Here is a 72089-nt window from a genome sequence, read left to right as displayed (position 1 = left end):
TACAAGGTAGAGCCACAACACCTTAATCCCAATGGAATCCAACACATTGTGGCATTCGTCGCCCTATGTGAGGGGTTCCTAGGGATTAGTCCCCACTTCGACCTATGGCAGTACTTCTTCGCCGTCACCCTCCTAAAGAAGTGGGAGAAGAAGCAGGATCTAAACGTGCCGATGGGATGCACTAGCATTCAACTCCACAACAACTGGGTCAGCAAGTACCCATTGATGCATCTATCGACCTCCAACAAGGGGTGGCATTCGCATTGGTTCTGCGTCAAGAATGATGTAGCTGACCCTTTGCCAGAGTTCACCGAGCACCTCACCGAAGAGGTCCCAGAATCGTGGAGGTGGGGGTCTTAGAGAAAGATAAGAAGAGAATCTAGGACCATCTCACCGCCATCCACATCCTAAAGAAGAGGGGTGTGAAGGGTTCGGAGATCATCGGTGCCTACCACATGCGGAGGGTGGCGCCACTGATGAGGCGTGCCCTTCCCCTACACATGATGGTGCCTGGGGTGTCCCTCGATGGGACGGCGCTCGCTGAGGGAGCGCTCTCCCCCTCTAAAGTGGCATAGCACATCAAGGATGCGATGGAGCCTCCATGGGATGACGCTGACGCTGTCCTCAATTTCGTGTATCCGGTGCTGGGGCACCCCCTGATGCGACCGGAACCGAGGTATATCGTCTTCATAAGTTTTCTTTCCTCGTGCCTCCTTTTTTATTGAACTCCTGACCTCTTGATGCTGATATTGAGATAGGGGGACTAGCCAAAGAAACTCATCCTTATGGATCACCCAGCTTCGCTGCTAAAGGACCTAGCCATGATGGTGGCCAACCGGGCCATGATCGAGCGACAGCGGAAGGCGAAGGAGGACGAGAGGAGGAAGAAGTAGCATAAGCTGCATGCATGGGAGCATGGGAAGGAAGCTGACAGTGATGATGATGATGAGGAGGAAGAAGATGATGAGGTAGTTGTCGACACCGAGTGGGGTGACCTGGAGAGCGAGGATACACTGACAGGTATCCACTCGTCCTTGTGGGACCCTTCCTGTTTCATGCAGGGGGATGTGAGTCTGTGAGGCCGGTGAAGACGGGCCAAACCATTGGCCCATCCTCAGAACAAGTAGGGGTGGATGGATCTGCAGCCATGCCTAAGGTACTAGCGGAGGGGAGCGGCCCCACCGTCGTGCCTCAGGAATCAGTAGGGGCGGGTGGATCTGCCACCGTGCCTAAGGTGCTAGCGGGGGTGGGTGGATCTGCCGCCATGCCTAAGGTGCTAGCAGGAGTGGGTGGATCTGCCACTGTGCCCGAGGTGCTGAGGGAGGGCGATGGCTCCGCCGGCACACCCCTAAGTGCAAGGGAGGTGAGCCCCTCGACCCGGGAGCAGGGGGTAGGCACAAAATAGCTCTGTCCCGAGGAGGCAGAGCAGGGTCCTAGGGGTTCATCCCCAAACATATTCTCTGCCTGACAGCACTGATGTAAGTCATTGACTCCTCTATTTTATCTGTTTTCTCTATTTTCAGCTTGACTGACGCCCTCTATTTCTTGCAGCGTCCTGAGATGGGGTACTTCTTTGGCATTGGTGCCCAAGAAGAGCATCGCCATTCAAGCGAGATGATGGCCATTGCCCGATGTCGCTCTTGTCTTGGGTGGAAGCAGAGCCGGTGTCATAGCCTCGTCGGCCAGTCAGGCACCGCCCGCGGTGGTGCTCGTGCCCTCGGTAGGTCAAGCGGATGCCGAGGCTGTAGGAGCGCCCTCGGAGGTCATCGAGCAACCAGCGACGAAGGTGATTCTGCTGCCAATGTCGGAGCAGACGGGGCTGCCGCTCGCACTTGTGGTGCCGACTGTGGTAGGCGTGGCACCGCCGATCGAGGCCTCACTGACGCAAATGGAGGGGGCCCTACCCATGACAAGCCATGTGTAGCCGAATGTAGCTATGATGGTGCCCGAGGATGTAGCACGATCCGTGCCACCGGCGGCCCAAGTGACGGCGTCGACATGGGCTAGACGGAGGGGGACACGGCCGAGGGGTCCCCGGGCATCGTGGCAGAGGTGGAGAGGACCAGTGAGGGTCAACCTTGGCCCTGATGTCAGGGGACAGCCGCTCGCCCGCGTAGGGTGAGTCGCTACTCCAGTGGATGGATCCACGAGACCCGACATCGATACTCTTCTCGCTCAACGATGCTACCGAGAGCATAGAGCGGGAGAGTCTCAACGAGGGCATCTCAACCATGCTGGAAGCTCTGAACCTAGCCCAAGGCGCCCTACGTGATGTCATTGTTTCTACTGGTTGGGTACTCACTCAATCTCTCCTCTCGCTTTCTTCTTTCTTCATGTATTTTTGTGTTTTGACATTGATCTTCTCTCAGTCCCTTATCGCTCGTAGCCGGGAGAAATCCTGGTTCCTTCACGAGCAGAAGGAGAAATGGGACCGCCTCGATGAAGAGGCTCGGTTGTCTGGGGATGTGAGCGCCCAGCTTGCTGTTGCCCAACAGAGGGTGGCCAAACTGACTCCCCTTACCGAGGAGGCGGGCGGTCTTTGGCAGGGGAGGCCAAGGCCCATCGGGACATGGAGGATGCTAAGAAGGCGTTCTAGGATTTATCGGCGAGGGCACAGCAGGACAAGGAGGAGGCCACCAGAGTCCATAAGGAGCGGGACGAGCTTCTCTAGAGGGGCGCCGAGGCCCACCAGCGGATCCTTGACCTCCTGGCCGAGGTAGAGGAGCAGGAGCTTGAGCTAGGGGCTGAGGAGAGGTCCACGACCTTACAGCAGAGGGTGAACCGAGACACCGAGGCACTTGCCCTACTATGCAGGGAGCAAGATGAGCTACGCCAGACTACGGAGAGGCTCCGCTCAGAGTGTGGCATGGCCCGTAGAGAGCACGACCAGGCCGTCCAAGAGCGCAATGAGGCATAGTAGAGGATCGGCTCCCTGTAGGCCGAGCTCGGAACCATGGTAGCCCGAAGGCTGGAGGCCAAGAGCATCTTCATTGGGCTGGCCATGGAGCTTGCCGAGGCATGGAGGGGCCTTTAGGCGGAGAGCGATGAGCACGATCTCCTACGTACTACCCTCGGAGTGGTCTGCGATGACCTAGAAGTGGCACAGCCGGAGGGGACCAGCTCTCTTGCGACCCATGCCGTAGACATCACGATGCGGGTGCGCTAGCTTGAGAGGGAAGCTCTTTGCTCTGGGATCACCCAAGCCTTCACCATCGCCCGCTCTCACTACGCAGATAGTATTGACTTGGAGACGATGAGCCTTGGCTTCGTGCCTGGCTATGAAGCCTCTGAGCTAGATGAGATAGAGATGGCGGTGACTCCTCTCGCGTGGGACCTAGCGGATAGAGTTGAAGACATAGTTCTCCCCCGAAGGGGATAGTTAGTCAATTAGTTTGGGTGAATTCGGATGAATGTCAATGTACCCTGTGGACAATTGCCGATCCTTATGCATTATAAGAACAAATTCGTAACTTCGTTATTTTGTTTTGTTTGATTGAATTTGTTTCCTTCCCTTTTTGTGTGCAAAAAGAGAAGGCTCACGTATTCTGACCCTTCCATTCGTTAAGACCATAGGGCCCAAGATGTAAGGGGAGAACTTCGATCGCACTGGTGAGCAAAGACATCGTAGCTGTCGAGGCGTAGGTGTTTTGTAGTCCAACCAGACATGATCAATTATTCATTTCCACAAACCTTGCTACTAGGCTTAGCATGAAGAAGAGGTCTGCCACAGCGACTATTTTAGAAAAAGTATACTTATTCCTTTATCAGCCCCAAGTGAGATCCGACCCCTTACCATTGCTGGGGTCGGATGTCGCTGAAAATTGAGGGGAGGATAGCGAAACTTAGGAGAATGCATCTCTTGTATTCACACGTACCCTCTCCCTAGGATCTTAGCTATCATTCTGTGACCATGCATTAAGTCTCCTTGCAAGTCCAACCTTCCTCGAGCCCCCGTGCGTGGTAGGGATTCGGTCAAGGGTCGGCTCATTTTTGTGACTATCGCCCCGTCCACGGTTCTCGCAAGTGGAGGGGTTGAGTTAACATTTTTTTGCCTCAGTGGCTTGAGTGATGTGTTCTAGGAGTTCACTAACAGGCATGTTCGAACGTAATCTAGTTCTATCGCTTGAGATAGGGTCAGCAAAGCCTTTGTATGACATTTCGTTACTCCTTAACCCACCTTCCAGGAGATTCCCCCTCAATGGGGATTCTATGGGCTTGGCTAGAGGCTAGGATCGAACAAGAAGGTTGAGATGACCTTGTCCACTTCTAAGCGAGATGGGCATAGGCCGCTGAGGCACATCTGCATTTTCCCCCTGGCTCTATGTTTGACATGATGCGACCTCAGGCCCTCCGTGAGCCAGCCTTTGAACCTCGGTCTTTTGATCTAGGATCGGGTGGCTTGAGCCCCCGAGCCCCTTGGGGTTCGAAAGGGGAAGGCCATGTTTTATGCGTCACCCCATCCTTGGTTTTCGCAACTAGAGGGGCTAAGCTAACGACACTTGCCTTGATGCCTCAAGTGTCGCCCTCAATGAGCTCGCTAACGGGCATGTTTGAGTGGAATTCAGGTCCGTCATCCGCTAATGGGGTCGATAGAGCCCTCATGTGGCATTCGACTACTTCTTAACCCACCTCCCAGTAGATGCCTGAGTCATTCGATAGGCTCAGGTGGCCCATTGGCCTCTCCTTGATTGGAGATTCTATGGGTTTGGCTCGAGGTTAGAATCAAATGAGAAGGGTCGAGATGTCCCTATCTGCTTTTGAGCGGGGTCAGGCAAGGCCACTAGGGCTCATCTTAGTTTTTCTCCCCTAGCTTTGTTTGACATGAGGCAGCCTCAAGCCTTTTGTAGGCCAGCCTTCAAACCTCGGTCAATGGTTGTTCATATCGAATGAGACGACTACCACTTCATGACGCGACGCGAAGCATTGTGATGCGGCAATCACATGTGCAATGCTTGGATGTACAGGATGATTGAATGGATGAATGTATGAATGATCATAGTTTAAGAAAAAATAGGGGTCGATAATGTTACCTCAATGGCACGAGTGATGGGTTCTGGGAGCTCTTTACCATATATGTTCGTGCGGGGTTCGGGTCTGACGTCTGGCGTAAACTACATGAGACTCCCATTCTTCCGTATCTATCTCTAGACAGCGGCCCGAGCCGTTCGGTCAATTTGGGCGACCTAACAGCCTCTCCCTGATGGAGATTCTATAGGTAGGCCCCTCCAAGTCCTTCCTGAGAAGGTGGAGGTTAAGGTTTGGAGTTTGGAGACAAAGACTCTGATCGCGCTGGTGGACAAAAATGCCATAGCTGCTGGGGCGTAGGTTCCTAGCGGTCCAACTAAGCTTACTCAAAGTTTGCGCTCGCACACCATGCCTCTAGTTTTTTTAACGTAAGGAGTGGCTGGGCAAAGAGAATGTCTAGCGAATAGACACCCTCGCCAGCCCCCAAGCAATTCCCGACCCCCCGCCGTCGCTGGGGTCGGAGGCTCGGTAATGAAGTTAATATGTAAAGTAAGCAAGTGAGGATACTTATCTTTCGGCAGTGGTCTTAAGCCATCCGATCGACCTAGGCATCGGTTTTACCTTGATGGTAAGAGTGATGGGTTTGGAAAGCCTCCCTCAGATATGAGTGTGATCCTACTTGTTCCTTATCCATTTCTCGTTAGTGGCCAAGACGTCCGATCGACTCGCGTTACCTTCTGAGACAAGATTTCCCTATAGAAATAGAGGATTAGAACATCCCGTGCAAGAATTTAGTTAGGTAGATAAGCCGAGCGCCAAATTTGTGCAAAATGGACGAGCTCCTCGTTTATAGCAAACAACTTTTTAGCTCTTCTCCCTCTTTTTGTAAAAGAGGTTTAGTGCATTCCGACCCTTCCCACCGTTAAGGTCATAAAAGCTCAGAGTACGGGTGAGCTAGCTCTGATCACACTGGTGAGCAAAGGCGCCATAGCCACTGGGGCATAGGTTTCTCATAGTCCGCACAGTTTTACTCAGAGCTTGTTCCCGAAAACCTAGCTTCTAGGACTTAATCATAAAGAGGGCAGGCACAGAGAATTTTTGCAGGATAAATGTACTTATATCAGCCCTTGAGTGAGGCCCAACCCGCTAGTGTTTTGCTGGGATCGGATATCACGAAGGATTGGGGAGTTTTATAACAAAACTGATAAGTAAAAAGTGTGCATTTCTTTGGGATAAAAGCGACGTAGCTCCTCGATGTTCCAGGCATTGGTGAAGACCTCATCGTCGATGGTTTTTAGTTTATAGGCACCTAGCCAGAGTACCTCCACGATGACATATGGTCCCTCCCATGGTAGGGAGAGCTTGTGGTGGTCCTTGTTGCTTTGTATGAGGCAGAGGACTAGGTCCCCAACATTGAAGGCTTAGCCCCACACTCGTCAGTTGTGGTACCATCGTAACGCCTGTTGGTACTTGGCCAAGTGGAGGAGGGCGATGTCGTGTGCTTCATCTAGCTGGTCCATGGCATCCTTGTGGGATGCCTCGACTCCCTGTTCGTCGTATGCTTGGATCCTTAGCGCTCCATAGTCAAGGTTGGTTGGGAGGATGGCCTTAGAACCATAGACCATGAAGAAGGGCATGTAGCCAGTGGCTCGCCTAGGGGTTGTCCTCAGGCTCCAGAGTACTGAAGGAAGTTTGGCAACCTAGCGCGCATTGAATTGGTTCAACAAGTTGAAGATCATGGGCTTGAGGCCCTATAGGACCATGTTGTTTGCGCGCTCGTTCGTGGATGCATGACGGCAGCCTAATCGACCTGGATGTGGTATTCGTCGTAGAATCGAAGGAACTTCTTTCTAGTGAATTGCGATCCGTTGTCCACGATGATGGAGTTTGGGACTCTAAAGAGATGGACGATGTCAAGTAAGAACAGCATGGCCTGCTCGGATTTGATTGCGGACATCGACCGAGCTTCTATCCACTTTGTAAACTTGTCTATGGTGACAAGCAAGTGGGTGTAGCCCTCGGGCGCCTTTTTGAGTGGTCCAAGTAGATCGAGTCCCTAGACTATGAACGACCAGGTGATGGGGATCATCTAGAGTGCTTGGGCTGATAGGTGAGTCTACTGAGCGTAGTACTGGTACCCTTCATAGGTGCATACAATTTGCTTAGCATCGGCTACTGCGGTAGGCCAGTAGAAGCCCTATCAGAACGTGTTTTTGACTAGGGTTCTGGGCGTAGCATGGTGACCGCAGACTCTACCATGGATATCGCTCAGCACACGCTTCCCCTGTTCGAAGGGGATGCAGCGCAACAGGATCCCGGTGTGGCTTTGCTTGTAGAGTTCACCCTCCACAAGAACAAAGGACTTGGCACGATGTGTGAGCCATCGAGCCTCTGTCCTGTCTATCAGTAGTGTGTTACAGAGGAGGTAGTCGAGGTATAGCATCCTCTAGTCGACTAGAGGGTCGGGCTCTATCGCTGGGTCCTCTTCAAGCTCCATGACCTCGAAGCCAGATGTAGCCGATGGTTGGTCAGCCCTTGGGCCAGGATTCGATGAACTATCACCACCTTGTTCTGACTCCTCGTAGCAAATCAAGGGCTTGTGCTGGTCACTGGCGAAGATGCCTATTGGCACCTGCTCTCGGTCAGATGCTACTTTTGCGAGCACGTCAGCCGCCTCATTGAGACATCTTAGGATGTGATTGAGCTGGAGGCTGTCGAATTTGTCCTCCAACCGGTAGACTTCTTGGCAGTATGCGGCCATCTTGATGTTGTGGCAGTTTGATTCCTTCATGACCTAGTCGATGACCAGCTGGGAATCTCCTTAAACGTCAAGGCGTCGGATGCCTAGCTTGATGGCAATGCGTAGGCCATTGATGAGCGCCTCATATTCAACCACATTGTTGGAGGAGGGGAAATGGAGATGGACCATGTACCTCATGCGTACCCTGAGGGGTGACACAAAGACCAGACCTGTGTCGGCGCCCTTCTTCAGTAGTGATCCATCGAATTACATCATCCAGTACTCTTGATCCATGACTGCTGGTGGCATTTGGACCTCGGTCCATTCCGCGATGAAATCAGCCAACACCTAGGACTTGATGGCTATCCGAGAGGCATACGTAATGCCTTGCCCCATCAGCTCGAGTGCCCATTTCATGGTTCTTCCCGTGGCATCCTAGTTTTGGATGACCTCACCGAGGGGGAAGGACATCACGACCTTCACTGGATGTGACTTGAAGTAGTGGCGTAGCTTCCTCATTATGATGAGGACAACATACAGAAGCTTCTGGATTTGAGGGTAACGGGTCTTTGAGTTGGATAGGACCTCACTGATGAAGTACATAGGGTGTTGTACTTTGAGGGCATGCCCCTCTTCTTCCCGCTCCACTACCAGGGCGGCGCGGACTACTTGTGTGGTGGCTGTGATGTAGAGCAGAAGGGGTTCTCCCTCAGTGGGAGGAACTAGGATTAGGGCCTTTGTCAAGAGCTATTTAACTATGTCAAGTGCTTCCTGGGCCTCGGATGTCCATTCGAAGTGATCAGTTGTCAACAGAATATGCTCGGTAGTCCACCGAGGGGTATCCCACAATGGTAGATTTGTCGGTGGGGGTGCACGTGATCAGGAACCAGATGGTGACACAAAGCGTAGAGACAGCAATTTAGACAGGTTCGAGCCATCTGATCAATGTAATACCCTACGTCCTGTGTCTTTGGTGTATTGTATTGATCTATATGTAGATCTGATCTAATAGATCCTATTCGCTAGGGGACCCCTACCTCTCCTTATATACTCTAGAGGAGGTAGGGTTACAAGTAAAGTAGCCTATTTGGTACTATACAATGTCTTGCGATGCACGCCAAGCAGTGCCATGCACGCCTTAACCTTATGGGTTGGGCCACCCCTAGGGGCGCAACCCATGTCTTGGGGGCCATACCCCCACAGCTAGTCCCTGAGCCTGACAGTAGGTGACGTAGTCACGTGGTGCCAAGGTCAGAAAGTAGAAGACCAGCCAAGTAGGCAGCCAGTCCCTGGGCGTAGCCTTAAGATGAGAACAAGCACATTCACCACAAGGTGAAGTGTGCCCACTTAGTCCCCGAGCCTACTGAAAGATGAAGAATAAATCTTGTAGCAGGGTCAAAGAAGTCTAAAAGCTTACCGATGTCATCTGACATGCGTGTATCAAGACCCTAGACGTGCTGCCCAAGATCAGCACCCTAATCCAAATAGCATAGAGCAGCTTGATAGCACACCGATGAGACATAGCAAGATCTGAGCACCGAGGAGTCCCTGGCGTAGCCGACGATGTCTGAGCAACTAGGGAGTTCCCGGTGTAGCTGGCGATGACCGAGAATTGAGGAGCGAGGAGTCCTCGGCGTAGGCAGCGATGACCGAGCACCGAGGAGCGAGGAGCGAGGAGTCCCTGGCGTAGGCGGCGATGACCGAGCACCAAGGAGCGAGGAGTCCCCGGTGTCAGCGGTGATGACCGAGCACCGAGGAGCGAGGAGTCCCTAGTGTAGGTGTCGATGACCGAGCACCGAGGAGCGAGGAGTCTCTGGCGTCACTAGCGATGATTGTGCACCGAGGAGTGAGGAGTCCCCGACGTCGGCGGCGATAATCAAGCACCGAGGAGCGAGGAGTCCCCGACGTAGGCGGCGATGACCAAGCACCGATGAGCAAGGAGTCCATGGCCTTAGCGGCGATGACCGAGCACCGAGGAGCGAGGAGCGAGGAGTCCCTAGCATAGGCAGCAATGACTGAGCACCGAGGAACAAGGAGTCCCTAGCGTCGGCGGTGATGACTGAGCACTGAGGAGCAAGGAGCGAGGAGTCCCCGGAGTAGGCGGCGATGACCAAGCACCAAGGAACAAGGAGTCCCTGGCATCGGCAGTGATGACCGAGCACCGAGAAGCGAGGAGTGAGGAGTCCCCGGCGTAGGCGGCGATGATTGAGCAATGAGGAGCGAGGAGTCCCCGGCGTCGCTGGCGATGACCGAGCACCGAGGAGCGAGGAGTCCCCGGTGTCACTAGTGATGACCAAACACCGAGGATCGAGGAGTCCCCGAGGTAGGCAGTGAGGTCCAAACACTGAGGAGTCCCCGGCGTAGGCGGCGATGACCGAGCAACGAGGAGTGAGGAGTCCCCAACGTCGCTGGCGATGACCGAGCACCGAGGAGCGAGGAGTCCTCGATGTCGCTGGCGATGACCGAGCACCGAGGAGCGAGGAGTCCTCGATGTCGCTGGCGATGACCGAGCACCGAGGAGCGAGGAGTCCCCGGCGTAGGCGGCGAGGTTCGAGCACCGAGGAGTCCCCGGCGTAAGCGGCGATGACCGAGCAACGAGGAGCGAGGAGTCCCTGGCATCGTTGGCGATGACCATCGCTGGCGATGATCGAGCACCGAGGAGCAAGGAGTCCCTAGCGTTGCTGGCGATGACCGAGCACCAAGGAGCGAGGAGTCCCCGACATAGGTCGCGAGGTCTGAGCACTGAGGAGTCCCCGGCGTAGGCGGCGATGTCTGAGCACCGAGGAGTCCTTGGCGTAGGTGGCGAGGTCCAAGCACCGAAGAGTGCCCGGCATAGGCGGCAAGGTCTGAGCACCGAGGAGTCCTTAGCAGAGGCAGCGAGGTCCGAGCACCGAGGAGTGCCCAGTGTAGGTGGTGAGATCTGAGCACCGATGTAGCTGACAATGTCCGTGTGGTGAAGTGTGCCCACTTAGTCCTCGAGCACAAAGAATCTAAGGGCCAAGGAGTAACCGGCGTCGATGGCGATGAAGCACGAGCGACGAACAGTCTGGTCAACTGGTTGGTGGTGAAGTGAACATTGAGTAGAAATGACCGGCGAATAGTCCGATCAACTGGTCGACGACGGAGTCCATGAACCAAGTAGGCCGACCAGTTGATCGATGGAGAAGTCCAAGCACCAGGTAGTCCCATCACCTGGAAGATGATCCTACAATACAAACATGTAGAACGGGTAGTACATGATGTACAAATAAATAAACTCCGGAGAAAAATCAGCAATGGTGATGAAATGGCGTATGCAGTTCAGCGATCAGTTGGCATGAAAATATATTTATGTTTAATATAAACCATCCAAACAGTTAGTGTGTAGCCGAGTCTCTAGCCCTAGCTAGCCCATAGTCTATAACGTTGAGCATGGAGCCCGTGCACGTGTAGGATGTGGCAGAACCTCCTAAGGAATCGGGCCCACATGCACCTATCGTTGTCTAAACAGACCTTGGATAGCGTACACGAGTTCCCAACAACTCAATAGGTCTATCGGGTGTCCTCGGGAAACCCGAATCATCCATGATTCTCTTTTTAAATAGGATCCCAAACACAGTCATTGCAGATTACAACAGTTTATTCAAATATATACCAGAGTAAAAGATAGCGGAAGTCTTAAGATAACATAATTACAAACCAGTTGTTTTCAAACTTACAATACCATAAGTGTCATACAACCATAGTAGTGGGATAATATTACATTTACTTTATGTATCATACAAACTAGTGCCTTGTCCAAAGGCCATTCATTACTCTTCATCGTCGTTGACTTCAAACACCGACATGTAGCAGGGACCAAAACAAGCCTGCGCATGCGACTCACCTACAACAAGGGTTAACAAACCCTGAGTACAAAGGTACTCAACAAGACTAACCCGATGTAATGGGGTGTAAGACTTTAGAGATGCAGGGGTTTGGGACAAGCTAAGGATGTAGCAAGATTCAAAAGTTCTTTGCCAAAAGCTTACTATTCTTCATTCTATTTTCAAGTTTTACCACTAAGTACTTTTTGTTCATTATCTCAAACTAGATGTACATTTCTCGTATTCCATTCCTTCTCATTCCATTCTTTTCTCATATTTTAGTAATTCACCAGTCCTGCATTGCTTCTATAATGAATCGAGTCTCCATATCCGTGGAGCACCGGCAATTCAAATTGATTCAAGTCCCAGCTGGGGATTCCTTATCACAAGACATATGTAGAACTTAATCTTGCATATATCAACCTCACTACCGGATCCTCCTATACTAAGTCGTCTCCATGCCACCCGAGAGCACAGCACACCTCAAATCCGGCCACATTCCAACCACGAGGGTACACGCTACTCCCGCCATCTCTCCACTCCCAGTGCGTGGGCATTCGTCTTAGCATCGGATTACTCCCAAATTTTCTAAAGAAGTTGAAAATCTCCAAAAATGAAAGTTGTTCAATTTTTCAAACTCTACAACTTTGCTTCTAAAATATTTTCAAATTCTACATCCATTTTGAAATTTGAATTTGGGGTGCATTTGAGCATTTGAATCATTTCAAAATTACTCCAAATTTTATATGTAAACTTGAAAAACTTTGAATACCAAAGTTGATCTACATAAAATAATCTCCAACTTTGCTTTTTGCCTCAACCCCAAATTCCTCGTGGATTTTGAATTAGTCAAAAGGGGCAAAAAGGACTTTTATAATTTGAATATGAATTTAAATTTGATTTGTCTTCCTTTTACTTAGATTTTGATTTTTGACCAGTAACATGGCCCATTAGGGTTATTTGAGTCAAATGGCACATGGCCTCACATGATCACATGAAATTTGACCCTTGTGGTCATGATCTTTATTTAGGGTTTTTGAAACACATCACATGAAATAACAACATTATGAAATAAACCTTATTTAGTGAATGCATTCAAAACTTTATACTATATGAATGCTTTGCAATGCACATGATGACATGTCAAATTTTAGTATTAGGTCAAAACACCAGAGGTGTTACATAGGAGGAACAAGTGTGACCAAGGAGCTGCTGCCGACCACCCATAATAGAGAGCACGGAGCCCATATCACGTGTAGGGAGGAGCCGCAGATAGGGCTGTCTCTGGAGGCGTTCGAGCATCAATGTGACTGTTCGAGGGTTCAGAAAATCATTTGGAGAGCAAATATGGAGAAAATAGTTTGGAGAAACAATGTGGTGATATACGAAGATCGGAGAATATTTAGAAGAATATTAAAGCGTGACTTAGCTTTGGATGGAGCGTCTGGTCGGCGGTGTATGGCGCTATCTGGTTGGCGTTGACGGCGAGCACCTGGCGGGTGGTGAGTTGTTGGTGAAGACGACCTCGGAGGTGGTTCCGAGATCAGATCTGCTATCACAGGGGCTGGTGTAGCATCGATGAATCATCGTCGTGGACCGGCATGGATCTCCACGAGATTGACGACGGGAATGCATTGTTGATTTGAGGTCCATCTGGCTCACCATGGATCAAGCGCACACCCCTACCTAGCACGCCAACTATCGACAGAATATGCTCGGTAGTCCACCGAGGGGTATCCCACGATGGTAGATTTGTCGGTGGGGGTGCGTGTGATCAGGAACCAGATGGTGATACAAGGCGCAGAGACAGTGATTTAGATAGGTTCGGGCCGTCTGATCGACATAATACCCTACGTCCTATGTCTTTGGTGTATTGTATTGATCGGTATGTAGATCCGATCTGATAGATCTTATCCGCTAGGGGACCCCTATTTCTCCTTATATACTCTAGAGGAGGTAGGGTTACAAGTAAAGTAGCCTATTTGGTACTATACAATGTCTTATGGTGCATGCCAAGCAGCGCCGTGCATGCCTTAACCTTGTGGTCCCGGCCACCCCTAGGGGCGCAACCCATGTCTTGGGGGCCATACCCCCACATCAGCCTTCTTCAAAAGTCGATAAAGGGGGAGACCTCATTCGCCGAGGCGTGAGATGAAGCGGCTAAGCGCGACGAGGCATCCCATAACCCGTTGTACCCCCTTTATGTTATGAATTGGGCCCATCCATGTGATGGCTAGATCTTCTCTGGGTTGGCTTTGAATGCACGCTCGGAAATGATGAAACCAAGCAGCATGCCCCTCGGGACCCTGAAAACACACTTCTCAGGATTGAGTTTGATGCCATTCGCTCGGAGTTTTGCAAAGGTCTGCTCAAGATTGGCTATAAGGTGGTTAGCCCGTTTGGATTTGACCATGATGTCATCAACGTAGGCCTCAATGGTCCGCCCGATGAGGTCCTCAAAGCATTTGAGCATACAGCACTGGTATGTAGCCCTAGTGTTCTTCAGACCGAACGGCATTGTGACATAGCAGAATGATCCGAAGGGGGTAATGAAAGATGTCATGAGCTGGTCAGACTCTTTCATTGTAATTTGGTGGTACCTAGAGTACGCATCAAGGAAGCAGAGGGTTTCACACCCCGAGGTAGAATCAACTATCTAGTCTATGCATAGAAAAGGAAACAGATCCTTTGGGCATGCTTTGTTGAGACACATATACTCAACACACATCATCCATTTCCCACTCTTTTTTGTACAAGAACAAGATTGGCCAACCACTTTGGGTGGTGCTCTTTCTTGATGAATCCTATCGCCAAAAGCTTTGTGATCTCTTTGTCAATGGTCTTGCGTTTCCCCTCATCGAAGTGACACAGGCATTGTTTCATCGGCTTGGAGCCTAAATGGATCTTCAAGGTGTGCTCGGTGACTTCCCTTGAAATGCCGTGGCATGTCTGAGAGTTTCCACGCAAAGATGTCTTTGTTAGCGCGGAAGAAGTCGACGAGCGCATTTTCCAATTTAGAGGAAAGTGTGGTGCCAATGTGCACCACCTTGCCATCGGGGCTACCGAGATCTATGAGGAACTCTTTGGAGCCCTCCACAGGCTCAAAAGACTCGGTCGACTTCTTGGGGTCAAGCGCTTCTTCGGTGACCTCCTTCTTGATGGTGGTGATCTCTCCGGAGGCGACGATTGCTGTGGCATGATCGTAGCACTCGACCTCGCACTCATAGGTGCGTTGGAAGGAGGTTTCAACAGTGATGACCCTGCCGAGGTCTGGTATCTTGAGCTTGAGGTAGGTATAGTTGGGAACGGCCATGAACTTCGCGTAGCATGGACGTCCTAGGATGGCGTGGTAGGTTCCGGGGAACCCGACCACCTCAAAGGTGAGGGTTTTCATCCTATAATTGGATGGATCCCCAAAGGTAACAATGCAGATCAATCTACCCAAGTGGCATGGCCTGCTTTCTGGGCACAATGTCGTGGAAAGGTACTCTGGTCGGGCGGATGCATGTCTAGTCGATGCCCATTTTGTCGAGTGTCTTGGCATACATGATGTTGAGGCCGCTTTCTCCATCCATCAGTATTTTGGTGAGCCGCTTAGTGCCAACGATTGGGTCGACCACGAGTGGATATCTCCCTAGATGCGGGACGCTCTCCGGGTGGTCGGTCCGATAGAAGGTTATGGCAGACTCTAACCACTGGAGAAAGGTAGGTGTGGCCGGTTCGGTCGTATAGACCTCATGACGCGCGACCTTCTAACGATGTTTGGACTCGTAGGCCGCCGATCCTCTGAAGATCATGAGGCACCCATCTGGTGTTGGAAAGCCACCATCCTTCCCCTCGGTGTCATCCATGGTGGGGTTAAGGTCCTTTCCATGCTCCCCTTTGTTGGAGCCTTAGGACAAGAACCACCTCATTAGGCTGCAGTCCATGTACATATGCTTAACTGAGAAGGCATGGTTTGGGCATGGCCCCTTGAGTAGTTTTTTGAAATGGCTCGGAGTGCCCTCCATGGGCTTTCGACCAACCCTACGGTCAGCAGCGGCCACGAGCGAGCCCTCACGCCATTGCTTCTTGTTCTTCCCTTTGGTGGAACGATTGGAGGCGCCTTCACCGGTGCCCTCATCCCGCCTTGCCTTGCCATTGAGATGATCGAAGATCGCTCTGACTGCTTCTTGTCTAGAGGCATGGCTGGTGGCGATGTTCAAGAGTTCCTTGGTGGTTCGTGGGCCCTTCCATCCTAGCTTATGAACCAGAGACTCACAAGTAGTCCCGGACAGGAAAGCTCCTATAACATTGGCATCGGCGATGTTAGGTAGCTCGTTGCACTGTCGGGAGAAGCACCGGATGTACCCATAGAGGGTTTCACCAGCCTTCTGTCGATAGTTCTTGAGGTCCCATAGGTTCCTAGGGTGCTTGTATGTGCCCTAGAAGTTCCCCATAAAGATCTCCTTTAGGTCCGCCCAACTCTAGATTCTATTGGATGGTAGGTGTTCCAACCACGCTAGTGCCAAATCGGCCAAGAACAATGGAAGGTTGCAGATAATGAAGTCATCATTATCCGCACCACTGGCTTGGCAGGCAAGCCGATAGTCTTTGAGCCATAGTCCAGGGTTTGTGTCCCTAAAGTACTTCAACATATTGGTTGGTGGTCGGTACCTCGGTGGGAAAGCAACATTGAGGATGTGGCAAGCCAGGGCTCAGACTTTGGTCCTCACCGCTGTCGTAGCGTCCACCACGATGAGGGTGATAGCTATGTCTGGCTCCCTCTCTTGGGTCATTGTGGGCACATCTACGGGCGTCGAGGGTGTTACATGCATCACGGTTGTGGCTGAGACGCTAACGCACCGGGACCATGGTGCACTACCTACTTCCTTGTGGCTCCTGGTGGACTAACGTGTCCCTATTGGGGTGCACTAAGGGCGTGCACTGGCTAGCATCGAGCTCAGCATTGCCGAGACAATGAGCTTTCAGCCTGCTGCATCGCCACGCGCTCATGGTGGGCCTAACGATCCTCGGGCGTCATGGCCTCTGGAAGGCCATGGAGCAAGGCCGTCGTGGCAGGTGATGTTCTGGCTCACATGGGCAAAGTGAGGGAGGGCTTCATCGTCGGCTGATGATCCTCCAGTTCACCTCGTGGGCAATGGTGTGGGCGGCCCCACCGTCTATGCGGTGCTCGATCTCTTGATTGAGCTCCGTGCATTCCTGCTTGAGCTGGAGTCATGCTTCCACGATCTCTCAGTGTTGGGCTTTCAGCTGCTCCACTGGTATGCGTGGTGGAGCCACTATCTCCCTCTCGGCTTCATCATCGAGGTCGTTTGTTGGGGTAGCCTCCCCCTCACAGACGCTTTCAATATGTCCCTTAGGGGTACCCATCATGAAGGATTCATGAGAGGGGTGATGGCTGGCCCTGCTAGAGTCAGAGCTAGTGGGTGATTCTGGCTCCTTGGCTAGGAGGTCATGGAAGGATTCTATGACATGTTCGATCACCCCCACAAATTCGTCGTTTGTGGGAGGTGGAACCATGCGTTGTGCCACAAGGTGGCTAACGATCGCCGTGGCATTGTGGAGACCAAACAGAAGCACTATCGAGGCGCTTCATATGTGGTGTTCTAGAGAGAGGGGATCCCCTCCTAGTGAGCCTTGCCATGATGTTGGAATCAGAGAAGGCGAGGTGGCATGGGTCCTCTCTGGACGGTTGGGGGTCCTAGGGAGATGCCGAGCTAGGCGCTCAAGCCTCCTAAAGTCGAGGTCGAATGGAAGGGAGAGGTTGGATGGCGGCGTGAGCCAATGCCAACTCTCCTCCCACCATGACTGATGAACTCTCCGCCTAGGACCCAGCTGATATTGTGGCTAGCCATCCAGTGGCCTAATGTTATTGTCGGAATACGCAAAGGTCCCCTACCTAGCTGCCAACTATCGGTGTTTTGAGTAAACACCAGCGAGTAAATTTGTTTATTTGCGCGTCTAGCCCAGATGGTGTGCTAAAAAGACACAAGGTTTATACTAGTTCGGGCAGAATGTCCCTACGTCCAGTTCATAGCTGCTGCTCGTGTTATTTGCACTCAAAGGTTCATAGTAGGGGTTATAAACAGGCGAGAGAGGGATAGGTCCCCAGTCTCTGATGGAGAGGTCGAAAGGGCGCTGAGAGCTTGGTTGGTGCTCAGCTGTGTGTTATGTGATGCGTTGTGTGTTAAATCGATCCCTCCCTTTAGTGGGGTGCCCTGCCTTCCCTTTTATAGACCAAAGGGAAGCATGGATTACAGATGGGAGAAAGAAGAAAAACTAGAGGCAAAGAAGGTCCTTCGAAGGTGGTGGATCTTCCTTTTCCTCTGAGTGAGCCTTGCTGACATGGTAGATGGTGCCAGGGATAGCTCCATGCTGGGCGTCTATCCGCTGATGATGCCATGCTTTGGCTTGATCAGCAAGTGGACACGTCCCATCCCTGCCTCGGTAGGCGGCGCGATAGACCAGGGTGTTGATCCGCGACCCTATGGGGAGCAGATGGTGCAGTGACCGCACATCCGTCACTATAGAGGATGCAAGTCAATTCCTAGACCATAGTGGTTGTCGTATTCTTCCATCAGGATCCATGCCCGAGGGCAAATGTCGGCGCCCACAACAATGTTTGAGCTCTGACATCCCCAAAAGGGATATAAAGTGCCTGTCTTATCATATCCTGATGGTACTTTCCTATTGGCGTGCAGGGTATGGTCCTCAGTATTGCAGTTGACTTGAGTGCCCTGCCTTATCTACGCGCATAGTTATGAAGGAGCAGTGCGCAGACATTGGGCGAGGTGGAGACAGCCCCTAGACGTCGGGCGAGGCAGAGTCTGCCCTCAGACGTCGAGCGAGGTGGAGCCAGCCCCCAGACATCGGGCGAGGTGGAGTCTGCTCTCAGACATCAGGCGAGGTGGAGCCAGCCCCTAGACATCGGGCGAGGCGGAGTCTGCCCTCAGACATCGGGTGAGGCGGAGCCAGCCCCTGAACATCGGGCGAGGTGATCTGCCCTCGGACATCGGCCGAGGTGGAGCCAGTGCCCAGACATCGAGCGAGGCAGAGTCTACCCTCGAACTTCGGGCGAGGCGAAGCTAGCCCCTAAATGTTGGGAGAGGCGATCTGCCCTCAGACGTCGGGCGAGGCGGAGCCAGCCCCCGGGGGTCGAGCGAGGCAGAGTCTGCCCTCAGACGTCGGGCGAGGTGGAGCTAGCCCCTAGACGTCAGGCAAGGCGGAGTCTACTCCCAGACATTGGGTGAGGTGGAGTCTATCCTCAGCAGATGGAGAAGCGAATGAGTGGATGGAGAAGTGGCGCTGCTGGTACAAAGGGAGTCGGGGCGGTGAGCGGAGGGGCGCCGATGTTTCTTCCAAGAGTATGGAGTGCGCGTCGCTATTGGTACGAAGGGAGTTAGGGCTAAAGGGAGATGGGGATAAGTGGCACACGAGACAGGAAGTGGTGGCGCTCAAACCCTAGCCGCCATGCCTCTCCGTCCTTTGCGAGTCGAGGCAGTCGACGAAATGAGCGAGCGAGGTGGAGAGGCGACGGGAGATAGAAACACAACTCAGGAGATGATTTTTATTGAGATAATCCGCTGCGAGTCGTTATAAAAGTTCTCGATTCCTATGAGCCATAGTAAAAGTTACGATGTCGTGTGACTGCTCCAAATTTTTGGACCCTTACATGCCACTACCCTTACCTTTTGGGCCAACGGCAGCTAACAAAAGCTTATAATGTCTGTTTTGCCCCTCTTACACATGGGCCCTGCACGTCAGCCTTCTTCATCTTCCAGACTCACCCACTCTCTCTGAGGCATGCGTGTCACACCTCACTGGCGCCGCTTGCCAGCTCGCCCGCCTGCCTCAGCCACCTTGAGCAACCTCTAGCCCTCCCCTCGCCACTGGTCCCGCTACGCTGACAACCGCTCCCCAGCCACAGCCTCTGCTAGGCCGTTGTGCCCTACCTTAGCAGTCGGCATGGGCAGGGCTCAACTGTAGGTGCACCGTGGCCGCCCAGTGCCACACAGCCTACCCTCGCCGGCCACTGCGTCCCACCATGCCACTGCTGTAGCCCGCATCCGCCGATGTGCTCAGCCAGCTACCGGTGCCCATGGCTGGCTCGCCTTAGGCTGCCTCCAACATGTCTATGGCTACCAACCGATGAGTCCACGGCCACCCATCGGTGCGTAGGTCATGGGCACATGAGATGCATGTAGTCACGCAACGCCACACCAGCCGAGCCGTAGTGCCCATCGTGCCCAGTCGAGCCGAGCCATAGTCACGAGCAAGAAGGATAGGGACATCGTGTAGGTGTTCGAGGAGCACGGCCGCATAGGAAGGGAGTGTAGTGCCGGTATGCGCCCGATGCCTTGAGCACCATGTCCTTGATCTGAACCTAGAAAATGTCCCATCAGTTGGTACTCTTGAATCCCGTCTGATCTGATTCTATAGGCTCCAAACAAGGCAGGAAATGCTCAAAAGCTTCGAAGTCCCATAGAAATTTGCACAAATTGACAAATCATAAGAGCCTGAATCCTGACAAGTCTACACTAGATTCTTAGCAAGTTCATCAACATGTTACATTTAAGGGGGGGAATCTACTAAATTTAGACCAAAACTCCACTCCATAAGACCAAAATAGTGTCCCAAGATGGCGAGAACCCACTTGGGGCGTAAGCACCTTGATGGCATGCTCATCGTGCCCAGTCGAGCCGAGCCGTAGCCATGAGCGAGAAGGGGAGGCTGGCAGAGACACCGTACAGGTGTTAGAGGAGCACGGAATGGCCATCGGTGTGCCCTGGCCGGTCCTCCTCCAGTGAGTCTGTGGGCACCCACTGGTGCGCCTTGGCCGATCGCTCCCCAGATGCCCCTGCTCTGTGGTGAAGAAGAGGTAGTGGTGTGTGGTGAAGAAGAATGCTAACGTGCGGGGTCCACCTATAAGAGGGGCAAAATGGACATTTCAAGATCCTATTAGCTATCGTCTCTCAAGAAGTTAACGGTAGTGGCATGTAAGAGTGAAAAAAGTTAGAGCAATGGCTCACGTGACATTGTAATTTTTCTGGTGGCTTATAGGGAATTGAGAACTTTTATAATGGCTCACAAGGAATTTTCTCTTTTTTATTCCCCGCAGATCGATGGGAATGGGCTGACAAGGCACGACGCGGAATGGTGGGGGTGGTGCTCCCAGGGAAATTTAAAAATTTGCCACCCTTCAATGGCACTCCTTTAGAAACCACCTTTATTTTGGCAATTATAAATTTACCACATAAACAGTAGGCGGCGCTATATATTTACCACTTTGGATGACGTGGCGACCCAACTCACCATGCCAGCGTGTACAGGCTATGAAAAATGACCCTTGTTCAAACTGTCTAATTTTCATGTGGACCCCGCTCGTCATAATCTACCTCCCACCGACTCCTATATAGAGTAGAGCAGAGCACGTCGCATGCCATCATCTACCTCCCACCGACTCCTATATAGAGTAGAGCTTCGCACGCCGCTTGGGCTACGGGCTACACGCGCCATGGGGCCGCAAGCTCCACGCCGGCCGCGAGCTCTGCCCCACCCCACCGCCGGCCACGTGCTGAGGCCGCGCTAGGTCACTTGAAGCATGGGCCAGCGTACACAACCTATGGGGTAGCATCCTCATCGTCTTGTCCACGCATGCTGTGCCATGGCCGCGAGCTCCGCACGCCACGTCGGCCGCTAGCCCCGCGTGGTGTGCCTTGGCCGCTGTTAGAACTCCGGAGGAGAACGAACACGAAGTGGACACAATGAAATTTGGTGCTGCAAGCGGCAGCATTTTCTGTTGATTGCTATTTCTATATAAAGAAAGATACATGCAACTTTACATGGCTACTAGGGAACAAGAAAATCACGGCACGCTCGTGATCGGCCATTGCCATCCCAGCGCCCTGGGCCGTGCCGAGAAGAGCACGCAGCATGCGCATCGTGCATGGCCAACCAAAGGTGATCGCGCACTGATCTACTTCCTAAGAATAGAAAAGCTATCCAAGGCTTACTATAACATTCTCCTCCTAAGCCCTAGAGTACATTTACACAAGTTTTTTCATGCCGATTCCACCACGAAGCTCTTGGAACCGACTACGACCGAGCGCCTTCATGAGGATGTCGCCCAGCTGCAGCTTAGTGCCAACGAACTTGACGTCGATCAGCTTCCTGTCCCAGCATTCCCGGATGAAATGGAATTTCACGTCTATGTGCTTGCTCCGGTCATGGTGCATAGGATTCTTCATCAAAGCGATGGTGGACTTGTTGTCCACCTTGAGCTTGGGTGCGAGGACCGCTCCTCCGACGAGCTCAGCTAGCAACCATGCTAGCCAGACTGCCTCGCACGTGGCCACAGTGGCCGCTATGTACTCTGCCTCGCAAGAAGACAGAGCAACCACCTTCTGTTTCGCCGATTGCCAAGCAATCGGCCCTCCCGCCAGGAAGAAGATGAGGCCGCTGGTGCTCTTCCGGTCATTGACATCTCCGACCAAGTCGCTGTCGGAGTAGCCCAGCAGCTTTGGGGTGCCTCCATTCTTCTTGCTCGGGTGATAGTGCAATCCCTAATGTAGCATGCTAGCCACATAATGAAGGACACACTTGACTGCAGCAAGGTGCTCTTGATGTGGCGCCTCCATGAACCAGCTAAGATATCCAACTAGATACGCCAAGTCCAGCCTGGAGTTGCATAGATACCTAAGGCTACCGATGAGGCTGCGGTACTCTGTGGCATCCATGCTCAGCGTCATCCCATCCTTGAACAGCTTCAGCTTCGGCTCCATGGGTGTGGCACTGGCATTGCATTCTGCCAGTCCTGCCTTCTCAAGAATCTTGGCAGCATACATAGACTGGCGAAGTGTGATCCCGGCTGCCCCCTGTGTCACCTCCAGGCCAAGGTAGTAGGAGAGAAGTCCGAGATCGCTCATGCAGAAGGTGCTCATCATTTGGGCCTTGAAGCTGTTCACAGCCCCTGCGTCGCCACCAGTGATGATCAGATCATCAACGTAGACGCCCACAATCAGGCACCCTGCACCCTTTCCATGGGTGTACATCCCATGCTCGTCGATGCAACAGGTGAAGCCAAGCCCGATCATCAAGGCATCTAGCTTCTGATTCCAGGCCCGTGGAGCCTGTCGGAGCCCGTACAGTGCCTTATGAAGGCGTAGCACCTTGTGCTTGTTCTTGCCGTCGATGAAACTGGGGGGCTGTTGGACGTAAACCTCCTCCTGGATCTCCCTGTTCAAGAACGCTGATTTGATGTCCATGTGGTGGATGCCCTAGCCATAGTGCGCTACAATGGTGAGGAGCAGGCGCACTGACTCCAGCCACACAATGGGGGCGAATGCCTCTTTATAGTCGATGCCGGGCTGTTGCACGTACCCCTTCGCGACGAGACATGCCTTGTATTGACAATGGCACCGTTCTCGTCCCGCTTCACCTTATACACCCATTTGAGGCCAATGGCATGGTGACCGCGTGGGAGCTCAGTCAGTGCCCAGGTGTCGTTGTCACGGATCGACTTTAGCTCCTCCTCCATTGCGGCGTTCCAGTTTGGATCACCGTCAGTGTCCTTGAAGGACTTGGCCTCCTCCACATTGACGTTGTGTAGCTTGGTGTCCTCGACATCACGGTGAGCCAGCCCGAGCACGGTGTTCATGCCGAGGATGTTCTCGAGCATTCTGTATCGGTGCTCCAGGTCCTCGTCATCATCTGCGTTGAGTTGTGGTCGGTGATGAGCGGCGTCATGAACTCAACCTGCACCCCCGTGGGAGCACTAGGAGTTGCTGGTGGTGGTGATGCGGGCTGCGTCTCCGACGTTGGTGTAGGCTATACCTCTGGCGTGGGCGAAGATCCTGGAGCAGGTGAAGCCATCCTCACGGTCGATGTCGCTGAGGGTTCTCGCCTGAGCTCGTACTTGATGGTGAACGGTTCCTGGTCACTGCTTGATGACGCCTCGATCCACTCCCAGCGCGTGCCTTCATCGAAGACGGTGTCACGCGAGATGTGGACACGTTCTGTGGTAGGGTCGAGGAAGTGGTATGCTTTTGATCCACTCTCGTACCTGATGAAGACAACCTTCTGGCCCCGATCGTCGAGCTTGCTAGGGTGTGGGCGGAGGCACTTGATGTAGGCGATGCACCCGAACACTTTGAGGAAGTGCACAGGTGGCTTTTTGCCGTACCACGCCTGGTACGGGGTCAGGCCATCGAGCGTGCTCGTCGGTGCTCGATTGAGCAGGAACACGGCGGTGTGGACCGCCTCCCCCTAGAAGCTCCCAGGCATGCCGCGGGCGCGCAGGATGCTCCTGGTTGTGCCCACGATCATTTGGTTCCAGCGCTCGACGATGCTGTTTTGTTGAGGTGTGTATGGCACCGAGTGGTGTCGCTGGATTCCTTCACCTGCATAGTATTCATCGAACTCCACCGAGGTGAACTCACCACCATTATCGGTGCAAAGTACCTTTAGCTTCTTCCCACACTCGCGCTCAACGTGCGCTTGGAATGCCATGATCGCCACCGGTGCGTCTGCCTTGGAGCACAGAAGGGTGAGCCACATGAAGCGACTCATGTCATCAACCAGCAACAAGAAGTAGAGGTTGCTGACTAGGGTTGGCAGCGAGATTGGTCCACATAGATCTCCATGTACAAGTTCAAGCTCCTCCTAAGCTTGGTACTTGGCTACCCGGGGGAACGGCGTGCGCTTCTGCTTTGCTAGGACGTAGTCTTCTTCATAGACCTGCTCGACGTGGTTGATGGCGGGCAGCCCGTGCACCATGTCCTCGCGCCCTAGCTTCCTCAGCGACTGGAAGTTCAAGTGCCCGTACTGCTCATGCCACCGCTAGGCAACGTCGCCGGTGCGAGCGGTGAGACACACTAGGGTGATGACATTCATGTTGAGGAAGTAGAGCTAGCTTGGTGAGCGCTGCACCTTGGCGAGCAGTTGATGATGTAGGTCGTAGAGGCGCATGATGCCGAACTCGATGTCGACCTTGAAGCCATCCTCGTCCATCTGGCTGAGGCTCACGATGTTGGTGGTGAGACACGGGATGTAGTAGACCCCATCTAGCCGGCGGTGTTCGTCGGACTTACAAGCAAAGAGGACGGTGCCCTTGCCCTCGATGCCGACCATGGACCTGTCACCGAACCGGACGGTTCTAGTGATGGCGGAGTTTAGCTCGACGAAGATGCTCCGTGTCCCCGTCATGTGGTTCATCGCACCAGTGTCAAGCACCCAGCGGCGTGGTCCCACGGCCTCCTTCTCCTCCTCACTGAGGTGGATGTGGGGTTGTGGATCGACGATAGGCGGCGGCGACCTAGAGTGGGGAATGGATACAGGCGGCGCGGTTACCTCTATCTCCATGGCGATGTACATTAACGCCTGTTCCTCCTCCTCCTCGACCTAGGCCACATGGGCCGCGGCCTTTTTCTTCCCGCGGCAGTCTTTGGCCTAGTGGCTTGTTTTGCCACAGTTGTCGCAGCGGTTGCCGCGTGGTGGCCTCCCGCCACTGTCGTTCCCGATGCCCGCGTTCTGGCCATTGCGGCCATCCCGCGATGAGGATCCTTCGCCGCCATGTCCACGTTCGCGCCCTCAGCGCTTTTCATGGCTGCTGGAGCCCGTGCTGCCACCAGAGCTCTCCTACTCATGGCGAGCCTTGCGACGAGCCTTCCAGTCCTCCTCACAGAGCATCAAGCGCCCCATGGCGTCCGTGATCTCCTTGGGCTTGGCGCGCTCCTCGAACATGCATAGCCGCCCAATCACTTCCTCGATGGTGACCTCGTTTAGGTCGAGGAACATCACGAGGGAGACAGTGGCCTGCGAGAGCCTGTCCGGGATGACCTGCAGCAACTTCTTCACTACCTCTATGTCGGTGATGTTGTCGCCGAGGGAGCGAAGATTGGCGGCGAGCGTGGTGATGCGGACGCCAAACTCATTGACGGTCTACCCCTCCATGAAGGAGAGAGCGCCGAAATCCTGGCGGAGCTGCTACGCGCTGGCGTCGCGCGCGCGTTCGTCACCGATTCACAAGTTCTTGACCGTGTTCCACGCTTCCTTCACGGTGCCCTTCCTGGCGAGAGTACTCCAGAGCTCAGACGGCACCGAGCGCAGGAGTCCTGCCATCGCCTATCGGTGGTCGTGATACTCGTCTTCATCGGGGTTGTCGGAGATGCCATCATGGACGGCGTCCTAGACACGGAGGGTCTGGAAATTCACCTCCATGACCAGGGCCCATTCCGGATAATTAGTCCGGGTCAGCATCGGCCATGCGACGTTCGTGGACGGCCGCTCGATGATGCGCTCGATGACTCGTGAGCCAGAGCGACGGCTGTGGGAGCGGGCATGGCGACGTGGTGGTGAACGTGATGGCTGAACCTTCTTCTCGCCGGAGTCATCACCGGTCTCCTTCTTGGTTGGAGACTTCGACGACATGGTGACGGCGAGGATCGGCTCTGATGCCAATTGTTAGAACTCCGGAGGAGAACGAACACGAAGTGGACACACTAAAATTTGGTGCTGCAAGCGGCAGCATTTTCTGTTGATTGCTATTTCTATATAAAGAAAGATACATGCAACTTTACATGGCTACTAGGGAACCAGAAAATCACGGCACGCTCGTGATCGGCCATTGCCATCCCAGCGCCCTGGGCCGTGCCGAGAAGAGCGCGCAGCATGCGCGTCGTGCGCGGCCAGCCGAAGGTGATCGCGCACTGATCTACTTCCTAAGAATAGAAAAGCTATCCTGGGCTAACTATAACAGCTGCGAGCTCCACGCGCCATGTCATGGCCGCAAGCTTCAGCCTGTCCCACAGCAGGCCATGCACGCCTTGCCATGCTCGCACTGCCACGGCTGCCGCCGCGCCATGGCTGCGAGCTCCGGCCCATCCCGCCAGCGTTCATGGCCGCTCTGCCATGCCCGCCCTATCGCCCCCGCCGCGCTGGGCCAGCTCCATGAGCCACGGCCGCGCACGCGCTCGCCCCGCGGTCCACGCTAGGCCTGCATCTCTAGACGCCATGGACGGAAGATGGGAGCTGGAGGTAGATGATGACAATCGGGGTCTGCATGGAGGTGAGACAGTGAGAGGGAGAAGATGGCCTGAAAGGGACAAGGCAGGGGCTCAAGGGTCATTTCTGAAGCGCCCCTGGTTATCAGGAACTCAAATGTGATACAAATACTAGGCCCAGGAGGCTAGTAATACAATTATTACATCAGATAAGTCTCAGTACAGTAGTCTCGACAAACATGGACAATGAAGGCATGCCACGATTAAAAATAACCAGAACATAATATAGGTCCAACAGACCCAGAAACAAAAGGAATAGTCAAACGTCTGGCGAATCCCAATGCCACAAGCTTAGTTGGGTGCAAGCATGGATCTATCAAAGTCATTACCCTCCATAGCTAAGTACTGGCGCTCACCACGGGAACACTAAGGCCACATATCATAATACAATAATTTACGACGCTTATTGCATTTCATACAATTCCTCAATTTCCACATATATCTCTTAGTGTCCCGTTACACACCTGCTTCTAGGTGATTGCCATACCGACTAGAGGGATTTAGGCTAAGCCTTTCCCACGTAAGGCGAGTGGTTGTATGATAAATGAGTTAGGCAAAATGAATCATCAACTTAGTACTTAATCGAGATAAGGCGGATATCTTCATGCTTAACCACAAAAGGTACAAGCCCCAACACCACGACATCTCACAAAAGGAACACCGATCTGCCCCATCCCTAGGGTAATCATCATCTATAACTTGTTCATTAACCTTTTCACGATACCCACAATTTATTTTACAGCTCACACCCTTTAGAAATCATTGAATTTGAGAAAACATAGTAAGGATATTTTGTCATGTCATGATATTTATTCTTAAGTTTGATAAAGGCAATTATCAGGTCATATCAATTCAAGGATGGCTATTCAAACGGGTTTTAGCTAAGCAGTGAAAATACTTCGTACGTATAATCGTACATGTAATATTTAAATCGGCTTCTATGGGTTGTGTTTAAAAATAGGATCAACATGCATCAAAGGGGAATAGGCTGGACTTGCCTCCGTAGGCGTCCTCAGCAAACTCCTACTAGCAGTTCGGATCCTCGGCGTCGAACTCACGGTACTTGCCTCCGAACTCGTCCTGGCCACCGAGGTCGTCGTTCGTCTCTTCGGTCACTCCATCCGCTAACGACGCGTAAACAATCCAAACAGATAAACAAACACAAATAAATAATCACATAAATTGAAATGAGCTCTAGAAATTATGAAACTTCATGGATGGATAGAGTTTTATTTTAGATAAACTTAGAAAGAAGAACCAATGAAATAGGAGGTGGTATGGTGGAGATATTAATTGTGCAAGGTGGCCGCTAATTAATCATGAGGAGAGAAATAAAACGTGATTAGTGAATAGGTGTGGCCACGTGCTATTGCTGGTTCAATAGAAAGGGGAAAAGAATAAAGAAATGGGTGGAGTGGATTAATGGCTCACGGCTCTTGGCTTTTCGTGTGTAGGAGCTGAGTTGGTTCTCGGCTTGCTACTAGCACATGGGGCGTAGGACAAGCTGTTGCTGTGGACTAAACAAAGAGCAGAGGGGGTATACGGCTAGGACTCTTCGAGTGAGACACAGATAGCACCGGGCGTTCGTACTCCTCAGCTCGTCCGCCATGGACAGCTGCTGGACCTTTGCCTGACGGCGATTCCGGCCATCGTTTCCGAATCCAGGGACATGGGGAGAGAGCGGAGGGTGAGGGGAAGTCCATAGATGTGCTACCTCGATCGATTACCGGTCAGAGAGGGAGATCGATGAGGCGTGCTCGAGCTGGGGAAAAGAGAGAGAGAGAGAGACTGGAGAGGCGAGAGGAGTGAGCAGCGGCACGAGATGGCTTGGAAGGCTTGGCTGAGGATGGAGAGGGCTGCTCTGGCGTCGGCTTTTATAGACCGGAGGAGCGGAGCTGTGGCAATGCTCGACTGAGTTTACGGCTCGCCAATAATGGCGACGCTGTGCTCCGAGCGGCAGCTAGCGAGCGTCTACTTGCAGCTGCTTGTCTCTGCCGTAGCACAAGGCGACAGGACGAGGCGAGCAGAGGCGGTGCAGCACAGGCGACGGGACGATGCGAGCAGGCAGTGGTGCGGTGTGTAGCGGGGGAGGTGAAGCTGGGCGCGATGGTGAGCTCGGTTGCGTTGCTTATGTATGTGCTTGCCCAGTGCAATGAATTCGCACGATGGGCATGCTACTGCTGCCTGAGCGCGTGCTTGCTGCTACTTGCTCTGTTGGTGATGTGCCTGGTCATTTAGCTGTGCATCTAATGACTACGTGTATGGTTAATGTACACACCATCGCTATGCAATAGTGTACTATTGTGCTGGTGCTGCTATTGATTCAATCAGGAGGGAGAGGAAGAGGGGGTGAAGGATGGGTCCCACAGCACAAACGGCGAGGCGAGGTGGTGGGGCCAACACGTCGCGGTGGTGCGCGAGCACTGCAGTCGGCGAGGGGGGTCCAGGCACGGACGATGCCGCGGCGGTGGTGGTGGTGGGGTCGGCGTATGCGCCGTTGTCGGGCAAGGGCGGGCAGAGCGAGGGAGAGCGAGGTGGGGACGGGCGGATGACGTTGGCGCTACGGGATGCGAGACATAAGTTCGGGAGATATATGAAGTGGATACTGAGTTGAAAAGAGATAATAGAGCTCAACTGATTTATAGTTTTTAAAATTAGATTTTGAAAATATTTTTGAGCGAGTGATTTTAAGAATTTAAAATTTTGGGATGTTACAATTTCCCATGACATGCACACGCTGGCACGCCACGTCCAAAGTGACAAATATATAGCACCGTTTACTGTTTATGTGGCAAATTTATAATTATTAAAATAAAGGTGGCAGGATGCCAATTTTTTAAATTTCCCCCGCTCCCACGGGCCTCGCGCCACCGTGGATGAGGCGAGTATACCGACAGTATTGGGGTATCCAAAGGAGCCTTTATATGTTTATTTACAAGCAGATAATGACTAGATAATTTGGACGTCGGTTCGCTTGCACATTGAAGAACTACTAAAACCTGAGTAGTGCCTTCTGAGAAAATTGCAGAAAATATTGTACGTGAACCTGAAAATTAGTTTGCCATGCCATTGAGTGCCACAAAACACCTCTTTTTTGTACTATATAAGCATTCGCTCATAGTCGCTAGTTTTGGCATGCGTATGTAACAGGATGCTAGAATTCATAACACATTAGCACGCCACAGTTAGGTCAGTCAATCAACACATCCTTCCTGACAGATTCACAGCCTTGGCAAGACAGATGTGTGCTATGACTCCCAGGCTACACCCGGGATAGTCCCTCGGCGGCACATGAATCAGCAGAAAGAGACGACAACCATTTCTGACGACAAAAATAGCACACCAAAGAATGAACAAACTGGTTGTCTCCAACTCCAGTGATTTTCTAGTCTTGTCTGCTCACAGGCTTACAGGAAAACGTTCCTCTCAATCCTCACGAATAAGCTTCCATCATGACATACACAAAACCACTCGTCCCAGAGGTTCTCCTGTCAATACCAACAAAAGGATGAAGGGAAAGAGTTGGGACATGAGTTGAAACGTGAAAGCATGTATCACGATTTGCCAATATCAACAAAAAGCAACCATCCTACCAATGCAAGAGCATAAGCTCTCGCAAGGTTACCAAGTAACCAAAGTAGTGCCTGCCAATCAATGGCTTCATATTTCTTCCTTAATGTGTAAGAGAGTTGCGTACCATTATATTAAGAAGAATAAAAAGAGTTTAGAACCCGAATAACACTAGACCCACCCACACCAGTGATTCCATATATATTAACATGTACATTAGCATGTTCTTTGGAAATATGCAGAAATTTTTCTTTCAGGAACTGTAGACCAGATTGCACCAACAATTAATCTTGACTTCCCAAAAGAACAAAAATGTTTGATAATGCAATCAAAACTACATATAGTTCACCATTTAATTCCATGTTGGAAATCCAAACCGAAAAATCGTGCAACTGCTATCTAACATTTGTGCATTTACTATGGAATATATATAGAGTGCATGCAAATAATCTCTGAGGATCGAGAATTCTAGCAAGACGGTCATAAAAAACACCAAAAATCCACGATAACAGAGAATAGCGAACAATGTAATCCTATGGAAAGATTTATGCATACCTCACGTAGTAAGTGTATCTCGTAAATGCAATGCCGGCAGCTACACTGAGACCTAGGATAACAACCAATGCTACCAACCAACCAGACATTCCACTTTTCTTGGGATTCACTGACTGTGTCATCTCAGGATCACTACAGCTCTGCTGATTACATGCCTCTTGTCTTGCAGGCTGTCAGTCAAAATAAAAAGCATTCAACAATGAGAAGCCAAATTTACTGATACATTAGAGAACCAAATATGATATCTCTAGAGATTCATTTTTCTCGAATTATCTCTAGACTCTAGAGTTCATGTTCTTCATACTTAATATGCTTAACACAGCATGTAACAAAGAGATAATTATGTACATCATATTCTGCTTCTGAAGCTTAGAAGGTCAGTTATACGTCAAATATTTGAGGATTTCAGATAGCTGATCTCAATACAAAAGATATATATAAGTTTTAGTTAACACTGAACAAGCATTTGGAACAGTTGTTTATTCGACAAATGTAAGTATATTCATGTGATGATGAAAAAAATAGCATGTTTTTTTTGCAGATTGCTATGATTTACGCTTACCATAATTTGTATCAATCTAACTAATCTGACATAATCATTGTTGCAGTACTATTTCCGTGCCTGCTCCAACATGGGTGATTTTTCAGTAACCAGACCGAACCTTATAGCAAACAATATTTTTTGGTTGTTTTGATATCAATAGACATAGGAAGTGACTGTAATAAACTAAATAATGAATACGCTTTATGAGTGAAAGAAAGTATGCAATAGACAGGTTTCCGTTAAGGTACAAACAAATCAAATTGAATAGTTCAAAGTACCATTTCATGTGCTGAACAGCTAGCATCATCCACAGGGTAGTGTTTGATTGTGTTATCATCCAGATTTCCATAACAAGCAACATCACGATATCGAATACCACCATCACATGGAGAGGAGCACGTCATCCATGGGCCAGCAACCCAGTGAAAAGTTTCTACATATAACACATATTCAGGACGAGGAATATGTAATAGAAAGATTAATAAAGGAATGAAGGGGAATAGGACCTTGGATAGCAATATGAGCATGAAACTACTGTAAAGACAATGTGAAAACTAAATGCTGAAACAGTGAATTGTGCTACAAACACTTGAACGACCTTTGAAAATAAATATAAGTATTACACCAGCTGAGGCAAATTTTAGAATACATCAGACAAATTAAGGCATAAGCTCTGTTTAACACAGTTACAAACATTTCCTGTTCTTAAGAGTCATCCTGTTTTGTACGAGTATTTTCAAAATCTTGCAATACAAGAAGTAGAACAATTTTGTCTTACATACTAAAGATATTGGACAGTATAGTCAGTTTAGTGTTTACACAAGAATGATAAAAACCCACCTTGTATTTTGAACTAATATTATTTATGAATGTATGATAATACATGAACCTTTTGCAGGATTATTTGTCAACAGATGACTTAAGGTATGCTGAATATTCCAGGCATCAATTAAAGCAAGCAGGAGGATTTTATTCCCTTACAGAAGCCTTTTGTTTTCCCCCTTCCATCTTAACTAGTAATAGCCTTATTAATGTTATAGAACCAGATATCTCTTTAGTTAGTAAATGATTAAAAATACATGTGCATGCAGTAAAAGCTGTCAAACTGCAATTGAGCATTGTCTTGTATGACTTAGTGGTGAAAATACACCTTGTGGTTTTAATTGTATTGTTAAGTCTGCACCACTTTTGCAGTAACCCAGTTTGCTATTCTTGTCCATAATGGTTGGATCAAAGCAATCTGAGCAGCATATAAACTCTTTGCCAAAATCCAGCTTGCTCTTGCAGTGTCCACACTTGTTTGTTACCTTTGGGATTCCTGTCCTTCAGAATGCACAATCAAAAATCTGTATCAGAATTCTAGTGTAATTTATTCAAATGGTACAGTGACAATTTAAAAGAATGTGTACTCTGAAACTACTTATACTAAGGAGTAGGCATTAGTATTAAGGGCCTCTTTGGCACGGCTTATGCCGGCTTCGGCTTCCTCTATTTTGCGCAAATCGAGGCACTGTAGCGTAAAGCCGTTTTGTAAGCCGGGGTTAAAATGAACTAGAAGCCGGAAAAAGCCAGTTTTTCTGACTTCACCGGCTTTGGCTTCACCGGTGAAGCCGTTTTGGATGAACCGTGCCAAAGGGGGCTTAAGTTCCATGTCCATACATGATTCAAGCAAACTAGCAGACTGCTATAGTCATTTCCGTTGTCTGTTAAAACCAATGTATAGACCTGGTTTGCAATAATAGTCATTTTCGTTGTCTGAGTGCAGTAAACCAATGTATAGACCTGGTTTGCAACAATAGAAATGCGTGTGGAGTGGAAGGCATGGATGGCTTTTTGACTCCACACATAGACCATCACAATCATCTGACTGAGAATCCAAGAAGTGGCGAGCAGAGCATACTCCAAACCATTTGCTTTGGCACCCAGTCCAATAGCACCCTGCAATTTGAATGTGATGCTTTAGTGAAATGAGAATATGATTTATTGCCAACTTCACCGTGAGCCAAAGGTAGTATGGTAAAACTTCATGTGCTTTTGTACCATTAACTAGTAATCCATGCCATAAAATTTAATAGGCATATCAAATGAGAACATGCATTTGACTAGTTTGCTGCTATTAACCAGCTAAGTGTATGGTTTCCATTCAATTTAGTCCAAAGTAGTCAGGGCCTTATGGTTGATGAAGTTGCCTAGTCGGTACCAAATATCTCATAGGAATTAGCTATGGCCTCTATTTCGTCCCTGAATCTAGTGACTTCACACAGAACCCTCAGCACTGCCATTGCCAATCGGAGATCTAGCACACAGCAGTAACCATTCAAGTCCTTTAGCATTCAGCTGCAGCGATTTTATCAGGCTGGTCTTTGACACGCATGAGTTGAACCCAATCACAAACTTTTGCCCTATGCCCCTATCTGCACCTTTTCACTACAAACTGTGCCCTGCTGCCTGCTGGTGCTTCAGGGCCACATATCAATGCCGATGAAGGGAGTAACCGTCACATGGACATGGGTGGTGTTACTGCTTCATGTCACATAATTTATGCAGTTCGGCTACTCTAAATACCACATAATTTAAACAGCTGACCTACTCTTAACTGACCAAAGCCGGAGTACAGCGCCATGGCAGAGGTCGGCGGTGGCCTAATTAGACAAGTAATAGTAACCCTAGCACGCTCCACCGGAATGTGGCAATAAGTTGTTTGTTTCGGACAAGCGAGTTATCACTGCGTAGTGCATTACCGCGGGAAGGAACGTCGAGGCAGGTCGCGACGGCGAGGAAGGGGAGCAGCAGCGCCCCCGCCCCCACCAAGGCCATCTCCAGCAGCTGCCGAGTGCCGCCGCCGGCTGAGGAGGAAGCTTGGGCCTAACCTGTGCGGGGGAATCGGGGGATTGCTCCGCTCGGAATCGGATTGCGCGAGGCGAGGGGGTAGGTGCGCGTGAGGCGTGAGCAGAGCCAGCGTCGGTGACTGGGCGAGTGACCATGGTCGTCAATAGCTGACATTAGATCTGCAACGGACGGCGCGGATGGCCCCTAGTGTTCAGTGTTCTCGTGGGTTTGGACTGTCGCCGCTTGCCACGCCAGGCCCAGGCCGCTAATCTCCGCTGCAATTCTCCGAGAAAATCCCGTTTAAGCTTTGGCCAATTTTTGCCCATCAGTAGTTTGAAAGTGCCGTAGAAATTTGTCATCAATTTTCTTGGCATACTATGTACGCGTACAAACTTGGAAAGTAACTGCAAAGTTCAGAACAACAGAGTACGTGCAGCATGCGGTATGTGCCGTTGGCCGATGCAGCTTGGCTCCAATCCAGCCATTTCTGGACTCTTTTGTTTTCAGGACGACAGACGACATCCGTTTGAAGCGGACTAGTAGTAGGCCCGGATCGCTTCTACTCCGTACAGTATATGTTCCAACAGTCCTCGTGTTCCTCTCCCGCTTGGACTCTGGACCGGTCAGCATTTACTCCACCACCGTGGCCCATGGGCCATGGCCGATGCCCGATGGGAGATGGCCCTTCTTCAGTCTTCCTTCCGCTGTTCCCTGCTTTCCGCTACGGTCCTGGGGCGATCAAGCTGGTGTGATTGGTGCCCATGGCCTTGGCATTTGCATTTGAAATACTACTCGAGCACGGTTTGCGCGGTCCAGGCGGGCGGAGAGCCGGAGAGGGAGACAGGGGACACGGTCCCTGCACTGCAGGCTCGAGCGACAGCACTCGTACACAAAACCACACGTTACACGTACGACGCGCATCCGTCCGCACAACACAACAGCTGGAACGACATCATGAGTGATGATCACTCTCGACGCACATACACGCGCTGGCGCTGGTGGCCGGGCGCGACGGCGGTGAGATCCGCGCCTGCGGCTCCTATCCTATCCCGTCGTCGGCGCATTCCGATCATATCTCCAGACCGGAAGCAGATCATCGAAAGGCAAGCGGCGGCGAGTGGATCAGCCTCGTTCGCGTGTGCTATTCAGTCAGCTGTAATCAGTACAAATCAGTCGTGGAATAATGTTTCTCTTATAGTAAACCAGCCGTACAAATCAGCAGAAAGCCGATTTAATACCGGCCGAAGTCGATCAGGTAGGCAGGCAGACAGCTGGCTGGGGCCCCGGGGGTTGTTCTTGCACATATGGCGGACCGGACGGACGAGCGGGCGGGAGTGCTCGCGGCTGCGCCACGACGGCGACGGCAGATCGATCGATCTGTCGGTCGGACTCGGACCGCCCGCCCTGGGGCTTGCGCGGCGCGCGCGCTCGTGTGTCGGTCGCTGCGCGTCGCCCTCACACCGCCGCATCGCTAGCGCACAGCGCAGGCAGGGGCTCACATGGCCGTGTCGCTTGCGGGCCCGGGGCCCTGTCTGGCAGCGGAACCGACGTCTCCAAGGAAGGAGAGGAGGCCAGCGCCGGGACAAGCTGCTCTAGGTTCGTCTTAACTTGAGGGGCCCCGGAACCGCCGGACGACACCCCCAACTGCAGCCAGGTCCTCGCTAGGCTACACGCAGAGGGAGTAGCTTGGTAACACTCTAGTTAATTAATTAATACGACAGTCGTTATACCCCTGATGCTGCTTCAGTTCTACCAGTACCAAACAATGACTCAAACGGCGACGTCTTGATTAAACCTGGAGTATGCATGCTTCCCGTGCAAAGAGCAGGCGGCGGTGCACACATGTAGGGGACACAGAACAAGAAAGAAAAAGGACCATGTCAAGCTAAGGCTTTTGCAATTTGCATTGCCTTTGTGTACGTAACAGAGATACCGCATCGTACCATACCGACCTTGTACGTGCTGCGATAGGTCATGGTCAACTTGTCCATGTGACCATGTGCATAGTTCGCACGAACCTGCAAATGGTAACAGGGACCAGCCTATCTGCATGCATGACACGACACCTCGTTTTCACGGTGGGCCGGGGGCCTCAAGTTAAGACGAACCTAGAGCTGCTCCAGTGTAGTAGTAGTACTAGACTGACAAAACTTGGATCGAGTCCGGAACCTGTTGCTGCTAAGTGCTAAGAACATTTGGGCCTGGTTTAGATTGGGGTTAGGAATTAGTATTTGGCACTGTAGCATTTTCGTTTGTATTTGACAATTATTGTCCAATCATGGCCTAACTAGGCTCAAAAGATTCGTCTCGTAATTTACAATCAAACTGTGTAATTAGTTATTTTTTTTATCTACATTTAATACTCCATGCATGTATCAAAAGATTTGATGTGACGGAGAGAGAGTGAAAAAACTTGCAATCTAAACAAGGCCTTGAACTTGTTTGACTAAGTTATGGTTAAAAGTATCATTGACTGATTTGATGTGAGAAAAAAATATTATTGGTTGATTGATAAATCATGGCTTATAATCCCAATAGTACCGAGCGAACGGGCTGACAGATCGCGGGGCGCCGGGGCCGTGTCCATCCAAAAAGGCTTCAGCCAGATGCAAACCCAACCCAAAGCAGCTATAGCTAGCACAGAAACGAACGGGGGAAGTGCAGTTGATGATGGGTACAGTATGTATGGTGGATGTGCGGCCTCTGCTGTCTGCTCTCACCTGACCTCTGAATCGTAGCTTTGTCTGCGCCCGTACTGTACGTCTCAGAAGTTATCCCGAAACGCTTTTGTTCTTGCACCCATGATCCGCACCTTGTGCTTGTCTTTTGGCCCCGTCGAATGAAACAAGCGATAGGTTTTCACCACGAATGAAACAAAAGCTACAGGCGGCCATGCATGACATGAGCATGATGGCGAGAACTCGCCGTGCACGCGATAAGGCGGCGCGCACAGATTCCAATGCTGGCCCTGTTCGCTCCGAACAGTATTTTTCTTTCGCAACAAATTACAACAAATCAATCAAAACAGTGTTTCATTTGTTTTTTCGGCGAAACTAACGGGACCGCTGGGTTTTTTCACGCCGGTCCGGACCACCGGTTCTGGTGCTGTTTTGACGCCGGCCGGCGGATCGGAGCTCGGTCGGTGAAGCGGAGCACCCGCGCCTTCATTTCTGAACAAGCCCAACGCGCGCCCATATATAACTTACGGAGTACTACTATATTATGAGAAATGAAATCCTGTGCCGTCAACGGTCCATGGGCTGCGGCGTTGTGGTAGAGATTAGAGAAGGACCAGTGCAAGCACGTGGACACTCGGATCAGGATTCAGGACGCGTGGACACCGAACGTTTCTGCATGTGCTATCACGTAACCGCGGTCATGTTCGCGTCAGCTCAAGAAATGTAGCATCAGCTACATGATGGCGCCTGCAGGTCCCCTGCTGCCTGCTTCCGATGCATCAGATAAACTAGAGCAAGCTAGGTCACATGGGCCAGCTCCAAAGATAAGATCCGGCCGGCCCCCGCCCCGTGCCTGGCTCCACACCCATAACTAATGGCAGTGGCACAGGGCGCTGCACCTGCGCGCATTGCAGCGGCGCGGCACTGACTAGGCCACTGCGCGCGTGGTGCGTGCATGCATCCGCGCGGCGCGGCTCGATGGATCCGCGACACAGAGCAGGCGATCGCACATGGAACCATCACTTGTTTTATGGGGCAGGCAGCGGCAGCGGCAGCTAGCGTGCTTGCTAATTAATATAAGATGCGATGCAGCGGTGACCCGTGTCGTCGTCGTCGTCGCTCATGCGATGCAGCGGTGACCCGTGTCGTCGTCGTCGTCGCTCATGCGATGCAGCGGTGACCCGTGTCGTCGTCGTCGCATGTCGTCGCTCATGCGATGCAGCGGCAGCTAGTTCGTCGCCGTAGAGTCTCTCTCTCTCTCTCCGTCGCCACAGAGGCCCCCGGCCGGCATCAGCTTTCGGACGCGAAAGCGAGGTGTGGGGAAATATACCTAGGACCCCCAGGACTGGTAATGATGCCAGCTGAGATCTATCGATGGCATGTCGACCAGCGGCTACTCAAGGATGCGCATGCGAACCCGGTCGATGGAATTGGGGATAGCCTGAGCGCGTTCCCGAAGGCTGAGAGTCTGAGACCCAGAACCGGAGGGGCGGAGTGCTGAGGGGCCTTGGTGTGCAGATAGATCCAGCGACCGATGCTACTCCTGGCTAGGGATGAAAACGGTACGGATATTTTCCGATCGTATTCGAAACCGAATTCGTTTAGAGGTGTTGAGATTATTCCGTATTCGAAACCGAATTCGAGTCCGGATATTCAACATCCGATACCGTATCCGTATCCGAATACTCAAATCGCATATTTATGATGTCGATGTCCAATCGTATCATATCCGACATAGTTGACATTATCCGTATTCGAATCCGAATCCGGACAGAAATATAAAAACAAATGTAATATCGATGATATATGTCCGTATCCGATCCGTTTTCATCCCTACTCCTGGCTTAGCTTGCTGTTGAGTGCAAGTCACGACGATCTCCGACCCTTCTTGTCGGCGATCAATGTGCTTGGCTCTGGATTTTTGTCTTGTTGATGAGTGAGTACAAGGTCATACACAGAGTAGTTTTCTCAACCTGCAAGCAATAATCAAGGCACGCCTAGCTCTTCTCCTAGTTGATGGACCTCCGTCGCGCAGCGCTATAAATAGGAAGGTTGAGGCCGGGGAGCAAGGTACGAGGTTCACCGCAGCCGCCAGCGCCCCACCGATGTTTCTAGCCCTAGTCCGATCTAGAAGGGCGTGTTGTGAGCGACGGGAAGCACCACTGCCTTCACCACCGCCTCTGCACAGTGTCGGACGTCCACACCGCCGCCAGGACACCACTGGAGCGCTACCCCGTCGCTGACCTTATCACCGACACGTCGCGGCCACCTTGTTGGCGGTGACACCGCCGCGACTGGTTTTGGTGAGGTACTTCATCTAGTTCCCTATCTAAGTTAAGTTTTACCCGTTAGATTTACAACCAGAGGTTCTATCAGTTCTATCAATGGTATTAGAGCCAGGTTTCTAGTGTGTAGATCTAGATTGGGGTGGAAAAGTGAAAAGAAATTAGAAGGAGATGAAATATTTTAAGTTTGCCAAACCCTAACCCTAGATCATAGAACGGAGAGGAGGAAGAGACCTACCTGGGTTCTTTCCCCACCATCACCACCGCCGCCCGTCACCTAGACGCCACTCGGGAAGTCACCCCGAGCCGCCGCGGGCGTGAGGAGAAACAGTCTAACCTAACCCTAACCCTAGAAGGGGAAAGGACGAAAAGGGGAAGAACTCACTAGGGTTACTCCACCGCTGTCGACACCGCCGCGCGCCTTTTAGTGATCTCCACTTGCATAGTGCTTAGTGTTTTATTAGGTGATTAGCGTAGGTGCTTTGCGAAGTGCTTAGGTTGATTAGACCACCGCTTATGCGCTTGCTCTAGGTTTAGGCCTAGTGTTTAGTGAGGTTTGCATACCTCTTACCACTCGGTGCTTGCGCGCACCATTGTTGCACATCGAAGGGGCTTGTAGTCTAGCGAGATCACACCAACCGCGTTTGTGGTGTGGCCATCACCGTGTACCGGAGGGAACAAGGCCTGCGGCGTTTCGGCTGAAAGCTTAATAGTAAAGATGGCGGGGAGCATCCGGGAGAGGCTTGCCGGAAGACACGTCGGAGACCCACTTGTGCGTGTGGAAGGCCCGAGGCTATCCACGGAGTTACCCGACCGGGAGCTTAGCCCTTGCGAGGGATTCCTTACGAGGGGCTCCAACGAGGACTAGAGGAAAGCTTGCGCGCTTCTCGATACCTCGATAAAAATACCAGAGTCATCGACAGGAGTTTGCAAATCTCTACCTTGCTCATTAGCTTCCGCATTTACATTGATTGCATTACTCCTTTTGCGGTAGAGATAGCAACACATTAGCAAAACCGTAGTTGCACATTTAGATAGTTTGTCTTTTGCATAGGTTTTGCTAAGGTTAGAAAAAGAGGCCATAGTTTAGAGTTAGAATTTTAAGTTGTCTAATTCAACCCCCCTCTTAGGCGTCACGATTCCCTTCAATTGGTATCGGAGTGGGTTGACTCAATTTGGACCTTTGGCTTAACCGCCGTTGAGCCGACGCTATTTAGAGTGGTTGGGATGGATACCTCTATGCCTCCACACTTTGACGGCACTAACTTCCCCTATTATAGAGCTAGAATGGCTTGCTACCTTGAGGCGGTTGACTTGGGAGTTTGGAGAGTCACTCATGATAGGATAAAACCTATTAAGAATCCCGATAAACCCACGAAGAGTGATGAAAAAGAAATTCATTTCAATGCTAGAGCAAAAATTTGCTTGTTTGAATCTTTTAGCATGGATGTGTTTAACCAAGTATTCACCTTAAATACGGCAAATGAAATATGGTTAAAACTCCAAGAGTTCCATGATGGCATAAGTAATGTCCGTGAGCAAAAATATTGTCTAGCTAAACAAAATTATGATTCCTTCGAAATGAATGATGATGAGCTTGTTCGTGATATGTATTCTCGTTTGAATCTAATTATCAATGAGCTCTATTCTATAGGATTAACAAAGCTAGATGATGCGGATATCGTGAGGAAGATTATCTCTTTGCTACCATAAAATAAATATGCAAGCATCATCACCATCCTTCACAACATGGAGGACTTGAGCACCATGACCCCGGCCATAGTCATTGGTAAGATAGTGGCATTTGAAATGTCACGGAAGATGGGTCAAGAAGAAGCCTCTTCATCAAGCAAAGGCAAAGCTCTTGCATGTGGTAAGAAGAAGATGAAGAGCAAGCAAGTTGAGACAAGCTCAAGCTCAAGCTCCTCAAGTGAAGAAGAAGAAGAAGAAGACGAGGATGATGATGAAGATTCAAGTGATGATGATCAATCTTCCTCCTCCACCTCCGACCTTAATGAAGAATCAATCAAACTAATCAACAAGGTAGAGAAGATGATCCAAAAGCTTAATGTCAAGGGTGTGCCCATCCAAATCCAAGATCTCATTTTCACCAATCAAAGAAATGAGCAAAGAAAGAGATGATGCTATGGATGCGACGAGTTGGGGCAGTTTGTTGAAGTTTGTCCAAACAAGCCCACACCCAAGACAAAGAAGAAGGCGTGCAAGAACCAAGCCCTCACATCAATAAGATCATGGGATGATTCTTCAAGTGAAGAAGAACATCATCACAAGAGGCGAGGGCACAAACACTCACCATCAAGCTCTTCTTGTGTGTGCCTTATGGCACGAGGCAACGAAAGCTCATCCTCTAGTGAGAGTGATAGTGATGATAAAATGCCTTCTTATAAAGAAATTGTGCAACAAAACCTTAATTATGCTAAAGTTTGCACTAGTCAACAAAAGAAGCTCGGGAAAATAAAAGAAAAGCTAGATAGTTCACAAGAAACATACAAAACTTTGCTTGAACAATATGAGAATTTTGCTAATCTTAATGTTCAACTATCTACTAAAATTGAGCAACTTGAGGCTAGTGCAACAACAAATGCATGCACAATCAATGATAAGCAACTTGTAAAGAAAAATGAAAAATTAAAAGAAAAATTAGCTAGCTCACAAGATGCTTATAAAAGTTTGCTTGCTAAAATGGAAACCATGTGCAAACATTGTGATGAGCTAACTAATAAAGTTGCTAATTTTGAAGCCTTTAGCACAACCCCCGCCAAGGCATCTAAAAAGAAAAATTCTATCATTAACATGTCTAAAAGGATGCCTCTACTTCTTGTAATGATTTATTTTTAGACTCATATTTGTGCAACCAAGTTTGTGTTGAGAAAGTTGTTGTAGATACATGCACACAAGAAGTTGCAAAGGAGAATGAGCAACTCAAGCAAGAAGTAGCTCGCCTCACTAAGAACTTGAGTCAAGTGAAAGGCAAGGCAAAGCAAGCCCAACTTCATCAAGATAACACCATCAAGAGAGTGAAGAAGCTTGATGAAGAACAAACCGTGGTTTGCTACGTGTGCCACAAGGAAGGTCACAAGTTCTATGAGTGCAAGGTGAAGAATGGGGGAGGAGCAAAGAAGAAAGAGAAGAAGCAAACAAGCAAGCTCTCCAACACCTACACCAACAAGGTGGACAAGAAGGCATCCACACCTTATCTCTTGAAGAAAAAGAAAAATGACAAGGTGGTGGTCATCAAGGTGTACAAGCAATCCAACAATGGGGTCAAACGCTTTTGGGTGCCGAAGGAAATCATTTCCAACATGAAGAGCACAAAGAAGGTTTGGATCCCGAAAGAGAAGTGAGAAGTCCAATGGACCATGGGGAATTTAGAGACTTGGAAAAGTATGGATGCATTTCATGGGGTGCATCATGATGGACAAAATCATTGCCAAGTGGGTTAGTGAATACTATGAACCCAAATTTCCCTTCCCATGTTAGGTAACTAGATTCAATTTACTTCAATTGGTATTAGATTTAAATTTTCTAACAATTGGAATCTTTTAGCATCTAGTTACTCCTCATACCTAGGTTTGCATTTGCATTCTTATATATTTAGTCATGCATACACTAGGTATTTCATATGATAGGCTTGCTCGGTTTTATTCTTATTCCTTGGAGCAATCCTACATGGTTTAAAATTGTTTAGGAGCATGACACATAGCTTGTCTTACAATTGTTCATCTAATATGTGCCAAAGTCTAAATTGTAGATAATCTCTCCCAGATATCACCTTCGAAAATGACTCTCACATTCATATGATGTCATCTTTCAAGTGGTATTTTTTATTCTAAAATCAATGTGCACGTTTCCTACAAGTATTCCACACTTGTGTGCACAAATATAGGGGGAGGTTACTCTACAAGTTGGATGCTTTGAGACTAACACATTTTCAAGCTTATCATGTGTGTAGTAGTCTCATTGCAAGAAAAATGGAGTCTCCAGAGTTAAGCATCATACTTCAAACATCCACCACCTATTGCAAATGGTAGAAATCAAATTGATTTCTGAAAGCATCTAGGCCCCTAGTTGGGTTTCGGTGATTAATGACGATACAAGATTACTATGACTAACATGTGTTTTGTAGAGGCAATTATGTTAGGTCATGGTAATGGAGCTCAATTGGACAATCAAGGTTGTCATGCCTCTACGATGGAAATCATTTTGGTTTTCAAAGGATGGACGACAAGGTTAAGGATGACTAGTTCTAAGTGTCGATTGGAGTTGGAGTGACACTTAGAGTAGTTTAGGACTTTGTTTTTCCTTTGGCCATACTATTAAGGGGGGTATGGATGGGTAGCTTGACCTAGGTGAGTCTAGTGAGTTAGGTGTGGTGCACACTTGTTAAAACTAGCACTAGGTAGCTCCACAACAGCCCTATGATCCTTTGGAGCAAACTTCATTCACATATGATCAAGAGTTGGAAGTGAATGGAGGGTCAAATGCTGACCGGACGCTGGCTCCGGTGTGACCGGACGCTGGCCGTAGGGTCCGGTCAGTTCATTTGATCAAGTGACTGCGTTCGGTGCGACCGGACGCTGGAGAGGTCAAGTGACCGGACGCTGAGAGGCAACGTCCGGTCGACTCCAGTAAGGTTCCAGAGAAGGGAATCTGCAACCGGACGTGTCCGGTTAGTGCTGACCGAACCCTAGGGGTTCAGCGTCCGGTCGAGTATAGTAAGGTTCTAGTGAGGGTTTAATGCGACCGGACGCGTCCGGTCAACACATTATCACTGGAATGCGGGTTGAACTGACCGGAGCGTCCGGTCACCCCGCAGAAGCTCATAACGGTTCGTTTTTTAGGCTGCCTTATAAATAGACGCTCCACTCGTGTGTGGAGTCACTTTTGCTCATTGCAACAGCTGAGAAACACGTTTGTGAGTGCCAAGAAGAGCAAGGTCCTAGTGAGATGATTGAGATTTGAGAATCCAAGAGAGTAGCCTCATTAGTGAATCTAGAGTAGCCAAGTGTGCATCCATCTTCTCATTAGGCTTCGAGTGGTCAAGTGAGAGTTTGTGGTTGTTACTCTTGGTGATCGCCATCACCTAGATGGCTTGGTGGTGATTGGGAGCTTGGTGATCACCCGGCGGAGCTTGTGGGTGACCCAACTCAAGTTGTGAGCGGCTTTGGGTGATTTGCCGCGATGGAGTGTCAAAGAATCAACCCGTAGAGAGCACTTGATCCTTGCGCGGATCAAGGGGGAGCTACACCCTTGCGCGGGTGCTCCAACGAGGACTAGTGGGGAGTGGTGACTCTCCGATACCTCGGCAAAACATCGTCACGTTCCTCTCTCTCTATTTACTTTGAGCATTTACTTTGAGCAATTCAATACTTGTCTTTACATTCATAGAATTGCCATGCTAGAGTAAGTTTGGAACATAGGTTGCAAGTCCGTTGTGCGTTAGATTAATAGAAACATTTTTCTAGGCACAAGGGGTTAATTAGGCTAACCGTAGGATTTGATTAGTGCAAGAAAATTTAGAATTAGCCCAATTCACCCCCCCTCTTGGGCATCTTGATCCTTTCAATTGGTATCAGAGACTCGTGCTCACGTTTTTAAGCTTAACCGCTTAGAGCAAGATGTCTCACAGGGATGGACCTCCTCCTATCTTTGAGGGAGATGACTTTCCATATTGGAAAATCCGCATGGAGGCGTACTTAGAAGCTCTAGACGTTGGTATTCTTAGAGCCGCCTCACAAGGCTTCCCAAAACCTCGGGATGCTACTAACCTACAAGGCGATGAGGTTAATTATGAAAAATAGAATGCAAAGGCTCGCAACACCATCTTTAGAGGCCTTTGCAAAGATGTGTTCAACCACGTAAGGAACCACAAAGATGCCCATGCACTATGGTCGGACATTTGTGCGCTCCATGAGGAAACCAAGAGTGAGCGTGAGGAACGCTATCATCTTGTGATTAAAAAGCTAAATTCATTTGAGATGCTTCCCAAAGAATGTGCTAATGAGATGTATTCACATTTGAATGTTCTTATAGAGGAAGTCAATGGGCTTGGACTTACTCAAATGTCACCATCTGACGTTGTGAGAAAGATCTTGAGTGTCCTCCCCATTGATAAATATGGGCATATTGCGACTGTGCTACACCAAGGTGATCTTTCCACCGCTACACCAACACAAATCTTGGGAAAGATCAATGCTCATGAGATGTACATGCACATCACACCACATGATAGCTCATCCTCTAACAAGAAGAAAGACAAAGACTTAGCATTCAAAGCTAGCCAAGAGAAGGGCAATGCAAGACTTGAATATGAAAGCTCAAGTGAAGATGAAGTTGATGATGAAAGTCTTGCTCTCATGGTGAAGAAGACTGCCAAGATGCTAAAGAAGCTCAACAAGAGTGGCATCAAGTTCGATGGCAAGAAGAAGAAGTTCTTCACAAGCTCAAGAAGAAAGCCTATCTCTGAGATGGATTGCTATAATTGTGGCGAACTTGGCCATCTCGCTCATCAATGCACAAAGCCTAAGAAAGACAAGTTCAAGAACAAGAACAAGGGCAAGAAAGATGACTCAAGCAATGAAGATGAAGATGAGAAGAAGAAGAACATGCCATACAAGAAGAGAGATGGCAAAAAGAGAGACTTCCACAAGAAGAAGAAGAGTGGAAAGGTCTACATCGTTGGTGATTGGCTCACGGACATTGATTCGTCAAGTGGATCATCCGATGATGATAGTGATAATGAGAAGGTGGCCGCCATTGCTATTGATCTTTCATCTTCACCGTCACCATCGCCATCATCCTCTACACACCTATGCCTTATGGCCAAGGGTGAACGCAAGGTGAACTACAAGACCGGTGGAAGTCATTGGGTTATTGATAGTGGTTGCACTCAACATATGACCGGTGATCCTCGTATGTTCACCTCACTAGATGAAGAGGTAGATGGACAAGAGAAAATAACATTTGGAGATAACTCAAAGGGCAAGGTTAAAGGATTGGGCAAAGTGGCAATATCAAATGATCATTCTATCTCCAATGTGCTATATGTTGCTTCATTGAGCTTCAACTTGCTATCCGTTGGACAATTGTGTGATCTTGGCTTCCAATGCTTGTTCATCAAGAAGGAGGTTGTTGTATCCAAGGTAGATGATAATCAAGTGATATTCAATGGATTTAGATACAATAACTTATATCTAGTGAACTTTACCTCCGAAGATGCAAATTTGAAGACTTGCCTATTCACCAAAACAACACTTGGGTGGCTATGGCATAGAAGACTTGCTTATGTTGGTATGAGTTCACTCAAGAAGCTTATGAAGAATGATTTGGTGAGAGGGTTGAAGGATGTGAAGTTTGAAAAGGACAAGCTTTGTAGTGCATGTCAAGCCGGCAAGCAAGTTGCAAATACTCATCCAACCAAAGCTTTCATGTCAACCACAAGAGTGCTAGAACTCCTACACATGGATTTATTTGGACCAATAACATACAAGAGTTTGGGAGGGAATCTCTATTGTCTTGTGATTGTTGATGACTATTCAAGGTATACATGGGTATTCTTCCTTCATGACAAATCCGTAGTTGCATCTTGCTTCAAGAAGTTTGCCAAGAGAGCTCAAAATGAATTTGAAGTGAAGCTCAAGAAGATAAGAAGTGACAATAGAAAATAATTTGACAACACAAACATAGAAGCTTATTGTGATGAAGTTGGGATCAAGCATGAAGTCTCCGCAACTTATACTCCTCAACAAAATGGTGTAGTTGAGAGGAAGAACCGGACTTTGATCACTCTTGCAAGGACAATGCTAGATGAGTACAACACCCCCGAAGCTCTATGGGCGGAAGCAATCAACACCGCTTGCTTTGCATCAAACCGCCTATTCCTTCAAAAGTTCCTTGGCAAGACACCTTATGAGTTGCTCAATGGGAAGAAACCGGACGCCTCCTTCTTTAGGGTGTTTGGTTGCAAATGCTAGATCTACAAGAAGCGGCAACACCTAGAGAAGTTCCAAAGACGTTGTGATATTGGTTTTCTTGTTGGTTACTCATCAAAGTCCAAAGCATATAGAGTATTTAATCATGCCACCGGCTTGGTTGAAGAAATATATGATGTAGAATTTGATGAATCTAACAGCTCCCAAGGAGCACATGAGAATTTTGATGATGTAGGTGATGAACCATTGAGGGAGGCTATGAAGAACATTTCGGTGGGAGACATCAAGCCAAAAGATGATAAAGATGATGTACAAGTCATTGATCAACCTTCTTCATCAAGTGTGCCACAAGATGGTGAAAAAGATGGGAGAGTAGAAAATGAAGATACTCATATCTTCCATGAGCAAATGGTGGTATAAGCACAAGATGTTGATGCTCCACAATCTCCTCCTCAAGTGGTCAATAAAAGAAATACACCTCTCCTACAAGATCATCCACAAGATCTCATCATAGGGAGTCCATCAAAGGGTGTAATGACTCGATCTAAAAAACTTGCTTCATTTATTGCTTATCACTCTTTTGTCTCTTGCTATGAGCCTACCAAGGTAGAAGAAGCTCTCAAAGATCCGGATTGGATCAATGCCATGCATGAAGAGTTGAACAACTTCACACGCAATGAAGTTTGGACTCTTGAAGAGCGACCAAAAGGCACAAGAGTCATTGGAACAAAGTGGGTGTTCCACAACAAGCAAGATGATCAAGGTGTTGTTGTGAGGAACAAGGCAAGACTAGTTGCAAAGGGGTTCTCTCAAGTTGAAGGTTTAGATTTTGGAGAGACCTTTGCACCGGTTGCAAGATTAGAAGTCATCCGTATCCTTCTAGCATATGCATCACATCATGAAATCAAACTATATCAAATGGATGTGAAAAGTTTTTTTTAAATGGTTTTATTAATGAACTAGTCTATGTTGATCAACCTCCCGGGTTTGAAGACCCTAGATATCCTAATCATGTTTTTAGGTTGTCCAAGGCACTATATGGGCTTAAGCAAGCCCTAAGAGCTTGGTATGAGCACCTTCAGGATTTCTTCATTGAGAAGGGCTTCACCATTGGAAAAGTCGACACCACACTATTCACCAAGAAGCTTGATGGGCATATCTTCATTTGTCAAGTGTATGTTGATGATATCATCTTTGGATCATCAAATGAAGACTCATGCAAAGAATTTGGTGAATTGATGTCAAAGGAGTTCGAGATGTCAATGATTGGTGATCTTACATTCTTTCTTGGTTTTCAAGTCAAGCAAATAAAAGAAGACATCTTTATCTCTCAAGAGAAATACACAGAAGATCTTCTCAAGAGATTCAAGATGGATGAATGTAAGCCAATCAAGACACCAATGCCTACCAATGGACATCTCGACCTAGATGAGGGAGGTAACCCGGTTGATCAAACTCTCTACCGTTCTATGATTGGTAGCTTGTTATATTTAACCGCATCTAGAACCGACATCATGTTTAGTGTGTGTATGTGTGCTAGATTTCAAGCTAATCCTAAGGAAACACATTTAATTGCCGTAAAAAGAATCCTTAGGTATCTTAAGCACACACCAAGCATTGGCCTTTGGTATCCCAAAGAAGCTATATTTGAATTAGTTGGCTATTCCGATTCGGATTACGCTGGATGCAAAGTGGATAGAAAGAGCACATCCGGAGGGTGCCATTTGCTTGGTAGATCACTTGTGTCTTGGTCCTCCAAGAAACAAAATAGTGTGGCTTTGTCCACTGCCGAAGCGGAATACATTGCCGCGGGTGCTTGTTGTGCACAAATTTTATACATGAAACAAACTTTGCTAGACTATGGTGTAGTTCTAGAAAAGGTACCTCTTTTGTGCGATAATGAAAGTGCGGTAAAACTTGCAAATAATCCGGTTCAACACTCTCGCACCAAGCACATAGATATCCACCATCACTTTCTAAGAGATCATGTTGCTAAAAATGATATATCACTAGAAGGTGTAAGAACCGAAGATCAATTAGCGGATATCTTCACTAAACTGCTAGATGAGGCTACATTTTGTAGATTGCGGAATGAGCTCAATGTACTTGACTTTAGCAACTTCACTAAAAATTGAGCTTGTGTTGTCCCTTGCATTCATTGTAATATACAACATGTTTAATTTTTTTTGCAATGCATATAGGGCTTGTCTAACATGGTTAAGATAACCACCGAAAAGCGTGTGAAGAAGCTTAACCTTGGATCAAACTTGACAAGCAACTAGATTTACTTACAAGTATTGCATATTCATAGATGTTGTTTTTGTCGTTTTGTTCCATTTATCCTCTTATTGCCTATTTTCTTAAAAAGAATTATTGCCTAAGGCAAAATATTTTGAAAAATATGAGGGTTTGAGAGAGGTCACTCACATCAGTCTCAATTGGTGTTTATTTGGATCTTATTCAAGTTGGGACTTGATTGGGAATAGGTAGCGCGAAGGAACTTTGAAGATTTGCTGGAAAAGGACCACCGGACGCTGCACCGGACTCTGTTGTCCAGCGTCTGGTCAGTTCACAGGAGGTGAACTGCTGCTGAAGGAGTGACCGGACGCTGTGTTTGTGTGTCCGGTCAGAAAGGGATCTTGCGTCTGGTCGTTTGAAGAAGAAACAGGCTGTGCGGACCAGACCCTACCTGCGTCCGGTCATGGACCACCGGACGTGTCCAGTCGTGATTCTAGAGGAATTGGACCTCTCTGGAATCGACCGGACGCTGGGTGGTAGTGTCCGGTCGCTACCACCGGAGCATCTGGTCAGTGGATCTCGTGCGGCATTAGGTCTCTTAACTCTGTTTTTGTTTCTGTCACGAGGGGACCCTCATATAACCTGATTCAATCTTGCCGCGTGACTTAGCCCTAGCCACCATCACCACCGCATCTTCTCCGCGCGCCACCACAACACCGCAGCTCTTCCATGTCGCTGAGCATCCTTGTCACCAGAGTGTTGCCCGCGCTCGCCACCATCCACGACTGCCCATGCCAGGCACCTTGTGCCACCGCAGCCGCGTGCCTCCCGCGACCGAGCGCTCGTCCTTGCAGCCGCATCTGCTCGACCTCACCGTGTTCCCACGCCTCCACCGCGCCGATCTGCCATGCCAGCGTACTCGGGCCAGCCTCACTACGTCACCGTCTTATCCCGTGCTCCAAGCGCCACCGTAGCCGCACTTGCCGTGCCCTAGCTCTATCTCCTCGGTGGTAAGGCCATAGCATCCACTCTGCTTTATCTTGAACCTTTCAATTTTCAATGCTATGACCTAGATCAATTTCCAAGCATTGATTTCAAATCATCCAGGGCCGCTAATTCATCGAAGTGCTTCACCGACCCTAACCCTAGCTGGTTCTGAGGTTCCCCGCGTGACGTCTCTTCTTTTCTCGGATCGCCGGTTCATCAGGTAGAAAGCCCGTCGCCTCAATTTTGTACCTACATTGCTTGCTTCATAGGGTTTTCGCATCTATTAGATATATTGTATTTTTTTGTATATCCATCTATTCCATCGTGTAGCGAGTCGGTGCCATTGAGGTTCTTATGGCAGTTGACAGTCAACTCGGAGCCAAGCTCATGAGTACGGATCGAGGCCAAGCCTTGGGAGTGTTAGTTTGACAGTTGATCTTCATCAGCGACAGTTCATCCTCTTGTCAGATCAGATGGCTCGTACGAAGAATGTTGGTGGTGGTCCAGGAGATGACGATCGGAGGCCCCCGCCTCGCCAGCCTGTAGGACCGAAAGGCAAGGCGACTAAGCAGGTCACATCTAAGAAGCAGAAGTACCCTGATGCAGAGACAGCGAGAGCAGCTGCAGTCGCTGAGGCCGCAGAGCGTGCCGAGAGAGGTGGTGCTCGCAGTGGAGTTGTCATAGCAGATCATCTGGCACCAGACGCGCAGGGCAGACTTAGGGAGATTGAGCGACTTCATGGTAGTCCACCTAGGACTGTCATGATGGCAGGACATCATCTGGCTATTGAGGAGCCTCAGCGTTAGGGTGAGTCTCAGTAGGAGCCACAGCAGCAGCCCCCACCAGCAGAGCCTCAGCCAGCTCAGGAGACTCAGGAGGACCAGCAGGCTGAGGAGACCGAGCTGGCACCCTAGCTATGCCGCTCTGGTCGTACCAGTGCTATAGTTCCACCGAGGCCAGCTACACAACGCAGGGGTTCACGCCCACCACCTAGACCATAGGGTCTGCCTCCAGTGGTACATCTTGACTTGAGGGCCGCTACGGCTAGGCAGGTTCGCCAGCTAAGGTTTGTTGAGTTTGACATGTGGTTCCCTCCGAGGAGGGATGAGAGAGCAGCAGAGGGTTTCTATACACCGCTCCAGGAGGATTTCTATAATGCTTATCTCAACAGTGGGGCAGTGTTTAGATCTTAGCGGGTATGCAGTATAGAGTCTATTGTGGCAGCAGCTGAAGAGCATATCCGCCCCTACTTGTCATATTTGCTAGGGCTGACAGATCTGATTGGATGGACAGGAGTATATGTACCATCTTGGGTACGACAGTTCTACGCATCGCTCTACGTTGACCCGCATCATAACTTCATACACTTTGCATTCAACGGCAGAGATTACAGGGTGATGAGTTTCAGGGCCCGAGAGATACTGAGGCTATAGGATCAGCCTATCAGATTGCATGAGGTATGTTATGGACAGCGGAGCCTCCCAGGCGTCCTGATGGAGGGATGGTGCCCCCTACAGATCTTGTGCGCCATTGCTTCAAGGAGCCCTTTGGTGAGGGGTCGAGGAGGAACCCCAGTGACCTTACTCCTACAACTCGTGTGCTAGAGGCTATCATCAGGAGGACACTACTTCCTAGGTTGGGATACAGAGAGGGCCTGACTCGCTTACAGCTCTGGCTCCTCAACGCCCTGATGCAGTAGACCGTGTTCGACATTTGGGACCTCCTTCTATCAGAGATGGAGGATACTATAGCTGAGGGCTTCAAGGGTCACAGACAGCTTCCATATACACATTGGATTACATTCTTGATGCTCCAGTCTGTGCAGGTTAGGACCCCAGAGATGGTTGCCGAGTACAGAGGTGCCACCACAGAGTTTCCAGCTTATAACATGGCACAAAGGATCAGGCACAGCACACCACAGGCACCCACTCAGCCCAGTCGTCATCCAGATGTTCTAGAGTTAGCAGCTCAGCAGGACGAGATCATCAGAGGCATAGCCGCTACTAAGGAGGAGGAGCTTAAGGCACAGCAGGAGATGACCGAGTCTAGTGATAGTTCGGATGATGACTATCAGCCGATTCCTCAGATGCCTCCACGCATACATGATGCAGAGGCCAGCAGTTCTAGCTCAGCTCCACCTGCACTGCAGATGGACCCCGCTCTGATTGCTATTCTTGAGCGGATGTAGCAGGATCAGGCACGACAGGCTCAGGAGACAGCTGCCAACTTCGCATAGTTTCAGGCTCGTCAGGACGAGTTCCAGCGGCAGCAACAGATCCTCCAGCAGCAGCTTATGGGATTTATGCAGGATGTAGTGACAGCACTTGGGGCCCCACAGCCACAGCCTTCGCCCGAGCTTGCTCAGCCTACCACCACTATGACGACTCTAGCAGTATAGCCTAGTGGGCTTCAGAGTTAGGGACAGCCTCCAGCTCCATTTGCTTCACCCACAGTTTAGGTGTCCCAGTGGTTGTCCTCACCAGTGGTAGCCCCGCAGTTCACACCATATCATACGGGCTTCTCACCAGATCAGTCTTCCTTGCTATTTGTGCCTGACATGTCAGTCTCCAAGAGTCTTGGAGCATCTTTCAGCGAGTTGACAGGCATACCTACACCACCACATATGCATGCCGCCGGTCCTTCTACAATAGCTCCAGTTGTCATGACTACTTAGAGGCTCCCGTCATCTGTCGCCTCTTCAGATCCTACGACAGACATACCAGCAGCATCATAGGCCACACCTGCCCCAGCTCAGACCTAGACCGCTTCAGCGACACTTCCTGCCACAGAGGGTCAGTCAGTACAGAGCTCAGGGTCAGATGATGATGGCGCCCAGTTCCAGCTTGCCCCTCGTACCTCCACGCCCGGCTCGTCCGCTGCAGCCCCGTCGACCGACCCTTAGGTTTTGGTGCTTGACACCAAAGGGGGAGAGGGTTTGAGTATGTAGACTCAGGGGGAGCGACGTGTAGGGGGAGTCTTAGTTATTTATTAGTCTATTATATACATTTGGAGTCTTATTTGTGTGATACACTATTACTATTATGCATTCGTGTGTTACTTTCATGCATATTATTATATCTATTTGATAGTGATATCTACGTGATTGTGATATATGACATGTGTGCTCTCTACTTTATATTATTTATATGTCATATCACTTGTGTTATGCTCATTTGCCTTTGCTTCTGTGTTTATACTATGATGCAAATGAGCTTTGTTACTTGTACTCTTGCTTAATTCATATCTTTTGAGTACATTGTGTTGGCTTGGGTCATATAAGCTTGACTAACACTTTTGTTCTTATCGACAAAAGCTTATATGAACCAAGCCCGTCAAAAACCTCACTCTTTCACATACTCGAGGTGGTATTGTCATCAATCACCAAAAAGGGGGAGATTGAAAGCCTCTAGGCCCCTAGTTGGGTTTCGGTGATTAATGACAATACAAGATTACTATGACTAACGTGTGTTTTGCAGAGGCAATTATGTTAGGTCATGGTAATGGAGATCAATTAGGCAATCAAGGTTGTCATGCCCCTACGATGGAAATCGTTTCGGTTTTCAAAGGATGGACGACAAGGTTAAGGATGACTAGTTCTAAGTGTCGATTGGAGTTGGAGTGACACTTAGAGTAGTTTAGAACTTTGTTTTTCCTTTGGCCGTACTATTAAGGGGGGTATGGACGGGTAGCTTGACCTAGGTGAGTCTAGTGAGTTAGGTGTGGTGCACACTTGTTAAAACTAGCACTAGGTAGCTCCACAACAGCCCTATGATCCTTTGGAGCAAACTTCATTCACATATGATCAAGAGTTGGAAGTGAATGGAGGGTCAAATGCTGACCGGACGCTGGCTCCGGTGCGATCGGACGCTGGCCGCAGGGTCCGGTTAGTTCATTTGATCAAGTGACTACGTTCGGTGTGACCGGACGCTGGAGAGGTCAAGTGACCAGACGCTGAGAGGCAGCGTCCGGTCGACTCCAGTAAGGTTCCAGAGAAGGGAATCTACAACCGGACGCGTTCGGTCAGTGCTGACCGGACCCTAGGGGTTCAGCGTTCGGTCGAGTACAGTAAGGTTCCAGTGAGAGTTTAATGCAACCGGACGCTTCCGGTCAGTGGTGATCGGACCCTGACAGCGTCCGGTCAACACATTATCACTGGAATGCGGGTTGAACTGACCGGAGCGTCCGGTCACCCCGCAGAAGCTCATAACGGTTCGTTTTTCAGGCTGCCTTATAAATAGAAGCTCCACTCGTGTGTGGAGTCACTTTTGCTCATTCCAACAGCTGAGAAACACGTTTGTGAGTGCCAAGAAGAGCAAGGTCCTATTAAGGTGATTGAGATTTGAGAATCCAAGAGAGTAGCCTCATTAGTGAATCAAGAGTAGCCAAGTGTGCATCCATCTTCTCATTAGGCTTCGAGTGGTCAAGTGAGAGTTCATGCTTGTTACTCTTGGTGATCACCATCACCTAGACGGCTTGGTGGTGATTGGGAGCTTGGTGATCACCCAGCAGAGCTTGTGGGTGACCCAACTCAAGTTGTGAGCGGCTTTGGGTGATTCGCCGCGATGGAGTGTCGAAGAATCAACCCGTAGAGAGCACTTGATCCTTGCACGGATCAACGGGGAGCTACACCCTTGCGCGGGTGCTCCAACGAGGACTAGTGGGGAGTGGCGACTCTCCGATACCTCAGTAAAACATCGCCGCGTTCCTCTCTCTCTATTTACTTTGAGTATTTACTTTGAGCATTTACTTTGAGCAATTCAATACTTGTCTTTATATTCATAGAATTGCCATGCTAGAGTAAGTTTGGAACATAGGTTGCAAGTCCGTTGTGCGTTAGATTAATAGAAACACTTTTCTAGGCACAATGGGTTAATTGGGCTAACCGTAGGATTTGATTAGTGCAAGAAAATTTAGAATTAGCCCAATTCACCCCCCTCTTGGGCATCTTGATCCTTTCAATTTCCATATGTGGTATTTCTAAACCGATATCATTATGTTGATTTCATTTGGATATTTATATGCTTTCTCCATGCATTATATAGATTAAATTCTCTTGTGCAATACTTTGTCAATTATGCATATGCTTTGCCTTCTATCATATGTATGCATATATTTAGGGGGAGCTTAGTCGATATAATGTGAGTCAAATTTTGTGATCTATTTCACTCTACACACAAAGGATCACAAAGTTTGACCCTCCCTTGTGCTACTAATGTCTTCCTTTTTGGTGTTTGATTCCAAAGGGGGAGAATTTAGAGGACCAAAAGTAAGCATTAATTTATAGTAATGGTCTGAGAAAGGAAGGATAGTGGATTATGGATTAGCCTATGTAATAGGAAGAATTTATAGGAAGCAAGGCTTAAATCCATAATACCAAATGGGGACATTTGCAAGGGCAAGATAAGTTTTTATGTAATCTTACAAGTAGTATCTTTTAGCATCATATAATCTTGCCTCTTGCATTGCATCCTAGCAAGTAGGTAGTTTTTAAAATTTCAAAATTCTATTATTTGCTTGCTTTGGTCATGTTGTCATCAATCACCAAAAAGGAGGAGATTGTAACCCTAAGTCCATTTACTTTGTATTTTGGTGTTTGATGACCAACACCACCAAATTGGACTAATGAATTTGCAAGTGTTTGTTTTGTAGTTCAACAGGGTGCTAGACGTGACTTGGACGAAGGCGATGTGATGATCCGAGGATCAACACCACAAGAAAGACCTTAGGAGCATAAGAGAAGACCCAAGATATCAAGCAAAGTCCAAGCACGAAGATAGGAACCAAGCCGTACGCAAGATCACGAAGAAACAAGCTCACAGAAGTGACTGGACGCTGGAGAAAAGTGACCGGACGCTCCGATCAGTGGCTCGGCATCAGCAAGCAGCGACCGGATGCTGAACAAGTGAATCGACCGGACACACCAATGGCACTGTTCATCAGTCTGACAACACACTTAGCAAGTGATCGAACGCTGGCGGCAAAACCGACTGGACGCAGGACAACAGCGTCCGATCGAGTACAGAGAGGTTCCAGAGCAGCGAACTTGCAACCGGTCGCGTCCAGTGGTAAGTGACCGGACGCTGTCAGCGTCCGATCAGTTGTTCGTGGCTCCAACGGTCGGGACGACCGGACGCGTCCGATTAGGATGACTCCAGCGTCCGGTCAGTAGCAGAAAAGCGAGATTTCATCCCCAACGACTAGTTTCTCAGTGGGACTTATAAATACAACCCCCAACCGGCCATTTGAGAGGCGTGGAGCTGAGGAAACAAACCAAGGGTGTTGATACAACATTTTAGTGATCTCCATTTGCATAATGCTTAGTGTTTTATTAGGTGATTAGCGTAGGTGCTTTGCGAAGTGCTTAGGTTGATTAGACCACCGCTTATGCGCTTGCTCTAGGTTTAGGCCTAGTGTTTAGTGAGGTTTGCATACCTTTTACCACTTGGTGCTTGCGCGCACCATTGTTGTACATCGGAGGGGCTTGTAGTCTTGTGAGATCACACCAACCATGTTTGTAGTGTGGCCACCACCATGTACCGGAGGGAATAAGGCTCACAACATTTCAGCCAAAAGCTTGATAGTGAAGACGGCGGGGAGCATCCGGGAGAGGCTTGCCGGAAGGCACGTCGGAGACCCACTTGTGCGTGGGGAAGGCCCGAGGCTATCCACGGAGTTACCCGATCGGGAGCTTGGCCCTTGTGAGGGATTCCTTGCGAGGGGCTCCAACGAGGACTAGAGAGAAGCTTGCGCGCTTCTCGATACCTTGGTAAAAATACCAGAGTCATCGACGGGAGTTTACATATCTCTACCTTGCTCTTTAGCTTTCGTATTTACATTGATTGCATTACTCCTTTTGCGGTAGAGATAGAAATACATTAGCAAAACCGTAGTTGCACATTTAGATAGTTTGTCTTTTGTATAGGTTTTGCTAAGGTTAGAAAAAGATGCCATAGTTTAGAGTTAGAATTTTAAGTTGTCTAATTCACCCCCCCTCTTAGGCGTCACGATTCCCTTCAGAACCAACGGGATAAATTATTTAGAGAGTAGATAAGTACACAGTAAAATGCTTCTAAAAAGTAGATAAATTATTTTTTCATGTTTTCGCTGTAAAGTTTAATGTTGATTATCTTCTAATTAAATTTGAACCAACAGGAGAATTTAATTCGAAGAGTAGTTACATTTAGTAAATTATGATTATGTTTATCCTCTAATTAAATTGGAACCAGCGGAAAAATTTAAATTAGAGGAGTAGTCCGATTTATTTATGTTAGATTATGGTATTGTTGTTTTCTGACCAACATTGATGATAACAATATTATAATGAATTTAAGTTTAAAGTTTAAATCTCTAATAAATTTTACACCAACGTGGTCAATTTTTCAGAGAGTAGACAAGGACCAAGAAATGCTACTGAACTAAAAAAATTTATTTTATTATCAAGTTTCTGCTGCAATGATGTTGATTATCTTCCAATTAAAATTAAATCAATAGGAGAATTTAATTTTGAAGAGTAATTATATGTATTTCAAGTTGATTTATGAGTTTTATGCATTAATTTTATTTTCTGCCCAACGGTGATATAGAATTGATGCAGAAGCACCTTGTTTATTTTACCAACGAAATCACTCGTCTGCATGCCAACGGGCTACAATGCTAGGCTATGTGAATGAAAAGGCTTGAGTCAAGCCAGTTTCAGGACTGTTTTTTGTTAGTTTATTAATTTTCTGATTAAATTGGAACCAACGGGAAGATTTAATTGGAAATGAAGTATAAGTGAATGTTTTTATGATAAGAGTTGCAATAAGCAATATACATGTCTAATTTGACCAACGTTGGATTAAGCATGCGTGTTTGTATATAGATTTATCCCGCATGGGGAGAAGTTTGGCATAGTACTTATGCTAGTCAATCCTACATGGCGGGAGAAATTTTGTGATGACTCGTATGTTTTTGTATCTCACATAGCGAGAGAAGTTTGGGTAGCTCTTATGCTATCCTAGTATTAACCATGGCACAATAGAAATGCACCGTCATGGTCAATACTAATCAAAACACAAGAAAAAAAGATACAATCGCGACTTGCAAAAGTACAGTTAATAAAAGACCTCGATGAGTTCTTGAAGTGAAATAAGGAAAGTGTACTCCTAAACAGATCAAGAAATAACTTTGTTTACATGACATAACATGTAAATGAAGTAAGTTATAAGTGTCTCCTCGTTCACAGGTTTTCTGAATAGTTCTCGAAATTATGGCAGTAAAGTTCATGACATATTTTGAGGGAGAGAATATTAAGATCAATTAAAAAAATATACTCTTCATTAAGAGTGAGATATAGATCAATTAAGAAAGATACTCTTCATTAAGAGTGAGATAAAGATTAATTAAGATGAATACGACCATTGGAGGAGTACAACGGTCACAACAATGATACCCCTAAGTAGAGAAATAGCTAAATTCCTAAAACTTTTAAAGTTCCGACAGGAATATAGCGTAGTCAGCCTCAAAGATGTTAAGGTAGTGCTTAAAGCGCCATATGAGGTTTTAACAGATTAAAGCCAAAATAAGATATTTGAAGATACACTATCTTAAAAAAATAGAAAGATCTGGGGGAGCATGGTATGTAGAGACCTAAGACTTGAAGAGAAGCGGGACTGCGTGCCCACTTTAGTGATTCAAAAACAATGAATTTCTCAATACCTGTTGATGTTGTATAACTTATACAACACCTGTTGTTGGCTCTTTGAAGAAGATGAATAATGCAAACAAGGATCTTGTAATACAGGAGCCTATAGGATCAATTGCCTCTTGGCAGTGAAGAGCAACAACAGCCGCATATGAAAGTGCCAGTAGCTGAGGCCCTAGAAGGTCTTAAAGAATTAGTAAACCAGTTTTCCTGATGACTATGAAGTCTATGCTAGTGAAGAAATTCAAATAGAGGGTGATCCCATCTCATTTGAAGTAGACATGAGAAACGTTTACTCGTTTGAATGATAAGAAGCTATGGAAGTTGAAATGAATTCAATGAATACCAACGATGTTTGGGACTTAGAAGTAATTTCTAATGGAGCCAAAATAGTAGGCTGTTAATGGGTCTACAAGACAAAATATGACTCCAAAGGGAATGTAGAAAGATATAAAGCACGACTTGTAGCAATATGCTTTACGCAAAGAGAATGAATAGATTATAATGAGAGTTTTTTCTCCAGTCTCATGCAATGATTCGTTTAGAATCAAAATGGTGTTAATGGCACATTACGATTTAGAGTTACATCAAATGGATGTAAAGATGACATTCCTCAACGGGGATTTGTATGAAAAGTTTATATGGCACAACCTAAAGGTTTTGTCATGGAAGAAAAAGAACATATGGGAAGCCGCCTGTAGAAAACCATTTATGGGTTAAAAGTAAGTCTCTAGACAGTAGTTTTGAAGTTGATGAAAATAATAAGAAAGTTTGGGTTTTAAAGAAAATAAGAAGGACAATCGAGTTTATGCGAAGTTCAAGAATGGAAAATTCTTTTTCCACATCCTATGAATAGATGACATTCTACTCACTAGTAGTGATGTTAATCTGTCATTGGAGAAGAAGTTTTATCCTCAAGTTTTAATGTGAATGATCTTGGTGAAGCGTTATTCGTTCTAGGAATCAATATGAGTTCACCGAGATAGATAAAAAGGGATATTAGGACTATCGCAAAGACATACTTAGAAAAGATTGTAAAGAAATAAAGTATGCATGCGAGTAAACCTATGTCTGCTCCTATAGTCAAGGGTAATAGATTTGAGAACTTTAAGTGTTCCAGAAACCAATATGAGATCAATCAAATGAACATGGTTCCATATGCTTCAGCTGTTGGAAGCTTGATGAGTGTACAAGTATAAGTAAGAACTTACCCTGACGAAGTTTATGTATCTGGGATATTTTGGCAGAAGTCTAGTCCAGATATAGATCACTGGAATAGAGTTAAGAATGTCTTGCAATTTTTGTAAAGTATCATAGGCCTCATGCTGAGTAAGAAAGAACAAGTACTCTCAAATAGTTGTTGGTACAAATGTTAAGTTTTGATGAGATGTGTAGTGAAATCCACAGTAGTTGTTAACACTCGCAGTTGAAGTATCATTGTGAAAAAGCTCCAATGAAACAGTTGTGGTGTCATCAATGATGCATACCATAGTATAGCTTGTTATGAGGCCTCAGAAACAGGCAAAAGTGGTTAAGGGAATATGTACCTGGATTTAACAATGGTAGTCAACAGCAATAACTATTTAAAGTAGTTAACTCCTAAGACAACATGTCAAGTGTGCTGCCAAACACATTGACATTAAGTTATATGTTGTAAAGAAGAAAATCCAGAATCATTTTGAAAACATTGAGCATATAAGTACTAAGCATGTACTTACGGATCCACTTATCAAAGGCTAACCACCTAGTGCGTTCAGAGAACACACAGTCGATATGGGTTTACGGGAAAGCCTATGATTTCTGGATACTAAGGGACTAGTTGAGAATCTGTTTCAAAACAGAGAGGTGCATTGTAGTTGTTAAATCTAATGACAACTGACCGTGACGATGAAGCATGCTCTATGCACTGATATGTGATGGAATGGGAAAAGATAAAGTAAGTTAAGTTTAAGTTATAAGCTGAGATCAACAGGAAGAATGTTAAGATTGATCTCCACTAACTTAGCCCAACGGTCAATTGGGCCCTTGATCCGAGATCAACAGGAAGAATGTTAAGATTGATCTCCACTAACTTAGCCCAACGGTCAATTGGGCCCTTGATCCGCACCATGATCAGGGGCGCCTAGCTTTTCTCCTGACTGATGGGTCACCGTCGCACAACGCTATAAAGAGAAAGGTGGGGGTCGGGGCACAAGGTACGAGGTTCACCGCAGCCGCCAGCGCCCCACCGAGGTTCCTAGCCCTAATCCGATCTATAAGGGCGCGTTGTGAGCGACGGGAAGCACCACTGCCGTCACCACCGCCTCTGCATAGCGTCGGATGTCCACACTGCCGCCGGAACGCCACTGGAGCGCTACCCCGTCGCCGACCTTATCACTGACACGTTGCGGCCACCTTGTTGGCGGCGCCACCGCTGCGACTGGTTTTGGTGAGGTACATCATCTAGTTTCCTATATAAGTTAAGTTTTACCTGCTATAGATCTGCATCTAGAGGTTCTATCAGTATGTATCCACAATCCACTAATGGAACAGTGATTGGGGCTGATTGCTGACCCTACGTACGTAGTACACACATAAGAGCTGTGCACACGCGCTGTTAGACAGCCAGACTATCGCCATGATGACAGGCATTAACCAAGCACGGGCAACCAGATTAGGGACGAAGCGCGCGCGGCCCCACGTCGTGTCCAATCAAACACCGACGCGGGCGAAACCCCCTGAATGACGAGACTATCCGGTCTATCCCCCTGACCACCGCCGCACCGTGCTCTGCTCTTCAGCAGAGTCGAGCGTACGCGCTGGAAGAAGGCCATGTGACCACACGCAGGGGCTGTCCCGCGAAGGGCAGGACCGCCACTCCGCGTCGGCTCCGACCCGAACCGAGGGTGGCGCCGCCGCCGGTCCGGCGCGTCCGTCCGTTCGGAACCCCACGCGGGAGCCGGGACACGCGTGTGGCGCGGGCTCGATCTCGTTTCTATCCAACAGCACCCCGCCCCCAGTGGCATTCTCGCTATTGAGCGGCGGCCTCGTGGGCGTTTTGCCGCGGGGTCGCTCTATAAGAGCGGACGCGCACCGCTGCTCTGCTCATCGTCCTCCGGTCCCGTGTCCTTCGTCGAAGCTCCAGCAGCGAAGCCACCACTAAATCAGAGTCCTTGTGAATTGTGAGTTGAGGAGGAGAAGCGGCAGCGGGAGGGAGGAGGGAGAGCAAAGATGCGGCGCGTCGCGCTGTTGTTGCTCCTCGTATGCGCGGTGGCGCGGGCTGCCGGGGTCGTCACCGACGGTGAGAGCTCTCGGAGCTAAGCTTTGTCATATGCGTAGCCAAGCATTATCGTTGCGTTATGCGGAGTAGGGCATAAGGTAGTGAAGTCACCTTTCATAGATCGTCCTCACAGGCTCACAGTGTACTGCTCTGCTCCTAGTGACCTCTCTGTTTAGAGTTTCCAATTCCAGCTTTCCAGCCGCTGGGGTAGCATAGCCTGTGAGAGCTAATCAAAGCAAAATTCCCGCTTGTCCATATGCACAGATGAACTGTAGGTCGTCGTAATAATAACATTAACACCCGAATCTCTCTCTCTCTATATATATATATATATATATATATATATATATATATATATATATATATATATATATATATATATATATATATATTCGTTTGTCTTATAATCCGTACTTTTCAGCTTATTTTTTTCAGTCGAAACCGTGTTTTCTCTCACTACAAATCAGTCGGAATAGTGTTTTGATTTTTTTTTTCCAGCGAAGCGAATGGAGCCATGGAGTCTAGCACTTCACAAAACTATCCTGTACAAAATATATACTATATCAGTATGGACGTAGGGTGTCCAGAATTCAACAATGTTTCATAGCGGCATCTACCGAGTGCTTGGATAACACACATATACTGATGAATAGGGAAAGTAAAAATTCTGCCCCTAATAACCTGTTGTTATACACAGGACAGGAGTACGAGGACACTCCAGTATGTTGTCCATATATTAAATGCTAACCTGTTAGCAGAGTACTGGTGGTCTGATCGCAATCCCTCCCATCACGTAGTTAATGATGGCCTGGTTAGATCCGAACCTTCCCAAAGCAAGCTAAGGGGGGCCATCACGACAAAATGATTCCTGGGTCGCTGTCATATGGGTCTGATCATCGTGCACGCATCAACGCTCAAAGGCTTTGATTATTACAAGAGGACGCCGTGCATCACGCATGCAAATATACTGCTGTGCTCCCTCTCAGAAAATAGAGTCGCTATAAAAATCGTGTTTCAAAATTTTTCAACTTTAAATAAATTTGTAAAAAATACGTGCAACATTTATATCTCCAAATAAATTTATTACGAAAGTATATTCAACTATCTATCTAATAATACTAATTATATACTATAAATATTAATATTTTATTAAATATATTTAGTCAAAGTCAAAAGTTGCTGCGAGAATGACTCTTTAGTTTTGAACGGAGGGAGTATGCACCTGTTGCCTGGCCCACGTCCACATACACCTCACATGGCAAGCATATATACCCGGCCCACTTAATTAATAAGTTGTTAACCATATATCGCATGTTGGTCTGGTCGATATACACAAGGATTATATTCTGCCACCCTGGCCTTTCCGTCTCCCAAAGCATCGGTTTCAGTTTTACTCCTAATATAAAAGTGATTCATCGTAAGTACTAATACCATTTTCAGTAGTTAGCCTGTTTGTTTGGCTGTGGTTTGTCGTAAACGATCGTAAATTTCTAGCCGGAATAATATTTTTCTCTCATATAAATCAGGTAACAGTACTTCTTCACGAACCAGCAATGATACGAACCAACCAACCGAATAGGCTCGGTATTAGGCAGCGATGATGTGAAACAAGGGGTAAAAACAGATTAAGGGGAGTAGCTAGGCTGTGTTTGATTTGGTCGTGTGTAGTTGCATCGGACCCGTGCATGATGCCAGGGGCGGATCTATAGGGGGTTGGGGGGCTCCAGCCAGGGGCGGATCTACAGGGGGTTGGGGGGCTCCAGCCCCCTACAGTTGGTGCGTCAATGGAAATATGGAGAGGGTGATGGAGAAAAAGAGGTGGAAGAAAGAAGAAAAATGGAGAGAGAGAGGGGTAGAAGAAGAGATCAGCCCACTTAAATCTTGTTTTGCATCCGCCATTGATGCATGTGTCTGCAGATCTCTCAGAGCATGTGGTTGATAGAGCAGCCGTGAATGCGTCCGAGTTCTGACGACGGTCTCAGGCTGCTGAGCCCCCACGGACACTGCAGCGGAACGAACAGACTTGTGGTCACAGACACAAACAACAACAGCCACAGCCACCATAGCTAACGTGCACCCTGTCAGTGTCAGGTCAAAAGACTGCCCGTTGTCGTGTCTGTAAGAAGCTCTCTTTTCGGCTCCATCTGCAACACCAGGCTTAAGAAGTTAACATGGCCAGGCGTTGCAATTCATACTACCTTCACAAGCAATAGCTGCATAATTAATAGTACGAATCAGCTTGATTAACATGGAGCGCCCGGATCACAATTCCAAATGCAACACTGCAGGTCTTCTTCCGAACGGCAACTTCGAGGATGGCCCGCCCAAGTCGGCGCTGGTGAACGGAACGGTGGTGTCGGGCGCCAACGCCATCCCGCGCTGGGAGACCTCCGGCTTCGTGGAGTACATCGAGTCGGGGCACAAGCAGGGCGACATGCTGCTGGTGGTGCCGCAGGGCGCGCACGCGGTGCGCCTCGGCAACGAGGCCTCCATCCGGCAGCGCCTGGCCGTGACGCGCGGCGCCTACTACGCCATCACCTTCAGCGCGGCGCGGACGTGCGCGCAGGCGGAGACGCTCAACGTGTCGGTGAGCCCCGAGTGGGGGGTGCTCCCCATGCAGACCATCTACGGCAGCAACGGCTGGGACTCGTACGCCTGGGCCTTCAAGGCCAAGTTCGACGCCGTGACGCTCGTCATCCACAACCCCGGCGTGGAGGAGGACCCCGCCTGCGGCCCGCTCATCGACGGCGTCGCCATCCGGGCGCTGTACCCGCCCACGCTGGTCAGGGGCAACATGCTCAAGAACGGCGGCTTCGAGGAGGGCCCCTACTTCCTGCCCAACGCGTCGTGGGGCGTGCTCGTGCCGCCCAACATCGAGGACGACCACTCGCCGTTGCCCGCCTGGATGATCGTCTCCTCCAAGGCCGTCAAGTACGTGGACGCCGCGCACTTCGCCGTGCCCCAGGGCGCGCGCGCCGTCGAGCTGGTGGGCGGCAGGGAGAGCGCGCTGGTCCAGGAGGTGCGCACCGTGCCGGGGTGGACCTACCGCCTCGCCTTCGCCGTGGGGGACTCCGGCGACGGATGCACGGGATCCATGGTCGCCGAGGCCTACGCGGCGCGCGCCACCGTCAAGGTGCCGTACGAGTCCAAGGGCACCGGAGGGTACAAGCGCGCCGTGCTCGACTTCACGGCCATCGCCAACCGCACCCGCGTCGTCTTCCAGAGCACCTTCTACCACATGAAGGCCGACGGCGCGCTCTGCGGCCCGCTCGTCGATGACGCCTCGCTCGTCGGCCTGCGCAAGAAGCCCGCCGCCGGCCGCCGCCTGCTGCAGTTCCTGTAAGCAGCTAGCTTCCACGTGCGATGCGATGCGTGCACATCGCAGGCGGCGCAGCGGTGGTGTAATATTGGTAGGCGTTTTTGGTTTGGTGTGTGCGTGGTATATGCGTGCAGTGCGCGCCCTGTGGCTGCAGCTGCAGCTGCAGTGGCTCCGCGTTGGGTGTTTTCTTGTTGTGACGATGAAAGGGGCGCACCGGGAGAGGTTTAATCAACTTATGATAACCTGATGAGGTGCCAGACTGAAGATGACACGGGATTAATGGCAAATGCTGCTAGTACTATTTTTGTTCCTGATTTCGACTGTTCATTGCAAACGGATTGAAACGGGACTTGAGAGGAGAAACTGCGATTAAGTCTGCTACTCGCAGACGAGACGACGACATGTACCTCAAACGGAGCTCATGATCTGTCCACGAATACAGGCAGCTGCATGCTCCACCATCCAAGCTCATAGTTTCACATGAGCCCCAAGATGAACGTGCAGTAAGGGACATAAGACAAATTGGTCTGGGCGTCTGCCTGGACCCTGGAGGCCACCGACGACACAAACAAACAAGCGCTGAAGATTTTCACCAGAATCATGTGATCTTGATTAAAGAAATCAGCGAGGAACATGGAGACTAAATCGACGGAGGCGCCGGCCAGTGGAGAGGCGGGACAATAGGACTCCTACATCCTGGCCCACTGGACAGATAAGGCCTTGTAAGCCCAGACCATAGCCATGCACAGGCCCACGGCTCAGTAGCCCACTCTTAGCCTCTTCTGCCATGATTTGCTTTTTTTCTTTTCTTCCTGCAAGATTGTACAGCCCCAATCAGTCTGCCTATACATCATTTAAAGACAAAGAAAGAATTTGATGCAGGAGAATCGAAACAGCTGCCGAGCTGGGCTATAGTGCTACGCAGGTGAAGCTGTGTAGATGCCAGAAGCGATTGAGCGTGTTTTGGACCGTGGTGCTGTATAGGCACCGCGAACTTCCACCCGTGGTACGAAAAAATGCGAGTTATAGTTCATTCTCGCGGTGGCTATGTCTCGTATGGTGAAAAGAAACATGATCCTTGCAAGATATTTGGCAGGATTTTCTCGATACGGTGACGCGGACACAAATATGATTTTAATGGAAAAGACACACCTATTTTTTTGGCATGTAGCCGTGCAGCACTAAGGAAGTAATAAAATGTAATCCTAAGAACAACTCCAAAAGAGATGTTATTTATATTGTGAGTTAAATTTTAGGAACTTTTAAAAGAAATAAGGCTCCAACAGCTATTCTATTTGACGTTCCAAAATAACAAGCAGTTTATTCCAGATTTCTAGCTCGCTAGAAAAAGCTTACGGAAGCCGGTCGTCATTCGCCTCCCTACGCCTATTCTTGATCGGTGCTGGCCCTGGCAGATTATTTCCCACGATAACTTTCTCACGTGCAGCCTGGTCCTACATGCCCCTTTGGCCTTCCCCAACCGTGAGGCCACGATTTTTTTTTCAAAATAACATTTTTACTGATTAATTGTGAATCTAGAAGCTGTTATACGAGAATTGTAAATATAACACCCTAGGCCGACATGGCACATATCGGCCGCTTAAAGGCCGACAGGCCTACATGGCAATGACATGACCTGGTAGCTGACGACTGCCTGGAGAGAGCCTGTCAGCCCCAATAGGAGGCCTATTGGCCGCCTGATAGCTGGTAGTAGGTCCAGTCAGCCGTTGGGCTACCGACAAGCCTATCGGTACCCCAATCACCGGCTCACTCTCCTATTAATAAATAGTGGACCATTACTCAATATCATGTAACAACATTTTAGTTAACCCTTCCAATGTCGTCCAGGACACTTAAGGCATATCCCTCTTGCCATATGCAACCTTGTTTGAGGAGTCAGAGAACCTCCACCCAAACATCAGTGTAGACCATGCCAGACATTGTATTAGGATGGTGTCGTGTTTTGTAAACCAACGAGTGAATTTATGTGTGTCATGTTGCTCTAGAAAAACGATGGTAGCACTTAATGACACAAGAAAATTATACTAGTTCAGGCTAGAGCCTAACATCCCGTCTCAGAGATGATAGCGAGTCTGTGTTCCTCGTTTCAAGTGCTCTAAAGTCTTACAATGAAGGTGTGTAAGCTAAGGAATGTGAGGTAGGAGGAGTCAGGTGAACGAAAGCCCGAATGGAGTTTCGAGATTTCGTCCCTTGTGCAGGGAGGCCTGATTGCCCTTATATATATAGTTCGGGGACCAGGTTACATGTGGAGGGATGGGTTCCCCCGACTTGAGTGGCCGAGAGCCGAGGGAGGGAGAAGTGAGTAAACTTGACCGACAATCCATCTTTTCTTGTCATGGCGTCATCGCACGTCCTGGCATGCCTGTCATCGTGGTCTTGCTCCCCACACTATGGCATGGCGTGGCGTGGTGCTACAGTGCTGGTCGTGACAGCACTATTGGCACGGTGGTGGTTCACCAACCGTCCTACGCGGTGTGGTCTTGGTCTTGGGAGTCAAGGCTAGGTCGTGCGACCCATCCTGTAGAGGGTGGGGCCATACATCTGTCTTGTCAGGCTGAATTTGGATGGTGTATTGCCGTACCAGTCGTCACCGCCCCGTAGTGTTGTCTTGTCTGCATAGGGGTGCATAAGGGTGGCGCCTGCCCCAAGAGCCCGCGTCCTATGAGATGGTTGTCCTTTTTGTCCTGGCGGAGCGAGTGGAGCATGCCTGTCTCTGTCAGGGCAGGTGTTCTTAGTTACGTCCAGCCTCTCCCCATCCTTTCCTAGGGGTCAAGATAGGGGAGAGGTCGAGCACAGCTACATAGTGTGTAGTAGAAGGAGAAAGGAGTGGTCGTGATGGGCCTTGTGTCTCATCGTTCGGTCCGGGGCCTTTATGGCTTAAGTGGGTAGTAGTCGCTGGGCTTTGGCTAGCTAGGTCGTGTGGCAGAACCGTCTGAAATAACATACTTTCGGAGGCATTCGTCTTCCACTAGACACTAAGCACCTCAAAAGTGAGCTACATCAGATAGTTTCGTCGAGCACACCCCAAGGGAGAACTTGAAACAATCTACGTTTTACATCCAGATTCCAATAATGAGTACGAGCTTACAATACCTAGTCCATTTCATACAACAAGAGTTCTTGAAATTATTTATTACAATACCAGAGTTCAGAGTGTGATAATTAAACAACGAAATGAAAATAAATATCTAGCGGAAATGATACAAGGATCCGTTTGTGCCCACCAGAAGAACCCTCCACACAAGAGCTACTCCTCAAGCTGCACCTGCAACAGGGGTAAAATAAACCCTGAGTACATAATGTACTCATAAGACTTACCCGACTAGTGGGAATAGCTTTCCGACTCTCAAGGATATGATAGGCAATATGGGTTTGTTGTTTTCTTTTTGTTTACGAAAAGCATTACTAATAGTTCATCCTTTCAGTCAAGTTTTATTAGCAGTCATGATTACTTCATTAGCTAACCATTCTAGGTAAGCACCTGTTCTACTTTCAAGCAAGGGTTGAGCAATCAGAACCATTTTACCATCTTTCATCTTCCAGTTCTTACTATGGTGCTAGACCATATCCAAGTCATACCGTCTCACGGAAACGACGATTCGCGAACCAATGTATCCCAGCTGAGTACCCCGAAACACAAGCCCCGTTTTACCCTAGGCACAAACAAGACCAACCCATTCCACTCCTGTCATAGGGTCCACGTCTCCGTCCAAACTTTGACTCCAAGCCCCCACACTTGAGACCCGGTCTCAACATGGTGCTTAGATCTCCACCTTTCCCCGCCTCCAATCAATCGGTCCGGAAAGAGCTAGAACCCACGACAAGAGCGTAACGAGCCTTCCCGCTCCCATAAGCAAGTATGTGCTCAGGATAATAAGTCTGTGACCTGACTACCATCCACAGCAATGGATGGTCCTTAATCGACACGAACAGGGAAAATAGTGTAACCAAGCTAAGCCTCGTTGGCTACGGGACACAACCTGTTACACCCAACAATACCCATACCATATCCCTGCTCTGTCTCCATTTTTCCTTTCATCATTTTATTATGAGAGTAATAATACTCCCCTATTGTGAGCAACGGCAGGTTAGTCACGTTATCGATGACCTAAGCATAGCATCTACTCGAACCTGCACTAGTAAGACTCTTAGGACAGAAATATCTATGCATGTGGTTTCCATAAAATTCTTGTAACGTAAATGCACAACACATATATATGGTGAATTATAAAAGAGTGGTTATGCACCGGGGCTTGTCTTGGGTAGGCGCGGTGTCAGCTGAGTCAGTCAGTGGCGGCTCTGGGGCCTCCTCCTGCATGAGAATCTCCTCCTCATACTCCTCGATAATCTCCTTGAACTCGTGATCGCCGGTGGTCATGATCTCCGCCAACTCGTTCTCTACATGCATGCGATGATGGTGCAACACTTAACATTTAGGCAACAACAACTCTTAAAATAAGAATACACATACTAAGCTACTAAGATAGCTCTAATGACTAAGATACTAAGCTAACTATCATTTTCATCAAGCAAAGTATTAGGTTCAACTAACAAACCCTTAGCTTGGCAATTTAAGGATATATCTTTATTTCTACTAGTGATTTAATGTATTTGGAAGCAAAGAGCATTTAACTACCCTAATGGTTAGTCTATTCTAAAGCTACAAAAATTACAGTGAGCACATAATAATACAATGAAACTGCTATAAAAATTTCAAGATCAAAACTATCATCAATTCACCACAAAAATTCCTACAATAATTAACTTAATATTATTAAGCATTCTCAAATGATTTAATAGCTCCTAATGTCAACACATATAAATATGAACTAAATACACCAATAGATAGATCACAATTTTAGGAACCTAACAAAATTTGTTTTACAATTTTTGGACACCTACATGATTTTATATTAATTACCAAAGATCAGCTCAGAATTAAATTAGAAAACCATTCACAAATTCCTAGAAAAAGAAAAACCAATCTCCCACGCGGCCCACACGCGCGGCCATCTGCGACGGTGGTACTACTATTTTGGTCAGCTGGGGTAGCGATAGACCTAATTGGTTAGCGTGCAAGCATCAGGAGGCTACCATGGACCAGGCCGAAGCGACTGTTGGAGCGGAGGACGACGGTGGAGGGCTAGCCACGTGCGGCCGAGCCGTGCGACGGCGTACCATGGCGGTATGGTCGCGTTAGCGACGATAGTGAGGTGGTAGAGGTTCGGCTAAGGCGTAGGGCGAAGAGGGGTTCGAGGCGAGTCTAGCGGTGTAGAAAATTTAGCTCGAGGTGGTCAGATGGGAGCTGCCCTCGGTGATGGGCGGACTCGGCCTCATCGGCATGGTGGTGGGGAAAACCTCTAAAATTGAAGCTCGGCCGGGCACCATTGAAGGCGAGGTGGGAACAGTTGGCTAGGCGGCTTGATGGCAGAGCTAGAGACGCTATGAATTGGGCGATGGTGACTTCTCCCTGCTTGTTTTAATGGTGCGGCTCAGTCCACCATGGTAGCAGAGAAGAGAGAGGGGAGAGGATAGGTCAAAGCTCAGCTCATCCTCGCCTTGGCAAGGCGTGACTGGCCACTAGCGAGTCGGCACACATGCAAGTGCTATGGGCCATCACGGCCAGAGGGAACATGCATACGCCCCCGACCAGGCATGACATGTGCAGCCATAGTGCCATAAATGGCGACACGACAGCGCTGACAATAGGAACAAGGCCATGTGCGCGGTGAGGTGAGCAGTAGCGACAGCGGTTGTGCCACAACGTGAGGTAGGGAGGGCAGTAGCACAATAGTAGTGTGGCAATGGGTGGGGCAGCAGATTGGTAGAGTGGCAGCAACGACCGTTGGGGCACAATGGCCAGCAGCAGGCGCAACAGCTATCCACAGCCAGTGCATAGCCAAGCCATGGTTGAGCCAGGTCGGCCTCAGTTGGCTAGCGTGGGCGAGCACGGCATGGGAACGCAGAGCAGCCGCGCGTGGTGACCGCGCGCACAGGCCAGGCAACCCGAGACTGTGTTTGTGCATAGATTTTAAAGCGTCTCTCAACACTAATCCAACTCGATTGTGGCTAAACCACCTTGACCATGCTGAAGGAGGTACATCAGGCTACCATAAGGAGCAAAAACATAGCACTATCCTTTAGCTAAATTTCCTAGAATTTATTCACCAACATAGCATTGCCATACTGTTATTGGACTTAAGAATTTTTCTAGGTCTTGAGCTGAATTTGATTTCAAGTTCCATTTTTAGGCTATTAGAAATGTTAGCTAGCAATGTTATTTTTCCACGGCAAGTATTTCATTGTCATCTACAAAGTTCATATTCTAAACTTTATTTAGCGCCACATATATGTTCTATAGCATTTTTGTTTAATAAAAATTAGTTTTAAACCCTACTTGATACATATGAGTTATGGAATAGCTTATCATTTAACATTTTAGGTTACAAGAAATTTATCTACACATTCTATCACATGCATTATCACATAAACATGCTGCTCGTGATAGGGTTTAGTAGTTTGTTTAGGGCGTAACACCGAGGGTGTTACAACTCTAC

General features: G+C 48.7%; 2 protein-coding genes and 1 pseudogene across 2 annotated transcripts; 2 read left to right on the top strand and 1 right to left on the bottom strand.

Annotated features, from left to right (window-relative positions):
- The first annotated feature begins 25122 nt into the window (after positions 1-25122).
- LOC136454818 (uncharacterized) lies at positions 25123-25863 on the top strand (annotated as a pseudogene).
- Positions 25864-29756: 3893 nt separating this feature from the next.
- LOC136452441 (uncharacterized) lies at positions 29757-34239 on the bottom strand. The gene is made up of 6 exons (XM_066453056.1): positions 34023-34239; positions 33064-33219; positions 32432-32599; positions 31560-31714; positions 30738-30907; positions 29757-30100 (listed from the first exon to the last, which is right to left on the bottom strand). Exons 1-6 carry the CDS (start codon positions 34096-34098, stop codon positions 30046-30048), a joined length of 780 nt encoding a protein of 259 aa, XP_066309153.1. The 5' UTR covers positions 34099-34239; the 3' UTR covers positions 29757-30045.
- Positions 34240-62033: 27794 nt separating this feature from the next.
- Positions 62034-65825, top strand: LOC136450122 (BIIDXI-like protein At5g11420). Its single transcript, XM_066450420.1, has 2 exons — positions 62034-62213; positions 64481-65825. The coding sequence occupies exons 1-2, from the start codon at positions 62144-62146 to the stop codon at positions 65533-65535; spliced, it is 1125 nt and encodes a 374-aa protein (XP_066306517.1). The 5' UTR covers positions 62034-62143; the 3' UTR covers positions 65536-65825.
- Positions 65826-72089: the final 6264 nt, after the last annotated feature.

The sequence above is a fragment of the Miscanthus floridulus genome, chromosome 5, assembly GCF_019320115.1.
Source record: "Miscanthus floridulus cultivar M001 chromosome 5, ASM1932011v1, whole genome shotgun sequence".
Classification (NCBI taxonomy): Eukaryota; Viridiplantae; Streptophyta; class Magnoliopsida; order Poales; family Poaceae; genus Miscanthus; species Miscanthus floridulus.
This window is presented reverse-complemented; position numbering and strand designations above follow the sequence as displayed.

Bases quoted from the DNA above. Each gene is read 5' to 3' on its own strand.
- LOC136452441 (XM_066453056.1), bottom strand. From the start codon at position 34,098: ATGGCCTTGGTGGGGGCGGGGGCGCTGCTGCTCCCCTTCCTCGCCGTC. The intron at 32,600-33,063 runs GTCTATACATTG...TCTGAAGGACAG, and splicing joins TTTCTATTGTTGCAAACCAG to GAATCCCAAAGGTAACAAAC. The intron at 31,715-32,431 runs GTGTATTTTCAC...TGTTATATGTAG, and splicing joins AATACAATTAAAACCACAAG to AAACTTTTCACTGGGTTGCT.
- LOC136450122 (XM_066450420.1), top strand. From the start codon at position 62,144: ATGCGGCGCGTCGCGCTGTTGTTGCTCCTCGTATGCGCGGTGGCGCGG. The intron at 62,214-64,480 runs GTGAGAGCTCTC...GCAACACTGCAG, and splicing joins TGCCGGGGTCGTCACCGACG to GTCTTCTTCCGAACGGCAAC.